At 43.5% G+C, this 72,089-nt stretch overlaps 1 long non-coding RNA gene across 1 annotated transcript; it reads right to left on the bottom strand.

The window, feature by feature from the left end:
• Nucleotides 1-26,053: 26,053 nt before the first annotated feature.
• On the bottom strand, nt 26,054-49,687 carry LOC308461731. The gene is made up of 2 exons (XR_013978959.1): nt 49,403-49,687; nt 26,054-27,261 (listed from the first exon to the last, which is right to left on the bottom strand). It is a non-coding gene; the product is annotated as an uncharacterized lncRNA (long non-coding RNA).
• Nucleotides 49,688-72,089: the final 22,402 nt, after the last annotated feature.

The following is a 72,089-nucleotide window of genomic DNA, read 5'->3' as shown; positions in this document are numbered from 1 at the left end:
TTTGGAGAGAAGGTGTCCCGACTCCATCCTTTCTCCCAGTGAAGAAATTTCCACACCCAGAGGCCATGAAAAATGCTTTTCGACAACTAAATAAAGTATATGCATTACATAAAGAAAACATCATATGACCTCACCATAGGCAAGTGCACACACGTGAGCCTTAAAAAAACTCTAACTTCCAAAAAAACATGAACAGAGAGCATCATGTGTGTTATATAGTTCATGTAAAAGAGGGATAGAAGCAAGAATTAAACCACAAGATGCTGCTTGAACTTCTGTAAAATCCTGACCTTAAATATGTCTTTGGGCCTTATAGACTTTAATAAGAAACAGGTGGGGGAGTCCTGACATGCTAAAGGGGACAAACAAAAAAATCCTTTGAACTACATGTTTCTTCAGTCTCCTGCAGCTGAATCATTTCAGAGAGCATCTGTGGGCAGAAGAGGGTTTTTGCTTGGCTCCAGATTCACTTCCTCTAACAGTGTCTCTTGCACAGTAATAAACAGCCGTGTCCTCAGGTTTCAGATTGTTCATTTGCAGATAGAGGAGGCTGTTAGAATTGTCCCTGGAGACGGTGAATCTTCCCTTCACTTTATCCAAGTAGGAAATGTAATCAGATTGGGGATATATGTAGGCCACCCATTCCAGACCTTTCCCAGGAGCCTGTCTCACCCAGTTCATGTAAGCATTCCCAAAGTTGAACCCAGAGGCTTGGCAGGAGAGGCGGAGGGACTCCCCAGGCTTTTTCACATCTCCCCCAGACTCAACCAGCTGGACCTCCGATTGGACACCTAGAAAGAAGGGCATATTGAGAGACCAGATCTATGTTATAAACATCCAGAATGTATCAGCTTTCTTCAACTGGAAAAATGAATTTACCTCCCCAAGCTGCTGAAAAGAAAACAAGTTGAAGTAAAACTATCATTTTCCTTGTCTGATTCTTTGAGAGAGTTAAGCAAGAAGTGGTCACACATATGCAAGGGAAGGGAGGTTCTCTGAGTGCTTTAAAAAAGATGCTCTCTCTATAGATTTACATATCCATCAGTATAAAAGCACCAACAGAGACTCTGGGCAGTGAGGGAATAGAGTCATGTCTGCACTTTGTCAGAAATCTCCTTCTTTGCTGCTGCACAGTTTGTACAGGTCTTTACAGTGATGGTTTGATGTAGAACTCTCAGGAAAATAATAACATAATAATAATAAATTTTATTTTATCCCGCCCTCCCCAGCCGAAGCTGGGCTCAGGGCGGCTAACAACAATAAAACAGTAGAAAAGTACAGCATAAACAACATTCTAAAATCATTCATTATAAAATTAATTAATTCAATCCACTGGCAACCATTGGGCCAGAGCTCCGCGAGGATTGCCGAGGGAGGGAATCAGGCTGTGCCCTGGCCAAAGGCCTGGTGGAAAAGCTCTGTCTTGCAGGCCCTGCGGAAAGATGTCAAGTCCCGCAGGGCCCTGGTCTCTTGTGACAGAGTGTTCCACCAGATCAGAGCCACAGCTGAAAAAGCCCCGGCTCTAGCTGAGGCCAGCCTAACTTCTCTGTGGCCTGGCACCTTCAAGATGTTTTTATTTGAAGACCGTAAGTTTCTCTGTGGGGCATACCAGGAGAGGCGGTCCCGTAGGTACGAGGGTCCTAGGCCGTATAGGGCTTTAAAGGTTAAAACCAGCACCTTAAACCTGATCCTGTACTCCACCGGGAGCCAGTGCAGCTGGTATAGCACTGGGTGAATGTGATCTCGCAGCGAAGACCTCGTAAGGAGTCTCGCTGCAGCATTCTGCACCCGCTGGAGTTTCTGGGTCATTCTCAAGGGCAGCCCCACGTAGAGCGAGTCACAATAATCCAGTTTGGAGGTGACCGTCGCGTGGATCACAGTGGCTAGGTCACTGTGGGACAAAATTATCTTAAGAGGTTTCTTTGATCTCTGGCAGCTGATATAATATCCATATTTTCATGTGGAATCTTGCAGAGAATGCAACTCCTCTGTTTTGATTAAAGGAGGGTTTTTGTCTAGCTTCAGATTCACTTCCTCTCACTGTGTATCTGCCACAGTAATACACAGCCGTGTCTTCCGATTTAAGGCTGCTCATTTGCAGATAGAGGACGCTGTTGGAATTGTCCCTGGAGATGGTGAATCTTCCCTTCACTTTATCCAGATAGTACATTGCACCTGAATTGTGGCTTATGTAGGCCACCCATTCCAGGCCCTTCCCTGGAACCTGTCTCACCCAGTGCATGCCATAGCCCCCAAAGTTAAACCCAGAGGCTCGACAGGAGAGGCGGAGGAACTCCCCAGGCCTTTTCACATCTCCTCCAGACTCCACCAGCTGGACCTCTGATTGGACACCTGGAAAGAAAGATTTTAAGAAGTTTCTGCATGTTAACAACACCCAGAATGAACCAAACTTTGAAAACTGGTATGAGAAATTTACCTCCTAAAGCTGCTGAAAAGAAAACAAGCTGAAGCAAAGCTATCATTTTTGCCTGCCTGATGCTTTGAGAGATTTGACCAAAATGTGGTCCCTAGTATACAGCAGTAGGGAGCGTGTTTGACTGCTTTAAAGAGGAAGCTCTCTCTGGAATTTACATAAAAGCACCAACAAAGACATTCAACAATGTCTGACTGGAAGCAAATGGTGACCTGGCAAAAATATACTTATTTGCCATTGCACAATTTGTATAGCTCTTAACCTTGATGGGCTTATGTATCCCCCTCATGCACACAGGCTCCATGATTTCAAAGATGGAAACCATCAAATATATAAATAATGGGGGCAGGGGTAATGGGTTTGAAGTATGTGCCTGAAAGTACATTTCATTTAAAATTACTTTGAAATTGATCAAAGAAGTTGATCAAGGTGAAACATTAAATTTAGATCAATTCAATCTCTATTGTTGTTGTTCTATAATATCTTGCCCAAACCAGAGAATACAGCTAGTTTGCGCTGGTGAATGTTGTGAAACAGTTAAAATACATTAGTTTTGCATGGCCTAATTCTTGTTTCTTAAAAAAAGTTTCTTATTGCTTCTCTAAATAAAGATTAGAGACGCGGGTGATACTGCGGCCTAAACCACTGAGCTTTGGACTTGCTGATCAAAAGGTCGGTGGGTGGTTCGAATCCCCCCAATGGCGTAAGCTTCCGTTGCTCGGTCCCAGCTCCTGCCAACCTAGCAGTTCGAAAGCACGCCAAAAAGTGCAAGTAGATTAATAGGTACAGTTCTACCCCCCCCCCCCGACTCAACCATCTGAATTTCTGATTCAGCACCTGGAAATAAAGGCATTTTAAGACGCTTGTCCATACTTCTGCTAGTATTGTGCCTAGAAAACACAAGTCTGAGCGGTTTCCCTTCTTTAGTGATAGATAAGAAGAAATTGCAATTTGGAGGAACCACAAATGGCTGTTTGCTCCAATGGAGCACTAAAGAACAGTTTGCCGGGGGAAGGGGGCAGTTATCAGCGAGACAATGGGTAAGGCCTCAAGATGAAGCCGTTTTCTTTAATTGAAAAGATGTATTTACCTCCAAATGCTGTTGAAAAGAAGACAAGTTGAAGCAAAAGTATCATTTCTCCTCTTGAATTATTTGAGATGGTTTAGTGAAAAGTGGTCCCAGGAATTCAGGGTTTTGTAACTGGGGCAGGGTTAGTGCCTAACTGACATGGAGGAAGCAGCTCTTTGGTGGCTTATTGCCGCATATATATTTTTAATAAATAGTATGCTTATTTACTAAAGTACACTATAAAAGAGAAATACAGGGACCTTCAAATTAAATATCCTTTTACGGGGGAGTATAGTGAGGAGGTGAACATATCTGCTTTTCTCAGGGCAGGGCAACTCTGGTGAGACTTGCCAAATTAATATGAATATAATTTGTGACTTGGCGAATACAATTACCTACATGAATCAGGAAATTTACTTGCATCAAGAAGAGAAGAAGAGTTTGGATTGGATATCCCGCTTTATCACTACCCGAAGGAGTCTCAAAGCGGCTAACATTCTCCTTTCCCTTCCTCCCCCACAACAAACAATCTGTGAGGTGAGTGGGGCTAAGAGACTTCAAAGAAGTGTGACTAGCACAAGGTCACCCAGCAGCTGCATGTGGAGGAGCGGGGACGCAAATCCGGTTCACCAGATTACGAGTCTACCGCTCTTAACCACTACACCATGTTTGCTCTCCATCATTATCAAGTGTTGGCAAGCAGTCCTTTTTTAGTCTTGACAAAAACAAGCAAAATAAAGGCATCAGTAGAGGAGATCTGAATATTTTCTGACTGGACCACACCTCTTTCCATTGGCATTTTCTGTTCTTGACACCATCGTTTCCCTCTTGTGGGGAACAGGAAGAGGTGGAATATAATTCCAGGAGTCTTGGTTTCTGACAAGATGCTTAATTTTCAAAATGACATTTGGCATAGATTTGTGGGTATACTGTCTAGTGACATGGGGAAGAGCAAAGCAGCACCGAACATGTAGTTGCAACTAATACACATTTCAAGTATTAGAGATTGATTTTTAAAATTATTATTCTTTCAGTTAATTCTTCTCTTAACATACCACAGAATATACCATTGCTGAACAGAGCTGCCAAACCATATGTTTTCCATATCTGATTATTTTCCTCACCACAATGACCGCTCCCCGCTTAAAACGGGGGACGCCCTTTGCGTGGACGCGCGCAGCCCCTAGATCTGGAGCGGCTCCAACAGCGTAAGCTTGGTTTGCCTTCCCTCAGGTGGGATACCTGGAGGTCTCCGCTTACCTCAGTCAGTTGTCCAATCCCACCTGGGGGAAGCGTTGCCAAGGAGACAAGGCCAGATAGGGGGAGGGATTACCTGCCCACACAATAGAGGGAGGATCTTACCTGGGAATCCTCACTTGGCTCCAGAGCTTCTCCCACCCTACCCACCCTCAGTTAACGTCTTATTTGCAGGTTAACTTTTCTTCACAGGTTTTGCAGGTTAACTTTTCTTCGCAGGTATGCGGGCGCTGCTACGTTAAGGTCGCTGTTAAAGGGCCGGAAAGGAATTTCCCTGCATTGGCAGGTTTCGCCTTTCCCGTAGCAAAATGTCACAACTTTGGCGGTATCAGGCCTTGGGCGGAATCCTTTAGTCCATCTTCCTCTTTGCGGCGGCGATACCAGCGTTCCCCATTAAAGGGGTTTCTGAAGGGAGGCTTTGACCGTACGCCGAAAGGTCGTCATTGCTCTCCCCTGCGGCGGTGGCGTAATGGGGGCGGCTATCTCTGCTTGAACATATGTTCTCCAGAGCCAGCCCACCCCCCCCACACACACACACTGGATAACCCTGATGCTCCCTAGGTCCCCGGCTGGGGACTGGGGAGGGAGAACGCCCAATCCCTGAGCCAAGGTCAGTTATGGCCAATTTAATCCCATAGCACGTTGTCATGAGTCGTTATTCCACATGACGGGGGGACCGCGCGGGATGTGGGGACTCCGCCTGTCTACGCAATGGAGAGGTAGGTGTTGGGGAATAAGTGTTATGTATGCACATAAACACAATTCCCATGGAATTTATAATATTTATTTCCAGCATTTTATTCTAGCTTTTCCCTCGAATTCAATACATTATATCGCCCTCCTCATATATTCCCTGTAACACCCCAGTAAGGTAGGTCAGACTGAGAGGCTGTGACTGACCCAAGGTCATCTAGTGAGCTTCATGGACGAGTAGGGATTTGAACCCAGGTTTCCCAGGTCCTATGTGCTGCAGAGGAGGTTTCAGCCCATGCCAAGAGATGATGGGATGATGAAGAAATACACCAATTCACAATTTTGTAAAAAGTCTACATTTCTCATTGAGGTCTATCGCCAGCAGCCTTAAGCATAACTAAGAGGTATGAGCAGACAAAACACAAATAATCATCTATTTGCAAAACTGGATATTGAATTTAGGTGGTAGGAAAAATATGCTGCAGCAAAGTCATTTTATACAGTGCTGTACTGATCCACATTGGTCTATTTCCATTGTGTGTCACTTCTGCAGGTTTCCATCAGTATAATCATTTCTGGATTAAGTTACAGATTGAAGAGGAAGGCAGTCTGGATGTTGTTCCGCATCATCTGTGGAATGTAGAATTGCTCTGTCACAGTTTTCACAGTGTATTTGTTTATAGAAGCAAGACTTCTACTTTTTGAACAGGGCCCAATAGGCTTTGTCTCACTGTGTCTCTTCGGGCACAGAAATACACAGCGGAGTCTGCAGCTGTCAGGGAGTTCAGCTGGAGGGAGAACTCATTCTTTGAGGCATCTGAAGAAATGCTTGCTCTGCTCTTCAGGGAAGGGGCATATCCTTTTCGTCCATCATAGGGGTATATCCATGCAATCCATTCCAGACCTTTCCCAGGAGCTTGGCGGATCCAATGCCACTCATAGTACTCAGTAGAGATGGAGAAACCAGTGACTTTACAAAGCAGGTTGAGATTCTCTCCTGGTCTCACTATTCCTGGCCCAGATGATACAAGCTGAATGTCTGAGGAGACCCCTTGGAAAGAGAAAAGATGGCAATGAATGGTTGTTCGTCATCAAATCAACACATGAAGTAAATTAATTGCAGAACTTCCCATACCTTTAGAAAGCACCACCAAAGAAAACAAAAGCAACAAGAGCTCCATAATGTTGATGAATAAATGTGTGCTAGAGATACAGGAAACAGGGGACTCTGGGCTTGGAAGCAAGTGAAGATTTTATATTCAGGGTTTTTCAACCGAAACAACTCCCAACTTCCTGGTGGTATTTACATGAGACCTCCCCAGTGAGGTGCAAGAGGCAGATAAAAGCCATTTGGGGGATCAGGGTTTGCTGCTGGTTTCCTCTTTGTTCCCCGCACAAACACAAACACACAAAGACAAATGCACACAGAGTGGAGTTCTAATGGAGGGGGCATAGATGGAATGCATAATTCACTCAAAGACGTTGGTGTTGGAGGAAGGTTTGGAAGAGATTAATGAACTGGGGAAGCATTCTTCTTTTATACTTTAAAACTACTGGTTGTGGTGGAAAGTTCAAGGGACTGGCATTTATCATCATCATCATCATCATCAAAATAAAAAAATTCCTTCCAGTAGCACCTTAAAGACCAACTAAGTTAGTTCTTTGTATGAGCTTTCGTGTGCATGCACACTTCTTCAGATACACTGTGTATCTGAAGAAGTGTGCATGCACACGAAAGCTCATACCAAGAACTAACTTAGTTGGTCTCTAAGGTGCTACTGGAAGGAATTTTTTTATTTTTTTAATTTTTTTATTTTGACTATGGCAGACCAACACGGCTACCTATCTGTAACTGGAATCATCATCATCATCATCATCATTTCAGCCTCCCTTCGCCATGCACCTATAGAGATGCTGTTGGTGTGATGCAATTATAATTTCAAATGCAGCATGTGAAAACAAATTGCTGGGAGGGAGTTCTGCTGTGGCAAAATGGAGTAGAGGAATTTTAAATAAAAAAAAGAAAATGTAAAAATATAGGTTCCATCTTTATATTCACACTCCAGTGCACCCTTCATTCACCCCTGGAATGCCCACCACACTCCCAAATACAAAACCATTATTTATTATCTCCCCCGTGAAATTACATCAAGAGTCTCTTTTTAAAAAATCCTTCCTCTGCAAGGAGGAAGATATTTAAAAGTTTCATTTGCATAAATATTTAGAAGAGCCCTCTACATTTGAAAGGAGGCAATTTGCCTTCATAGGCAAAGGAAAGAGACAAAGTTGAGCCAATTCTACCCCCTCCCTCCCTTTTGTTTGGTGAGGGGTTGACTGACAAGAAGTCATAAGCACACAAGGGTTGTGGCTCAGGATGTCGCAGGCGCACGGAGGTTGTCTGGGTGAATTAAGAAGGAGTCCTCCTCACAAGCATTTGTATTTGGACAGGGGTGGGGAAACTCATCCAAATGTTTTGGGAGTCCCACACCTTTCATCCTAGGGGTAGGCACTGTGAAGCTTGAGAGATGATGATGATGATGATGATGATGATGAATATTATTATTATTATAATTATGTATCATTTTTCATCATAAAATCTCAGGATGGTTCACATGATTAAAATGCAATATAAAGCACAAATAAATAGTTAAAACGTTAAGTACATCAGCGGTCATGACTTGTCACAGCTGCTGTGGAGGAGACTTTGGCCTGACTGTGGTGGTGGCTGAGGAAGTGGGGCATTTAAACAGAAGCCAGGGTGGCTTCTGTAGATCTGGGATGTTCTGCTCAAAATAGGGTGGTTGGAAGGTCTGCTGTACTACAAATATTTTGTTTACACATGCCCTCAATCTACAGGACATCCATATTTGTAGAAAATAAGATTGTGCCATGAATTTCTTCCCCACAAACTGTTGCCCATGAGCTGAGAGCACAGAGATAATTGCTTGAAAGTTTCTCAGGGACTCAAAGTCTCAGGGGGCTCATAGAAAGTTGGTTGACCAGGAAACATCTGAGAAAGTTATTGCGTTACAGATGAAATCACCAACCGTAGTTCGAGCAGCATTTTATTTCAGTCCTGGCAGATAGGGCATTTTCTCATCTTTGCACCATGACTGCCCCCTTGTGAGAAACAAGAGACGAAAGAGGTCTGCTTTTGTGAGAAGATGCTTAATGTGCAAAATGACATTTGGTAGAGATTAATGGGTTTTCCTTCCAGTGAAGCCAAATTCTCCTTTAGACCTTTCTAGTGATATTGGGAAGAGTAAAGCAGCACCAAACCTGTAATTGCACCCAAAACGCATTTTAAGTATTAGATCTTGATATTTTAATGTTTTTATTCTTTCAGTTAATTCACGTATTAAGATTCCACAGAAGACACCATTGCTGAACAGATCTGCCAAACCATACGTTTTCCAAATGTGATTCTTCTCCTCACCACAATGGAGAGGTAAGTGTGTGGACATGAGTAATCTGATCAGCTCCACCAACTTAACTGTGGTATGCATGCATGCATGCATGCACATGAACACCATTCCCATTGAATTTATTCTATTTATTCATTGTATTTTATCCCAGGTTTTCCCTCGAAGAATTCCAGGTGCTGTACATTATATCTCCTTCCTCGTATATTTCCCTCAACACCCCAGTAAGGTAGGTCAGGCTGAGAGGCTGTGACTGACCCAAGATCATCCAGTGAGCTTCATGGACAAGTAGGGATTTGAACCCGGGTTTCCCAGGTTGTAAGTTCTGCAGAGGAGGTTTCACGCCATGCCAAGGGATGATGGAATGATGAAGAAAGACACAATGGCCAATTCACAATTTTGTTAAAAGTCCACATTTCTGCTTGAGGTCTGTCGCAAGCAGCCTTAAAGATAACTCAGAGGTATGAGCAGACAAAACACAAACAATCATGCATTTGCAAAATTGGATGTTGAATTTAAGTGGTGGGGAGGGGGAGATGCTGCAGCAAAGTATTTTTGTACAGCGTTGTACTGATCCACATTGGTCAACCTCCTTTGTGGGTCACTTCTGCAGGTTTCCATCAGTATAATCATTTCTGGATTAAGTTGCAGATTGAAAAGGCAGGCAGTTTGGATGTTGTTCCACATCATCTGTGGAATGTAGAATTGCTCTGTCAAAACTTTCACAGTGTATTTGTTGAAAGAAGCAGGACTTCTACTTTTTGAACAGGGCCCAATAGGCTTTGTCTCACTGTGTCATCTCGGGCACAGAAATACACAGCGGAGTCTGCAGCTGTCAGGGAGTTCAGCTGGAGGGAGAACTCATTCTTTGAGGCATCTGAAGAAATGGTTGCTCTGCTCTTCAGGAAAGGGGCATATGCTGTGTCTCCACTATAGGGGTATATCATTGCAATCCATTCCAGACCTTTCCCAGGAGCTTGACGTATCCAGTGCCACAAATAGTACTCAGTAGAGATGGAGAAACCTGTGACTTTACAAAGCAGGTTGAGATTCTCTCCTGGTCTCACTATTCCTGGCCCAGATGATACAAGCTGAATGTCTGAGGAGACCCCTTGGAAAGAGAAAAGATGGCAATGAATGGTTGTTCGTCATCAAATCACCACATGAAGTAAATTAATTGCAGAACTTCCCATACCTTTAGAAAGCACCACCAAAGAAAACAAGAGCAACAAGAGCTCCATAATGTTGATGAATAAATGTGTGCTAGAGATACAGGAAAGAGGGGACTCTGGGCTGGGAAGCAAGTGAAGATTTTATATTCAGGGCTTTTCATCTGAAACCACTCCCAACTTGCTGGTGGTATTTACATGAGACCTCCCCAGTGAGGCACATGAGGCAGATAAAAGCAGTTTGGGGGGTCAGGCTTTGCTGCTGGCTTCCTCTTTCTCCCCTGCACACACACAAACACACACAGACAAATGCACACAGAGTGGAGTTCTAATGGAGGGGGCAAAAACGGAATGTAAAATTCAATCGAAGACGTTTGTGTTGGAGGAAGTTTTGGAAGAAATTAATATACTGGGTATGATTTTTTCTTTCTTTTATGCTTTAAAACTGCTGGTTGTGGTGTATCAGTCTATAGACTGGCATTATTATTATTATTATTATTATTATTATTATTATTATTATTTTCATCCTCCCTTCATTCATCCCTCTAATGCCCACCACACTCCCAAATGCAACACCTTTATTATTTTTCTCCCGTCATGAAATCACATCAAGAGTCTTTTTAAAAAATGCTTCCTCAGCAAGGATGAAAGGCTTTGGGACTCCAATGCCTTTCATCCTAGGGGTAGCCATTTTGAAGTTCGAGAGATGATGATGATGGTGATGGTGATGATTTTATTATAGTTATATCTCACTTTCCATCATAAAACCTCAGGATGGTTCACAAGATTAAAATACAACTTAAAATAAAAAATAAATAGTTAAAACATTAAGTACGTCAGAGGTCTTGACTGGTCACAGTGGCTGTGGAGGAGACTTTGGCCTCACTGTGAAATGGTCAAATGAAGTGGAAGAAAATTTAGATTAAGTATGAAGAAACACTGTAGATCACAGCTCAGCAAAGAAATGAAATGTTTGTGGAATACCCTCTCTTAAAGACTTTAAATAAATAAAAAACAACAACACAAAAAGCATATGTATAAGAATCCCATGTTAATGTAGAGCACATGACACAACATTCTCATAACTCCTTGTTCTTCCTCTTCTCAAAGCATGGGGAATCCTGTCTTTCTAATAGGCAAATGAGAAATATAAAAGCTGTGTTTACATGGGGGTGTCACTAAACATGGTGCTCATGACTGCATATATATGCATGTTCAGAAACATTTCCTATTTACATGTCAAGGCATCCTCTTTGGTCCTCTTTGAGCAATAAAAAGACCCTAACTTAAAATAATAATAATAATAATAATAATAATAATAATAATCAGTGAGCATCCTGTGTGTTATATAGTTCATGTAAAAGAGGGATAGAAGCAAAAATCAAACCACAATATGCTGGTTTAAGCCATGTAAAATCCTGACCTTAAATATGTCTTTTGCCTCGGAGACTTAAATAACAAACAGGTGGGGAAGTGCTGGCATGTTAAAAGGCACAAAAAACTCAGAGAGTGTCTGTGGGCAAAGGAGGGTTTTTGCTTGGCTGCAGAGTCACTTCCTCTCACTGTGTGTCTTGCACAGTAATACACAGCTGTGTCCTCTGGTTTCAGGTTGTTCATTTGCAGATAGAGGAGGCTGTTGGAATTGTCCCTAGAGATGGTGAACCGTCCCTTGACTTTATCCGAGTAGCGTTTGGCAGATGAATCTGTACTTATGTCTCCCACCCAATCCAGTCCCTTTCCAGGAGCCTGCCTCACCCACTCCATGTAGTAGCTGCTGAAGGTGAACCCGGAGGCTTGACAGGAGAGGTGAAGGGACTCCCCAGGTCTCTTGACATCCCCTCCAGACTCAACTAGCAGGACTCCAGACTGGGCACCTAAAAAGAAAGGCATTTTAGCATAACTGCTGCATGTTATTACACTCAGAGTGTCCCATGCTTCTTGATTTGAGAACGAATGAATTTACCTCCAAGAGCTGCAGAAAATAAAACAAGTTGTAGCAAAAGTATCATCTTCCTTATCTATTGCTAGAGAGCTGAGTGAAAAGTGGGCTCAGGTATTCAGGGTCACTGCTGCAGGGAGGGGGTCTGACCATCCTAAATAGGTGTCTCTCTCTCTCTGATACAGATAGGTAGCCGTGTTGGTCTGCCATAGTCAAAATAAAAAAAATCCTTCCAGTAGCACCTTTAAGACCAACTAAGTTAGTTCTTGGTATGAGCTTTCGTGTGCAAGCACACTTCTTCAGATACACACTCTCTCTGATAATTTGCATACCCAGCAGGAGAAAAGCAGCAACAGAGACTTCAGGCAGTCTCCGACTGTAGGCATATTCTAGTCTTTGAACAAGTCTGCTTCCTCGTTAATGTACAACTTCAGTACTTCTTAAGAAGGGTGGAAATATATATCTTTCTAAGCATAAACTGAATACACAAACATTTGAGGGGGGAAAGTCCTCTTGAACATGCCATGTAATCCCGGTGAACAATTTCTTGACATTGTTGCAGGGAGAAATTGTGCCGGAAGAGCATGTTCAAGTGAAGCAGCAGAAGGGAAAGCTTAGAAAAACCATTAAGCAAAAATATTTTTATGGGTTTTTTTTATAGGTATCCTGACTTGAAGTAAAGAATCAGAGCAAAAGACAAGGCCCTCTCAGGGTCCCTTGTTTCTGGCCTGCCCATGGTTACCTGTTTACACACAGAGCCATTCCCTGCAAAGCACACCTCCCAGACCCACCTCAGCTGAAATTAGGCTTCAATAAATAAACACTTGTTTTAGGCAACTCAATAGTTCGCTGTGGTGTATGCAGTTGATACAAAGGTTTTCCGCACAGGGGCTATAGATATACAGCTTAGATATTGATATACTGCCTAGGTAGAATATTGGAGGAAATGACAAGGCATTCTCATAGAATCTTGTTGCTGCCCTTCTCATGTTTGAAATAGGAAATAGGAAAGCTGTGTTTACATCAGAGGGTGGCAGTGTGGCAACCTTCCTTGCTTTCCATATATTCCACTTCCCCCATTGAAATTAGGCTTGAAGGTAGCACTTGATTGTAGCCAAGATAATAGTTTGTGGTGTGTGGTTGACTGTGGTGTTTCTGTGTGCTGCCCATGAGATATTTTTTTCTGGGTGGCACATATGTCCACGGGTCCAGAATAGTTGATGATCCCTGGTCTACATGAACCGGATGCTTCATTCACATAAATAGCAAACAGAAGTATTTTCATCCCCAAAGGTAAAACTGGGGGTAAACTGTATGCTTTTCAATCAGAACAATCTCCATCGGTCACACAAGAAAATGTCATATGCCCATGCCCATGGGTCAGTCACCATTTAGGTTGCTTTTGATGTCTTCAGGCTATAGGGCACCCAGAATTAGACACTAACTGATTAGGCCATGAATTCCTTCTTCATGAATTGCTACCCATGGGCTGGCGACATAAGAGAAGATTGTGAGAAAGTCTCCCAGGGAGTCAAATCTCAAGGGGCTCCTAAAATGTGGCTTCACAAGAAATGTCTGAGGAAACGATTAGCCTCGCAGATGAAACCACCAACTGTACTTAAAGCACCAATTTAATTCGGTCATGGCCGATGGCATTTTCTGTTCTTCACACCATGACTGCCCCCTTGGGGAGACGAGGAGGAGGAGGTTGTGGTCTTAGGGAGTTCTGAGGTCTTGTATTGTGACAAGATGGTTAATATGTGATAGGATAGAGATTTATTAATTTTTCTTCAGTGATGTCAGAAGATGTGTTCTAAGACTATAATAAGAAAGGGGATAGAAGCTAGAATTATACTTTGACTAGGATGTTTCAGAAATCAGGCTCTCCTTCACTGGAGGTTTTTAAGCAGAAGTTGTCAGGGATTCCTGCATTTAGCAAAACAAGTGGTATTTTACCAATCCCAGGTGTTATCTTACCAATCTTAAGCAAGAGAGGGCACCTGTGTTTGTTTTGGAGTCAAAGAGACCAGGTGTATGTCTTTAACACCCATCATGTACTAGCTGTTTTCAACAGAAAGGATGGATTTACCTCCAAAGGCTGCTGAAAAGAAAACAAGTTGAAGCAAAGCTATCATTTTCCCTGTGTGAACTGTTGTCCCAAGCATGCAGGCAAAGGGAGGGTGTCTGACTGCCTTTGAAAGGAAGCTTTCTCTGAAGATTTACATACCCATTAGGATAAAAGGACTAGCAGAAACATTTGGCAATGTAGAACTGGAGGCATGTCTGCTCTTTGCAAAAATACACTTCTTTGCTACCATACAATGCACACAGCTCTTTACAGTGGTGGATTTATGTATCCATAAGAGAGAAATGTTTGTCAAATGCCTTCTCTTAAAGGTTTTAAACGAAAAGGTAGAAGATACAGTTTATCCTGCCTTAAGACCAAGTAATTCTGCACCAGGCAAGGCATGCTCACAGTTCCTTATTTCTACCTTTCTCAAAACAACAAAAGTCCTTTGTAATGTGCCCTTTGCAATGTGTGAATGAGGAAATACGTCCTGGGTTGCTAACATGCTGCCCATGGGTGCCCATGCATCTGCCGAAAGCGTCCCTGGTTCTCTCTCCCCCCCCCCCCGAGATTAGCCTTTAAATAAGCACAGTCTGTATAACAGGTTGTGGTGTGTGATGGGTTGCTTGTGGTGTTTGTGCATAGTGCCCATAACAGATTTTTCTGATGTCCATATGTGCCCATGGGTTGTTTGTGGCTCCTGGCCTACATGAACCAGACACTTGAGTCACACAAAAATAAAAAATAAATGAACAGGAGAATCTTTTGCTGATCAAACAATCGCAATTGGTATCTCCAAAAGTAGAACTAGGAACAAATGTGTGTTGTTCTAAAGGTCTGCCTATTTCAACCTGCTTACCTAATGAAGAATTTATGCACCCAAAGTTAATGAAAGAGTGGTTTTTGAGATGATAGATAGATAGATAGATAGATGATAGATAGATAGATAGATAGATAGATAGATAGATGATAGGTAGATAGATGATAGATGATAGATAGATAGATGATAGATAGATAGATAGATAGATAGATAGATAGATAGATGATAGATAGATGATAGATAGATAGATGATAGATATAGATAGATAGATAGATAGATAGATAGATAGATGAACACTACATACAGTGGTGCCCCGCAAGACGAATGCCTCGCAAGACGAAAAACTCGCTAGACGAAAGGGTTTTTTGGTTTTGCGTTGCTTCGCTAGACGAATTTCCCTATGGGCTTGCTTCGCAAGACGAAAACGTCTTGCGCTTTTTTCTTAAAGCCGCTTGAAGAGGCGCAGTTGCGACGGACCGTGCTTCGCAAGACGAAAAACATCGCAAGACGAAAAGACTTGCGGAACGAATTAATTTCGTCTTGCGAGGCACCACTGTACTTATCATGCGATCTCAACACAGGCATGTGCGCACATGTAGAAAGTGATCTCAACCCAATATGTTAAATTAAACATAAAAAAGGCCTTAACTTCCATAGAAATGTAGAGAATTAGCATCACGTGTTACATAGCCCATGAAAAACAGTGATAGACACAAGAATATAACCATATATAGGAAGGTTTTGAAGACAGGATCAAGATTTCTATATTTTTAAGAGTTATGCTCTTCCCTCTCAAACACTGTCAAGCAATGGATATCTCACCCTTTCCCTGGTCCAGTGTCTACCTGAGCGCTGCAAGGAAGAGCAATGTGAAGTATAGTGAAAATAGCTGGAGCCACTGAGTGCTGCTTAAACCTGTGCAAAACCATAACCTGGAATGTGTTTTGGTGTCTCATTGTAAAATGGGATGGTGAATGTTGATGTGCAAAAGGGGACATGAAAATATTCCTTTAAACTATAAGTTGCAATGCTTGTTCCTCAAGATTGTAATTGAGAGCAGCCATGTGAAAAGGAGGGTTTTTGTCTGGCTTCAGATTAACTTCCTCTCACTGTGTCTCTTTCACAGTAATATACAGCCATGTCTTCCAATTTAAGGCTGTTCATTTGCAGATAGAGGAGGCTGTTGGAATTGTCCCTGGAGATGGTGAATCGTCCCTTGACTTTATCCAAGTAGTAAATGTAATTAGATTGAGGATATATGTAGGCTACCCATTCCAGGCCCTTTCCAGGAGCCTGCCTCACCCACGCCATGTAGTAGCTGCTGAAGGTGAACCCGGAGGCTTGACAGGAGAGGTGGAGGGACTCCCCAGGCCTTTTCACATCTCCCCCAGACTCAACCAGCTGGACCTCCGATTGGACACCTAGAAAGAAAGGCATATTGAGAGACCAGGTCCATGTTATGAACACCTAGAATGTACCAGCTTTCTTTAACTGGAAGAATAAATTTACCTCCCCAAGCTGCTGAAAAGAAAACAAGTTGAAGGAAAACTATCATTTTCCTGGTCTGATTCTTTGAGACAGTTAAGCAAGAAGTGGTCCCATGTACCATATTTTTCGCCGTATAGGACGCACTTTTTCCCCTCCAAAAATGAAGGGGAAATGTGTGTGCGTCCTATGGGGCGAATGCAGGCTTTCGCTGAAGCCTGGAGAGCGAGAGGGGTCGGTGCGCACCGACCCCTCTCGCTCTCCAGGCTTCGCGGACCTCTCCGCAAGCAGCGGGAGCGCTCCCGCTGCTTGCGGAGAGTTGCCTGCATGCCGAAGCCTGCGCGCGCTGAGATCAGGAAAGGGAGTTTCTGACTGCTTTAAAGAGGAAGCTCTCTCTGAAGATTTACATACCCATCACTATAAAAGCACCCACAGAGACTCTGGGCAGTGAGGAATTAGAGTCATGTCTGCACTTTATCTGAAATCTTCTTCTTTGCTGCTGCACAGTTTGTACAGGTCTTTACAGAGATGCTTTGATGTAGAACTCTCGGGGGGGGGGGGGGAAGCAACACAACTTTTCAGAAATTCCATCACTTTCAGCATGCCCAGTGTTTGTACCGTTGAAGGTGGGGAACAATTTCTTACCATAAATATGGAGAGGAATTGGGCTGGAATGATATTGTCAAATGAAGTAGAAGAAAAATTAGATTAAGTATGATGAAGTAACACTGTGAATTAGATGAAGTAACACTGTGAATCACAGCTCAGCAAAGAAATGAAATGTCTGCGGAATGCTCTCTCTTAAAGGCTTTAAATAAAAATATATATGAAGAGCATATGTATAAGAATCCCGTCTTAATGTTGAATAGTAGAGCATATGACATAACATTCTCACAGCTCCTTGTTCTTGCTCTCCTCAAAGGACAGGGAATCCTGTATTTGTAATATATAAATGGGAAATATAAAAGCTGTGTTTACATGGGGGGGGGGTGTCACTAACACAGAGCTCATGAGTGTGTATATATGCAGGTTCAGTAACATTCACTATTTGTTTGTCAAGGCATCCTCCCTATTCTTTGGTCCTCCACAATAACAAGAATAAGATACACAACAACCAATACTTGGGTGAAATCAGGCCACAACTATATTGACAACAAAAGTTTGGCATAGATATTGGGTATACCCCTCCCCTTTCTGGCAAAAGAACTTGTGTTTTGGGGATAACAAGAAATGAGGGAGTCAATAAAGGGGTATCTCCTCCACTGGATTGCACATGGTGAGTACTATGGCCCCTCACCCCTGCCTGGGCATCCCAACAGAAGTATCTCCCCACAATCCCTTTAATGGGATACTCCATTTTGAAGGCAGGGGCTACAACCCCCCTCAGAACACGACTTTGCCTATCCAATGCCTAAACTGTCAAAGATGTGACATTTGCAATGAGGATGGGGAAAACCAGAGGGATGAGTGGGAAAATTTCAACCTGGTCCCTAATACGGTGATCGTCTATGCTATAGCAAGGTGGAGCAGAACAACATGCAATAGCAATATGTAATGTGGGTGGGTGGGAATCCAACCAAAAGTGGCTGCAGAACAAGCCATGGGCCTGTATTATATACTGGAGGAACGAGCTTTAACTTGGTTGTCCAGGCTTGCTCCCGATTCACTGATTAGGCAAGTGGACAGGAAAATTACTCAAGCAACAAGTTTGGCCGAGAGCCTTCCTTTGATGCCTGGGAATCCCAAGTCAGATCCTGGCATGCAGGGGAATGCCAGCCCACAATGACACCCACCCAAGAGGGTGAATACATTTCTGATAGTATCCTCTCTCCCCAATGGAAATTTGGTTTCAAAGATGCTCTTTAGTGTAGCCAATAGAACAAGTTGTGGCATGTAGCTGGTTGTGGTGTGTGTGTGTAGTGCCCAGTATAGAATGTTTGATGGCCCTTGGAGTAAATGAAAAAGAGAACTGAGTCACATTTTAAAAATAAATATTTGTAGATCTGATCCGGAATCTGAGATCATAATTTGAGGCCGTTTTTTCATGTTCCTCCTCCACAAGAGGTCTGGAGGGTGGCAAAATGAGAAGGATCCATTTCTGAAATGTATTCCTGTTTGTGGAATGCTCTCCCCAGTGAGGATTGCCTGGAACCATCATTATACATCTGTAGGCACCAGGCAAAACCTTTCCTCTATAACCAGGCCTTTGGCCTTTAACTATTTGTGGTCTCTTAGAAGTGGGTGAGTTGTTTTTAATGTATTCTTCTTTCCTCTTGGTTTTAACATACCTATGTGGGGTTCATTGTTTCTTTGGTTGTAAGTCTGATTGGATTGCCCTGGGCGAGATAAAGGAACTGATAAATTCATAATAATAACACTAATAAATGATTATAGTTTGCCTGGGAAGAGCCCTAGGTGTACAGCTGCATGACTAGCTGGCTGTCTCCGTTTGAATGGGCAGACTATGGGACAAAATTATTTGAACAGGTTTCTTTGGTCTCTGGCAGCTAATAGAATGTCCCTATTTTCATTTGAAATGTTGGAGGGAATGCAACTCCTCTGTTTTGATTAAAGGAGGGTTTTTGTCTGGCTTCAGATTCACTTCCTCTCACTGTGTCTCTTGCACAGTAATACACAGCCGTGTCTTCCGATTTAAGGCTGTTCATTTGCAAATAGAGGAGGCTGTTGGAATTGTCCCTGGAGATGGTGAATCTTCCCTTCACTTTATCCAAGTCGTGAATTGTAGCTGAATTGTAGTATATGGAGGCCACCCATACCAGGCCCTTCCCCGGTAGTTGTCTCACCCAGTGCATGCCATAGCCTCCAAAGTTAAACCCAGAGGCTCAACAGGAGGGGCGAAGGGAGTCTCCAGGCTTTTTCACATCTCCTCCAGACTCCCCCAGCTGGACGTCCAACTGGACACCTTGAAAGAAAGGCATTTTAAGAAGTCTGCTGCATGTTAACAACACCCAGAATGAACCACCCTTCGATAACTGGTATGAGGAATTTACCTCCTAAAGCTGCTGAAAAGAAAACAAGCTGAAGCAAAGCTATCATTTTTGCCTGCCTGATGCTTTGAGAGATTTGACCATAATGCGCTCCCTAGTATACAGCGGTAGGGAGAGTGTTTGACTGCCTTAAAGAGGAAGCTCTCTATGAAATTTACATAACCAGGAGGATAATGTCTGACTGGAAGCAAATGGTGACCTGGCAAAAAATATACTTCTTTGCCATTGCACAATTTGCATAGCTCTTAACCTTGATGGGCTTATGTATCCCCCTCATGCACACAGGCTCCGTGATTTCAAAGATGCAAACCATCAAATATATAAATAATGGGGGGAGGGGTAATGGGTTTGATGTATGTGCCTGAAAGTACATTTCATTCAAAATTACTTTGAAATTGGTCAAAGAAGTTGATCAAGGGAAAATATTAAATGTAGATCAATTCAATCTCTATTGTTGTTGTTCAACCAGAAAATACAGCTAGTTTGCACGGGCGAATGTTTTGAAACAGTTAAAAAATATTAGTTTTGCATGGCATAATTTTTATTTCTTAAAAAAAGTTTCTTATTGCTTCGCTAAATAAAGATTAGGGACACAGGTGATACTGCAGCCTAAACCACTGACCTTTGGACTTGCCGATCAAAAGGTCGGTGGTTCGAATCCCCGCAATGGGGTAAGCTTCCATTGCTCGGTCCCAGCTCCTGTTCGAAAGCACGCCAAAAAGTGCAAGTAGATTAATAGGTACTGCTCCGGTAGGAAGGTAAATGGTGTTTCCGTGTGCTGCCCTGGTGTCAGTGTTTCTTGGTGCCAGAAGTGGCTTAGTCATGCTGGATACATGACCTGGAAAAACTGACTGCGGAGCAGAGAAACGCTGGCTCCCTCGGCCTGTAAAACGAGATGAGCGCTGCAACCCCAGAGTCGTTCGCGACTCAACTGTCAGAGGTCCATTTAACTTTACCTAAATAAAGATTAATAGTTAAATTCCTTATTCATATTATGTCTTATTTTTCCATTTAATAATTATTTGGCTATTATAGAACCACTGAATTGTAGAGCTGGAAGAACCACAGCAATCATCAAATCCGACAACCTGCAAAGCAGGAATATTTTGCCCAACATTGGCTCAAACTCATCACCCTGAGATTAAGATTCTCAAGCTCTACTAACTGAGTTATGTATGTAGTTGCCCTCCTTGGCACGCTTTCCAGCTGGTCAATATCCTTGTTTAATTGTGGCACCCAGAACTGGACACAGTTTTTTAGGTTGAAGCGTGCTCACCGGTCTTCAGCTGCTGCCTTTAAAATAAACATTTTCTCATTGATTTCAGCTTCTCATGTCCTGTTTGGTCAACTGCCTCTCATCCAAACTAAATTTTCAGCCACATTTCACTTTTAATCATAGCAATGTGTTGGAAAGTGGACTCCAAAATTATGCAGAAGTCTCTTAAGGGGGCAAACTCTCAAGGGGTCTGTACAATATTCATTTTCAAGGAAGCAGATGAGGAAATGATCTGTTTTGTGGTAGAAAACACAAGGCAACATACGTTACTCAGATGCCATTTGACCTTGCGGTCAACCATGTTTTGTCTTCTTTATAAACTACTGTACTCTTGCTTGAAGCAGAAGGAAGATTTGTGTCTTGTGTGAAACAGACGCCTCATTCAACCCATGACCATGTTCCAAATATACTTACAAGACAGCTGTATTTTGGATCAAACAGGCCACAGATGTACAGATTTGGCATAGGTATAATAATCGAACCACCAGCATTATAACTTGTAATGTTGTATGCACATAGCTTTCTCTGTGAGAATGGAAATAGAGGAATCTGACTATTGCCTCAATTATCTAAAAAAAATCGTTTTCTTTCTTGCAACCGAACCTATTCAGAGTTCAGCTATAAGCAAGAAAGGGTTATGGCTTGACCTCAGATTCACTTCCCACAACTGTGTCGCTTACACCACAATACACTGCCGAGTCCTCAGCTTTGAGGCTGTTCATTTGCAAATAGAAATGGCTGTTTGAGTTGTCCCTGGAGATGGTGGAGTGCCTTTTCACCACATCCAAGTAGTAACTTGTCACTGAATCCATTGCTATCAGGGACACCCATTCCAGGTCCTTTCCCAATACATGTTGGAGCTCCTGAAGGTGAACCGAGAATTTGACAGGAGAGGCGGAGGGAATCCCCAGGTCTTTTGATGTCTCCCCCCCCCCCCGACTCAACCATCTGAACTTCTGATTTGGCACCTGGAAATAAAGGCATTTTAAGACGCTTGTCCATACTTCGGCTAGTGTTGTGCCTAGAAAACAAAGGTCTGAGCGGTTTCACTACTTCCCAAGGGAAAACTCCCTCTTTAGTGATAGATAAAAAGAAATTGCAATTTGGAGGAACCACAAATGGCTGTTTGCTCCAATGGAGCACTAAAGAACAGTTTGCCGGGGGAAGGGGGCAGTTATCAGCGAGACAATGGATAAGGCCTCAAGATTAAGCAATTTCCTTTAACTGAAAAGATGGATTTACCTCCAAATGCTGTTGAAAAGAAGACAAGTTGAAGCAAAACTATCATTTCCCCTCTTGAATTATATGAGATGGTTTAGTGAAAAGTGGTCCCAGGAATTCAGGGTTTTTTAACTGGGGCAGGGTTAGCGCCTAACTGACATGGAGGAAGCAGCTCTTTGGTGGCTTATTGCTGCATATATATTTTTAATAAATAGTATGCTTATTTACTAAAGTACACTATAAAAGAGAAACTCTGGGATGTTCAAATTAAATATCCTTTTAAGGCAGAGTATAGTGAGGAGGTGAACATATCTGCTTTTCTCAGGGCAGGTCAACTCTGGTGAGACTTGGGAAATTAATATGAATATAATGTGTGACTTGGCAAATACAATTACCTACATGAATCAGGAAATTTACTTGCATCAAGAAGAGAAGAAGAGTTTGGATTGCATATCCCGCTTTATCACTACCCGAAGGAGTCTCAAAGCAGCTAACATTCTCCTTTCCCTTCCTCCCCCACAACAAACACTCTGTGAGGTGAGTGGGGCTAAGAGACTTCAAAGAAGTGTGACTAGCCCAAGGTCACCCAGCAGCTGCATGTGGAGGAGCGGGGACGCAAACCCGGTTCACCAGATTACGAGTCTACGGCTCTTAACCACTACACCATTTCTGCTCTCCATCATTATCAAGTGTTGGCAAGCAGTCCTTTTTTAGTCTTGACAAAAACAAGCAAAATAAAGGCATCAGTAGAGGAGATCTAAATATTGTCTGACTGGACCACACCTCCTTCCATTGGCATTTTCTATTCTTGACACCATCGTTTCCCTCTTGTGGGGAACAGGAAGAGGTGGAATATAATTCCAGGAATCTTGGTTTCTGACAAGATGCTTAATTTTCAAAATGACATTTGGCATAGATTTGTGGGTATACTGTCTAGTGACATGGGGAAGAGAAAAGCAGCACCGAACATGTAGTTGCAACTAATATACATTTCAAGTATTAGAGATTGATTTTTAAAATTATTATTCTTTCAGTTAATTCTTCTATTAACATACCACAGAATAAACCATTGCTGAACAGAGCTGCCAAACCATATGTTTTCCATATCTGATTATTTTCCTCACCACAATGGAGAGGTAGGTGTTGGGGAATAAGTGTTATGTATGCACATAAACACAATTCCCATGGAATTTATAATATTTATTTCCAGCATTTTATTCTAGCTTTTCCCTCGAATTCAAGGTGCTATACATTATATCACCCTCCTCATATATTTCCCATAATACCCCAGTAGGGTAGGTTCAGACTGAGAGGCTTTGACTGACCCAAGGTCATCTAGTGAGCTTCATGCACAAGTAGGTATTTGAACCCGGGTTTCCCATGTCCTATGTGCTGCAGAGGAGCTTTCAGCCCATGCCAAGAGGTGATGGGATGATGAAGAAATACACAATGGCCAATTCACAATATTGTAAAAAGTCTACATTTCTTCTTGAGGTCTATCGCAAGCAGCCTTAAGCATAACTCAGAGGTAAGAGCAGACAAAACACAAATAATCATCTATTTTCAAAACTGGATATTGAACTTAGGTGGTAGGAAAAAAATGCTGCAGCAAAGTCTTTTTGTACAGTGTTGTACTGATCCACATTGGTCGACCTCCATTGTGTGTCACTTCTGCAGGTTTCCATCAGTATAATCGTTTCTGCATTATATTACAGATTGAAGAGGCAGGCAGTTTGGATGTTGTACCGCATCATCTGTGGAATGTAGAATTGCTCTGTCACTGTTTTCACAGTGTATTTGTTTATAGAAGCAGGACTTCTACTTTTTGAACAGGGCTCAGTAGGCTTTGTCTCGCTGTGTCATTTCGGGCACAGAAATACGCAGCGGAGTCTGCAGCTGTCAGGGAGTTCAGCTGGAGGGAGAATTCATTCTTTGAGGCATCTGAAGAAATGCTTGCTCGGCTCTTCAGAGAAGGGGCATATGCTGTATTTCCATTATAGGGGTATATCTCTGCAATCCATTCCAGACCTTTCCCAGGAGCTTGACGGATCCAATCCCATGCATAATACTGAGTAGAGATGGAGAAACCTGTGACTTTACAAAGCAGGTTGAGATTCTCTCCTGGTCTCACTATTCCTGGCCCAGATGATACAAGCTGAATGTCTGAGGAGACCCCTTGGAAAGAGAAAAGATGGCAATGAATGGTTGTTCGTCATCAAATCACCACATGAAGTAAATTAATTGCAGAACTTCCCATACCTTTAGAAAGCACCACCAAAGAAAACAAAAGCAACAAGAGCTCCATAATGTTGATGAATAAATGTGTGCTAGAGATACAGGAAAGAGGTGACTCTGGGCTGGGAAGCAAGTGAAGATTTTATATTCAGGGTTTTTCAACCGAAACTACTCCCAACTTCCTGGTGGCATTTACATGAGACCTCCCCAGTGAGGCGTAAGAGGCAGATAAAAGCCATTTTGGCGATCAGGGTTTGCTGCTGGTTTCCTCTTTGTTCCCCGCACAAACACAAACACACAAAGACAAATGCACACAGAGTGGAGTTCTAATGGAGGGGGCATAGATGGAATGCATAATTCACTCAAAGACGTTGGTGTTGGAGGAAGGTTTGGAAGAGATTAATGAACTGGGGAAGCATTCTTCTTTTATACTTTAAAACTACTGGTTGTGGTGGAAAGTTCAAGGGACTGGCATTTATCATCATCATCATCGTCGTCATCATCATCATCATCATCATTTCAGCCTCCCTTCGCCATGCACCTATAGAGATGCTCTTGGTGTGATGCAATTATAATTTCAAATGCAGCATGTGAAAACAAATTGCTGGGAGGGAGTTCTGCTGTGGCAAAATGGAGTAGAGGAATTTTAAATAAATAAAAGAAAATGTAAAAATATAGGTTCCATCTTTATATTCACACTCCAGTGCACCCTTCATTCACCCCTGGAATGCCCACCACACTCCCAAATACAAAACCATTATTTATTATCTCCCCCGTGAAATTACATCAAGAGTCTCTTTTTAAAAAATCCTTCCTCTGCAAGGAGGAAGATATTTAAAAGTTTCATTTGCATAAATATTTAGAATAGCCCTCTACATTTGAAAGGAGGCAATTTGCCTTCATAGGCAAAGGAAAGAGACAAAGTTGAACCAATTCTACCCCCTCCCTCCCTTTTGTTTGGTGAGGGGTTGACTGACAAGAAGTCATAAGCACACAAGGGTTGTGGCTCAAGATGTCGCAGGAGCACGGAGGTTGTCTGGGTGAATTAAGAAGGAGTCCTCCTCACAAGCATTTGCCTTTGGACAGGGGTGGGGAAACTCATCCAAATGTTTTGGGAGTCCCACACCTTTCATCCTAGGGGTAGGCATTGTGAAGCTTGAGAGATGATGATGATGATGATGATTAATATTATTATTATTTTATTGTTATAATTATGTATCATTTTTCATCATAAAATCTCAGGATGGTTCACATGATTAAAATGCAATATAAAGCACAAATAAATAGTTAAAACGTTAAGTACATCAGCGGTCATGACTTGTCACAGCTGCTGTGGAGGAGACTTTGGCCTGACTGTGGTGGTAGCTGAGGAAGTGGGGCATTTAAACAGAAGCCAGGGTGGCTTCTGTAGATCTGGGATGTTCTGCTCAAAGTAGGGTGGTTGGAAGGTCTGCTGTACTACAAATATTTTGTTTATACATGCCCTCAATCTACAGGACATCCATATTTGTAGAAAATAAGATTGTGCCATGGATTTCTTCCCCACAAACTGTTGCCCATGAGCTGAGAGCACAGAGATAATTGCTTGAAAGTTTCTCAGGGACTCAAAGTCTCAGGGGGCTCATAGAAAGTTGGTTGACCAGGAAACATCTGAGAAAGTTATTGTGTTACAGATGAAATCACCAACCGTAGTTCGAGCAGCATTTTATTTTAGTCCTGGCAAATAGGGCATTTTCTCATCTTTGCACCATGACTGCCCCCTTGTGAGAAACAAGAGACGGAAGAGGTCTGCTTTTGTGAGAAGATGCTTAATGTGCAAAATGACATTTGGTAGAGATTAATGGGTTTTCCTTCCAGTGAAGCCAAATTCTCCTTTAGACCTTTCTAGTGATATTGGGAAGAGCAAAGCAGCACCAAACCTGTAATTGCACCCAAAACACATTTTAAGTATTAGATCTTGATATTTTAATGTTTTTATTCTTTCAGTTAATTCACGTATTAACATTCCACAGAAGACACCATTGCTGAACAGATCTGCCAAACCATACGTTTTCCAAATGTGATTCTTCTCCTCACCACAATGGAGAGGTAAGTGTGTGGATATGAGTAATCTGATCAGCTCCACCTGCTTGACTGTGGCAAGCAGGCATTAACATAAAGAACATTCCCATGGAATTTATCCTATTCATTCATAGCAATTTATCCCAGCTTTTCCCTTGAAGAATTCAAGGTGCTATACATGTTATCCCCCTCGTCATATATTCTCCTCAACACCCCAGTAGGGTAGGTCAGGCTGAGAGGCTGTGGCTGACCCAAGATCATCCAGTGAGCTTCATGGACAAGTAGGGATTTGAACCCAGGTTTCCCAGGTTCTTTGTGCTGCAGAGGAGGTTTCACGCCATGCCAAGGGATGATGGAATGATGAAGAAAGACACAATGGCCAATTCACAATTTTGTAAAAATTCCACATTTCTACTTAAGGTCTATCGCCACCAGCCTTAAACATAACTCAGAGGTATGAGCAGACAAAACACAAACAATCATGCATTTGCAAAATTGGATGTTGAATTTAAGTGGTGGGGGGGGGGAGATGCTGCAGCAAAGTATTTTTGTACAGCGTTGTACTGATCCACATTGGTCAACCTCCTTTGTGGGTCACTTCTGCAGGTTTCCATCAGTATAATCATTTCTGGATTAAGTTGCAGATTGAAGAGGCAGGCAGTTTGGATGTTGTTCCGCATCATCTGTGGAATGTAGAATTGCTCTGTCACTGTTTTCACAGTGTATTTGTTTATAGAAGCAGGACTTCTACTTTTTGAACAGAGCCCAATAGGCTTTGTCTCACTGTGTCTTCTCGGGCACAGAAATACACAGCGGAGTCTGCAGCTGTCAGGGAGTTCAGCTGGAGGGAGAACTCATTCTTTGAGGCATCTGAAGAAATGGTTGCTCGGCTCTTCAGAGAAGGGGCATATGCTGTGTCTCCATCATAGGGGTATATCGTTGCAATCCATTCCAGACCTTTCCCAGGAGCTTGACGGATCCAACTCCACTCATAGTTCCAAGTAGAGATGGAGAAACCTGTGACTTTACAAAGCAGGTTGAGAGTCTCTCCTGGTCTCACTATTCCTGGTCCAGATGATACAAGCTGAATGTCTGAGGAGACCCCTTGGAAAGAGAAAAGGTGGCAATGAATGGTTGTTCGTCATCTAATCGTCACATGAACTAAATAAACATTGCAGAACTTCCCTTACCTTTAGAAAGAGCCAACAAAGAAAACAAGAGCAACAAGAGCTCCATAATGTTGATGAATAAATGTGTGCTAGAGATACAGGAAAGAGGGGACTGTGGGCTGAGAAGCAAGTGAAGATTTTATATTTAGGGCATTCATCCGAAACCACTCCCAACTTGCTGGTGGTATTTACATGAGACCTTCCCAGTGACGCACATGAGGCAGATAAAAGCCATTTTGGCATCAGGGTTTGCTGCTGGCTTCCTCTTTGTCCCCTGCACACACACAAACACACACACACAGGCAAATGCACACAGAGTGGAGTTCTAATGGAGGGGGATAGATGGAATGCAAAATTCAATCAAAGATGTTGGTGTTGGGGCAAGGTTTGGAAGAGATTAATGTACTGGGAATGGATTTTTCTTTTATACTTTAAAACTGCATGTTGTGGTGGAAAGTGCAAAGGACTGGCATTGGCATTTATTAATAAATTATTATTACTATTATTATTATTATTATTATTATTATTATTATTATTATTATTTCTGCCTCCCTTCCCCATGCAACTATAGAGATGATGCTGGTGTGATGCAATTATAATTTCAAATGCAGCTTTTGAAAAAGTTGGACTGGGATAGAGCTCTACTGTGGCAACCTGGAGAAGATGAATTTTAAGTAGATAAAAGAAAATGTAACATATAGGTTCCATCTTTATATTCACACCCCAGGGCACCCTTCATTCATCCCTGAAATGCCCACCACACTCGCAAATGCAACACCTTTATTATTTTTCTCCCCTCACGAAATCATATCAAGAGTCTTTATAAAAAATGCTTCCTCAGCAAGGAGGGAGATATATGAAAGTTTTCTTTGCATAAATATTTAGAAAAGTCCAAATGGTTTGGGAGTCCAACGCCTTTCATCCTAGTGGTAGCCATTTTGAAGTTCGAGAGATGATGATGATGGTGATGATGGTGATGATTGGAGAGAGATAATGATGGTGATGATTAATATTACTATTAATTTATTATAGTTATATATCACTCTTCACCATAAATTCTTGAAACATTTCACAAAATTAAAATACAATGTAAAAGCACAAATAAGTAGTTAAAACGTTAAGAACGTCAGCAGTCATGACTTGTCACAGCAGCTGTGGGGGAGACTTTGGCCTGACTGTGGTGGTGGCTGAGGAAGTGGGGCATTTAAACAGAAGCCAGGGCAGCTTCTGTAGATCTGGGACGTTCTGCTCAAAGTAGGACAGTTGGAAGCTCTGCTGTACTACAAATATTTTGTTTACACATGCCCTCAATCTATAGGCTATCCATATTTGTAGAAAAGAAGATTGTGCCATGGATTCCTTCCCCACAAACTGTTGCCAATGGGCTGAGAGCACAGAGATAATTGCTTGAAAGTTTCTCAGGGACTCAAAGTCTCAGGGGGCTCATAGAAGGTTGGTTGACCAGGAAACATCTGAGAAAGTAATTGCTTCACAGATGAAATCACCAACCGTAGTTCGAGCAGCATTTTATTTCAGTCCTGGCAGATGGAGCATGTTGTCATCTTTGCACCATGACTGCCCCCTTGTGAGAAACAAGAACAGAGAGCATCATGTGTGTTATATAGTTCATGTAAAGGAGGGATAGAAGCAAGAATTGAACCACAAGATGCTGCTTGAACTTCTGTAAAATCCTGACCTTAAATATGTATTTGGGCCCCATAGACTTAAATAAGAAACAGGTGGGGGAGGGCTGACACACTAAAGGGGACGAACAAAAAATCCTTTGAACTACATGTTTCTTCAGTCTCCTGCAGCTGAATCATTTCAGAGAGCATCTGTGGGCAAAGGAGGGATTTTGCTTGGCTCCAGATTTACTTCCTCTCTCTGTGTCTCTTGCACAGTAATAAACAGCCATGTCTTCAGGTTTCAGATTGTTCATTTGCAGATAGAGGAGGCTGTTAGAATTGTCCCTGGAAGCGGTGAATCTTCCCTTCACTTTATCCAAGTAGTAAATGTAATTAGATTGTGGATATATGTAGGCCACCCATTCCAGGCCTTTCCCAGGAGCCTGTCTCACCCAGTTCATGTAAGCATTCCCAAAGTTGAATCCAGAGGCATGGCAGGAGAGGCGGAGGGCCTCCCCAGGCCTTTTCGCATCTCCCCCAGACTCAACCAGCTGGACCTCTGATTGGACACCTAGAAAGAAAGGCATATTGAGAGACCAGATCCATGTTATTAACACCCAGAATGTATCAGCTTTATTCAACTGGAAGAATGAATTTACCTTCCAAAGCTGCTGAAAAGAAAACAAGTTGAAGGAAAACTATCATTTTCCTTCTCTGGTTCTTTGAGAGAGTTAAGCAAGAAGTGGTATGCATGGGAAGGGAGGTTCGCTGACTGCTTTAAAGTGGAAGCTCTGTCTGAAGATTTACATACCCATCAGTATAAAAGCACCAACAAAGACTCTCGGCAGTGAGGGACTAGAGTCATGTCTGCACTTCGTCAGAACTATTTTGCTGGGTTTGATGGGGAAGGAGATTAAGAAATCGGACCAAAGACTATTCATGTACGCCACAGCAGTGGCAAGGAATATTCTGGCCCAATATTGGAAATTGCAAGAAGTTCCTACCATTGCGGAGTGGCAGACAAAAATTATGAATTACGCCAAGTTAGCCAAGCTGACTGGCAGGATTCGGGATCAGGATGTTCAGAGATTCCAGGATAGTTGGAGTAAAATTGTTGTGCACTTAAAGGATAACTGTAAAAATTTAAAGACACTGGCAGGACTGAAGTAACTCCTACAATGTATAAGATAGATATAAGGTCAAAAAACTATAATACGTGACTGGAGAGAACAAGGGATACCTGCTGAAGGTAAGGAGGGAGGTCGCAAGCTTGGCAGAGCTAAAAATGTATATGTGGGCTAAAGAAATGTAAAATGAATTTGAAAAGAAAATAATAAAAAATTATTGATGAAGAAATGAAATGTCCGTGGAATGCGCTCTATTAAAGGCTTTAAATAAAAATATACATGAATAGCATATGTATAAGAATACTGTCTTAATGTAGAATAGTAGAGCACATGACATAACATTCTCATTGCTCCGTGTTCTTGCTCTTCTCAAAGCATGGGGAATCCTGTCTTTGTAAGATGAAAAGAAAAAAAGAAATACAAAAGCTTTTTTTACATTGGGTGGAGTGTTATATGGGTACATATGCACGTTCAGAAACATTCCCTGTTTGCATGTCAAGGCATCCTCCCTACACTTTGGACCTCCCCTATACCAAAATTAAGATACACAACAACGAATACTTGGGTGAAATCAGGCCACAACTTTATTGACAACAAAAGTTTGGCATAGGTATTTTGTATACCCCACCCCTTCCTGCTAAAAGAACTTGTGTTTGGGGGGGAAACAAGAAATGAGGGCGTCCCTGACCTACATCAAGGGGTATCTCTCCCACTGGATTGCCCCTGGGGAATGTTGTGGCACCTCACCCCTGCCTGGGCATCCGGACAGAAACATCTCCCCATGATCCCTTTAACAGGATACTCTGTTTTGAAGGCAGGGGCTACAACCTCCCCTCAAAACAAGACTATACCTATCCAATGCCCAATCTGTCAAAGTAGTGACAATTACAATGAGCAGGGCAAAAATCAGAGGGCTAAATGAGAAAATTTCAACCTGGCCCCAAATTCGGTGGAGCAGAGCAACATGCAATAGTAATATGCAAAGTGGATGGGTGGAGATCTAATGAAAAGTGGCTGCAGAACAAGCCACAGGCCTGTATTATATACTGGAGGAACGAGCTTAACTTGGTTGCCCATGTTTGCTCCCGATTCACTTATTAGGCAAGTGGACAGGGCAAATAACTCAGGCAGCAAGTTTGGCCAGAGCCTTCCTTTACTGCCTGGGAATCCCAAGTCAGATCCTGGCACACAGGGGAATGGCAGCCCACAATGGCGCCTACCCAAGAGGGCGAACACACTTCTGACGATATCCTCTCTCCCCAATGGAAATTTGGTTTCAAAGATGCTCTTTAGTGTAGCCAATAGAACAAGTTGTGGCGTGTAGCTGGTTGTGGTGTGTGTGCGTAGTGCCCGTTATAGAATATTTGATGGCCCTTAGTGTAAATGAAAAAGAGAACTGAGTCACATTTTAAAAATAAATATTTGTAGATCTGATCCGGAACCTGAGATCATAATTTGAGGCTGTTTTTTTCATGTTCCTCCTCCTTCATGATGTCTGGAGGGTGGCAAAATGAGAAGGAGCCTTTTCTGAAATGGATCCCTGTTTGTGGAATGCTCTCCTGAGTGAGGATTGCCTGGAACCATCATTATACATCTGTAGGCACCAGGCTAAAACTTTCCTCTATAACCAGGCCTTTGGCCTTTAACTATTTGTGGTCTCTTAGAAGTGGGTGAGTTGTTTTTAATGTATTCTTCTTTCCTCTTGGTTTTAACATATCTATGTGGGGTTTATTGTTTCTTTGGTTGTAAGTCTGATCGGAATGCCCTGGGCGAGATAAAGGAACTGAAAAATTCATAATAATAACACTAATAAATTATTATAATTTGCCCAGCGAGTGCCCCAGGTGCACAGCAGAATGACTAGCTAGCTGTCTCCATTTGAATGGGCAGACAATCGGTGAAAATTATCTTAACAGGTTTCTTTGGTCTCTGACAGCTAATAGAATGTCCCTATTTTCATTTGAAATGTTGGAGGGAATGCAACTCCTCTGTTTTGATTAAAGGAGGGTTTTTGTCTGGCTTCAGATTCACTTCCTCTCACTGTGTCTCTTGCACAGTAATACACCGCTGTGTCTTCCGATTTAAGGCTGTTCATTTGCAGATAGAGGAGGCTGTTGGAATTGTCCCTGGAGATGGTGAATCTTCCCTTCACTTTATCCAAGTAGTGAATTGTACCCGAAGTGGAGCTTATGTAGGCCACCCATTCCAGGCCCTTCCCAGGAGCCTGTCTCAACCAGTTCATGCCATAGTCCCCAAAGTTGAATCCAGAGGCTTGACAGGAGAGGTGGAGGGATTCCCCAGGCCTTTTCACATCTCCTCCAGACTCCACCAGCTGGACCTCTGATTGGACACCTAGAAAGAAGGGCATTTTTAGAATTCTGCTGCATGTTATTAACTCTTAGAGTTCCCCAACCATCTTTAACTGAAAGGATGGATTTACCTCCCAAAGCTACTGAAAGGAAAACTAGTTGAAGCAAAACTATCATTTTACTTGTCTAATTCTGTGAGAGTGTTGAGCAAAATTTGGTCCCAAATATGCAGAGGAAGGGAGGCTGTGTGACTGCTTTAAAGGGGAAGCTTTCGCTGAAAATTTGCATACCTATCAAGATAAAAGCACCAACAGAGACTTTGGGCAATGTACGGCTAGAGGCACATCCGGACTTTGCAAAAATCTGTCTCTTCGACACTGTTTGACATTTGCAGAGCTCTTTACACCTGTGGACATGTGTCCCTCACAGGATGCACAAGCAACATGGAAACTCTGGGCTCATCAACACTTCCCTTTGTCCTGTGGGTCCAGGATGTTCTTTTGTTCAGTTGCATTTCCCTGGTTCTGCTGAACCAGAACAAATGTCAATCCACAGAAAACTTGGTTTATTTTTGTTCCTATTCAGTGTTAAACCATGGCTTTTCCTGGAGAAAATGATGGGAGAAAATAAAAAAACAGGAATAAGAGTAGTGTGGGCAAGCCCTCTTTCACTCAGATCATGCCAAGCACTTTGTGGAAGATAGTGTGCAATTCCTGAACATGCTTGTGGGAAGAATCAAGCTGCAATAATGTGAAGAAATGAAGTTGGAGAGAGATGATGATGATGAAGATGATGATGATTTTATTATACTTATATATCACTCTTCATCATTAAATCTCAGGAGGGTTCACAAGATTAAAATACAATGCAAAAGCCCAAATAAATAGTTAAAATGTTAAGTAAGTCAGCCGTCATGACTTGTCACAGTGGCTGTGGAGGAGACTTTGGCCTCACTGTGGTGGTAGCTGAGGAAGTGGGACATTTAAACAGAAACCAGGGCGGCTTCTGTAGATCTGGGATGTTCTGCTCAAAGTAGGACAGTTGGAAGGTCTGCTGTACAACAAATAGTTTGTTTACACATGCCCTCAATCTATAGGCTATCCATATTTGTAGAAAAGAGGATTGCACATGGATTCCTTCCCCACAAACTTTTGCCAATGGGCTGAGAGCACAGAGATAATTGCTTGAAAGTTTCTCAGGGACTCAAAGCCTCAGGGGGCTCATAGAAAGTTGGTTGACCAGGAAACATCTGAGAAAGTAATTGCTTCACAGATGAAATCACCAACCGTACTTCGAGCAGCATTTTATTTCAGTCCTGGCAGATGGGGCATTTTCTCATCTTTGCACCATGACTGCCCCCTTGTGAGAAACAAGAGGGGGAAGAGGTCTGCTTTTGTGACTAGATGCTTAATGTGCCAAATGACATTTGGTAGAGATTAATGGGTTTTCCTTCCAGTGAAGCCAAATTCTCCTTTAGACCATTTGATCATCCTGATTTTTTTATTTTCATTCATTCGCAATTGCCTTACAATTTTTTTTTGTTTATCAATACTCAAAGAGTTTTAAAAACAAATCAGCAATGATCATACCTTGGTCACAATAATGCAATGCCATTAAACCTTGTTTTACCAAACTTTGCACCAGTGATGGAGCTTCATGCTCTGGAACCAGGGGGCGGAGAGCAGGCGGGAGAGGGGCTGGGGGCATCCCAGGGGAAGAGTGGACCGCCTACAGGGGCGTGGCACATGTCCTGGGGGTGGGGCGTGCCACCTGCCGGGGGTGCCAGCCGCGATGGTACCCCACCAGGATCGCGCTGCCAGGGGTGGTGCGCTCCTCCCCACACCTCTTCCTCCTCCAGTGCTTCTCACTGTAACCTCTGTCTACTAAACATGCTCTATACCTTTCAGTCTCACCAGATGCATTTCTTTTGATTGTATAAATCCACTTGCAGAAGGAGAGAGACTCTATCTATCTCTATCTATCTATCTATCTATCTATCATCTATCTATCATCTATCTCTTTCATCATCTATCTATATACCTATCTATCATCTATCTAATATATAGGGTTGGCGCCATCGCCAAATGGCGGACTCCCTCCGAGCTCCAGAGGGAGTCTGCTCGGCAGGGGTTGGGTCCCATCGCGCCGGCGACGCGGGGACCCTCAAAAACCATGGGCGCGGATGCCCATGGACCTGGTGACTCGGCACGCACCGTTAGCGCCCCCCCCGACCCGCGAAGGAGCCTTTTTAAAGGCTACGGAGCGGGGGACGGGGGGTGGCACGGTGCTGTGAGTCTTCTGCTTCTCCTGCCGAGCGAAGCCGCATGCCATTCGACGGAGAGCGCTGACTTCTTCTTTTGAAAATTTAGACTAAAAATAACAACCTGTGAGTAATTTGGAAATCGGACCTAAAAGGGAAAAAAAAAAAATTGGATTCGGTACGAGTGGGGGAGGTGCAAAAAGGAAGTCCGTCTCCCCCCTATTGTAGACAATTTAAAGCAAGGATTTGACAACTAAGGTCAGAAGAGTCTGGTTTTTTTTATTGATAAAAGTTATTAATTTCACGATGGGAAATTACAAGTAACTGTGCTGGAGGAGAAGAGTGGATTGTGAGAGTTAAAGTGCAACCCCCCCGGGAACCGGGAGTGATCCGTGAGAGAGCCTGTGAAGAGATATAGAGATTTTGACAGCTGTCAAAGTAGCTGTCAAAGTTGGAGAATAAAAAGAGAACTTTGCTATGAGGACTTTGCTGGTTAGATTTGTTACAATTTGGATATAAATTGTTGAAAACAAGGAATAACAAGTTAGCTTGACTTTTGGGTTTGATCTGGAAGGAAACTAAGTTACCATAATCCCCCTAGAGGGGTTTTGGGACATTACAAGAATGGCTGTAAGTGGAAAAATACTCATGGAATTGAACAGGACTTTTTATCTCCTGGGAAAGCTGCAAAAGCGAAACATTATTTTGTCTACAGAGGTTTCTACACTAAAGGAGACAATAGATATATCTATTGAAGAATGGAAGGGACTTGACGCAAGTTTTTGTTCCTGAACAAATAATAGCCTCTGTAGAGGAACCAGAAGTTTTTGAATTAGAATGTTTTTGCAGCGGAACAGGAAAAGAAACCTGAGAAAAGTGAGGAATGAGAACAAGGGATTTATGATGATTTGGAAGAGAATGAAGGAGGAGCCATATTATTGTAAAAGATCAAGGAAGGCCAAAGGCCTGTCAGGGAGGACACAAAGGAAAACAAGAATTGGACTAAGCTGGAAGTTAGAGCATTTGGGACATTCAGACTTAAAAGGATTAAGAAACAGAATTTGAGTTTTACTCTTAAATATAGAGGTCTGGATGGAAGAAAAATGGACTTTCTTGAGATGGAGCTTCTCTAAGATTGGGCGTTTGAAGCTAAAGATTACCAAGAAAACCGGCAAAGTGGAGCTGAGAGAGATTTGGACATGGACGTGAGGTCTCCAGGCTGATCGCAGATAGACTGATGGATATTGGGGGTCGAAACCGGGAAAAGGGGGAGGGAGATTTGGAATCCAAAGGGTGTAAAATTATATTTTGAATCTTTTTTTTTATTTCTTTATTTCGTTTTGCTGTGTGTATTAAAAAGGGGAATTCGTGGAAGGGAATTGGGGTTGACCTTGGGGGGGGGGGGGAATTATTGTTGAAAGAGGGTGGAACTTAAAGGGAAAAGTGGTTATATAAGATGAAATTAAATTGAATATTGGGTTAAATATAATAAGTTTTAAATTTGGGGTAAGAACTTGTGGAACTAATCTAATGGAAGTGGAATACAAGAGGGGGAGGGGTGGGGAAGTCCTGGAAAGATGTTGATGAAAGCAAGGTTTAAAATGAAAATGCTTTTTTCTTTTCTTTTCTTTTTTGTGTTTTGGATTTTTTGGAAATTTTAATAAATATGATTTAAAAAAACACACAATGTTTGTATGTTTTGATAGGCAGCTCTCTGCATAAATAAAAGCCCTTGTTACACATGCATATCTGAATTGTTATATATGTTTGCTTTGCTGGAAGACCCTAAGGAGAAGCAGAGACTTGTGTGTGAAGGTGTCCCGACTCCATCCTTTCTCCCAATGAAGATATTTCCACACCCAGAGGCCATGTAAAATGCTTTACGGCAACTAAATAAAGTATATGCACTACATAAAGAAAACATCATATGGCCTCACCATAGGCAAGTGCACACACGTGAGCCTTAAAAAGACCCTAACTTCCAAAAATGCATGAACAGAAAGCATCATGTGTGTTATATAATTCATGTAAAAGAGGGATAGAAGCAGGAATTAAACCACAAGATGCTGCTTGAACCCATGTTAAATCCTGACCGTCTTTGGGTCACATAGACTTAAATAAGAAATATATTTAGGAGGGCTAACACACTAAAGGGGACAAACAAAAAATCTTTTCAACTACATGTTTCTTCAGTCTCTTGCAGCCGAACCATCTCAGAAAGCATCTGTGTGCAAAGGAGAGTTTTTGCTTGGCTTCAGATTCACTTCCTCTCTCTGTGTGTCTCTTGCACAGTAATAAACAGCTGTGTCCTCAGGTTTCAGATTGTTCATTTGCAGATAGAGGAGGCTGTTGGAATTGTCCCTGGAGGCAGTGAATCTTCCCTTTACTTTATCCGAGTAGTAAATGTAATTAGATTGAGGATATATGTAGGCCACCCATTCCAGGCCTTTTCCAGGAGCCTGTCTCACCCAGTGCATGTAAGCAACCCAAAAGTTGAACCCAGAGGCTTGGCAGGAGAGGCGGAGGGACTCCCCAGGCCGTTTCACATCTCCCCCAGACTCAACCAGCTGGACCTCCGATTGGACACCTAGAAAGAAAGGCATATTGAGAGACCAGATCCATGTCATTAACACCCAGAATGTACCAGCTTTCTTCAACTGGAAGAATGAATTTACCTCCCCAACCTGCTGAAAAGAAAACAAGTTGAAGGAAAACTATCATTTTCCTTCTCTGATTCTTTGAGAGAGTTAAGCAAGAAGTGGTCCCACGTATGCATGGGAAGGGAGGTTCGCTGACTGCTTTAAAGTGGAAGCTCTCTCTGAAGATTTACATACCCATCAGTATAAAAGCACCAACAGAGACTTTGGGCAGTGAGGGACTAGAGTCATGTCTGCACTTCGTCAGAAATCTTTTGCTGGGTTTGATGGGGAAGGAGATTAAGAAATCGGACCAAAGACTATTCATGTACACCACAGCAGCGGCAAGGAATATGCTGGCCCAATATTGGAAATTACAAGAAGTTCCTACCATTGCGGAGTGGCAGATGAAAATCATGAATTATGCCAAGTTAGCCAAGCTGACTGGCAGGATTCGGGATCAGGATGTTCAGAGATTCCAGGATTGTTGGAGTAAAATTGTTGTGCACTTAAAAGATAACTGTAAAAATTTAAAGACACTGGCAGGACTGAAGTAACTCCTACAATGTATAAGATAGATATAAGGTCAAAAAACTATAATACGTGACTCCTTGCGACTCTTTAAAATGAAAGTCCTCCCTCTTCTGCTGGTGGGCATTGCCTTGGGCTCACGTAGGGACTTTGAAAAATTGGAATCTATCCAAACCCAATTCCTCAGGGCCATACTCAGGATCCCCCCCTCCGTGGCAGGTGCGATCATGAGATTGGAAACCGGTTGTCAAGCCTTTAGGTATGTGGCCCTGAAAGCGAAGTTATGGCTATGGCTCAAGCTTTGTTTCAGATCGGTGGGTTTGGCCCCCTTGATTCTGAGGGATAACTTTAAATCTCCATGGGAAGGGGAGATAGTGGAGGAAGTGCAGAAGTGCGGGTTGTCCTCCCTTTATATAGAGTCCATGACGTATAGCCACGCAAAGGCGGTGATCGCTCAAAGATTAAGGGATATTGCCAGACAGGAGGACATAGCCCGTGTGAAACCTGGGTTGTTTCTGGGGGAGCAGTTGTATCGGGCTGCTCCAGCTCGCTACCTGGCGGATATCCACTATGTGGAATACTGAAGACTATTTACTGCGGCCAGGCTGAATGTTCTTGACTCGGCGGTTCTGAAGGGAAGATATGGAGGAGTCCCATATAACCAGAGATTATGCCACTGTGCGTTGGGTGAGGTAGAATCCACAGAGCACATTTTACTGAGCTGTCCCTTCTACAACGATTTAAGACAGTATCTTATAACTCCATACTTACCCCAGCTCAGTTCCCAACAAAGAGGAAAGCAGACAGCATATCTGCTAAATAAGTCTTCTGGGAAAACAACCTTGTCAGTGGCTAAATTCCTTTTCCTGGCACTCAAGTGTCGGAAACGTATAACTGAAGGCTTTGATGTGGGTTATCTGTGAGAGGTCTAGTACTGTGGCCCTACCTTATTTATGTACCCCTATGATGTTATAGTTTATAATTATTGTGTTTTATTTCTGACTATCGGTCGAATAAAGGAAATTGTTGTTGTTATATAATACGTGACTGGAGAGAACAAGGGATACCTGCTGAAGGTAAGGAGGGAGGTCGCAAGCTCGGCAGAGCTAAAAATGTATATGTGGGCTAAAGAAATGTAAAATGAATTTGAAAAGAAAATAATAAAAAATTATTGATGAAGAAATGAAATGTCCGTGGAATGCGCTCTATTAAAGGCTTTAAATAAAAATATACATGAATAGCATATGTATAAGAATCCTGTCTTAATGTAGAATAGTAGAGCACATGACATAACATTCTCATAGCTCCTTGTTCTTCTCACAGCATGGGGAATCCTCTCTTTGTCAGATGTGAATGAGAAATACAAAAGCTTTGTTTACATTGGGGGGGGGTGTTATATGGGTGCATTTGCACGTTCAGAAACATTCCCTGTTTGCATGTCAAGGCATCCTCCCTACACTTTGGTCCTCCCCAATACCACTAATAAGATACACAACAACCAATACTTGGGTGAAATCAGGCCACAACTTTATTGACAACAAAAGTTTGGCATAGGTATTTTGTACACCCCACCCCTTCCTGCTAAAAGAACTTGTGTTTTGGGGACAACAAGAAATGAGGGAGTCCCTGACCTACATCAAGGGGTATCTCCCCCACTGGATTGCCCCTGGGGAGTGTTGTGGCCCCTCACCCCTGCCTGGGCATCCGGACACAGTCATCTCCCCATGATCCCTTTAACAGGATACTCTGTTTTGAAGGCAGAGGCTACAACCTCCCCTCTAAACAAGACTATACCTATCCAATGCCCAAACTGTCAAAGTTGTGACAATTACAATCAGGAGGGCAAAAATCAGAGGGCTAAGTGAGAAAATTTCAACCTGGCCCCAAATTCGGTGGAACAGAGCAACATGCAATAGTAATATGCAAAGTGGATGGGTGGGGATCTAATGAAAAGTGGCTGCAGAACAAGCCACAGGCCTGTATTATATACTGGAGGAACGAGCTTTAACTTGGTTGCCCATGTTTGCTCCCGATTCACTGATTAGGCAAGTGGACAGGGCAAATAACTCAGGCAGCAAGTTTGGCCGGAGCCTTCCTTTACTGCCTGGGAATCCCAAGTCAGATCCTGGCACACAGGGGAATGCCAGCCCACAATGGCGCCTACCCTCTTGGGCGAACACACTTCTGACGATATCCTCTCTCCCCAATGGAAATTTGGTTTCAAAGATGCTCTTTAGTGTAGCCAATAGAACAAGTTGTGGCGTGTAGCTGGTTGTGGTGTGTGTGTGTGTAGTGCCCAGTATAGAATGTTTGATGGCCCTTGGAGTAAATGAAAAAGAGAACTGAATCACATTTTAAAAATAAATATTTGTAGATCTGATTCAGACCCTAAGATCATAATTTGAGGCCGTTTTTTCATGTTCCTCCTTCATGATGTCTGGAGGGTGGCAAAATGAGAAGGAGCCTTTTCTGAAATGGCTCCCTGTTTGTGGAATGCTCTCCCCAGTGAGGATTGCCTGGAACTATCATAATACATCAGGCATAATGCACCAGGCAAAAACTTTCTTCTATAACCAGGCCTTTGGCCTTTAACTATTTGTGGTCTCTTAGAAGTGGGTGAGTTGTTTTTAATGTATTCTTCTTTCCTCTTGGTTTTAACATACCTATGTGGGGTTCATTGTTTCTTTGGTTGTAAGTCTGATTGGATTGCCCTGGGCGAGATAAAGGAACTGATAAATTCATAATAATAACACTAATAAATGATTATAGTTTGCCTAGGGAGAGCCCCAAGTGTACAGCTGCATGACTAGCTGGCTGTCTCCGTTTGAATGGGCAGACAATCGGTGAAAATTATCTTAACAGGTTTCTTTGGTCTCTGACAGCTAATAGAATGTCTCTATTTTCATTTGAAATGTTGGAGGGAATGCAACTCCTCTGTTTTTATTATAGGAGGGTTTTTGTCTGGTTTCAGGTTCACTTCCTCTCACTGTGCCTCTTGCACAGAAATACACAGCTGTGTCTTCCGTACACAGCCATAGCCCCCAAAGTTAAACCCAGAGGCTCGACAGGAGAGGCGGAGGGAGTCTCCAGGCTTTTTCACATCTCCTCCAGACTCCACCAGCTGGACCTCCAACTGGACACCTAGAAAGAAAGGCATTTTAAGAAGTCTGCTGCATGTTAACAACACCCAGAATGAACCACCCTTCGATAACTGCTATGAGGAATTTACTTCCTAAAGCTGCTGAAAAGAAAACAAGCTGAAGCAAAGCTATCATTTTTCCTTCCTGGTGCTTTGAGGGATTTGACCAAAATGTGGTCCCTAGTATGCAGCGGTAGGGAGAGTGTTTGACTGCTTTAAAAAGGAAGCTCTCTCTGAAATTTACATAACCAGGAGGATAAAAGCACCAACCAAGACATCTGACAATGTCTGACTGGAAGCAAATGGTGACCTGGGAAAAATATACTTCTTTGCCATTGCACAATTTGCATAGCTCTTAACCTTGATGGGCTTACGTTTCCCCCTCATGCACGCAGGCTCCATGATTTCAAAGATGCAAACCATCAGGTATATAAGTAATGGGGGGTGAGTAGGTTTGAAGTATGTGTCTGAAAGGTACATTTCATTCAAAATTACTCTGAAATTGGTCAAAGAAGTTGCTCAAGGGGAAACATTAAATGTAGATCAATTCAATCTCTATTGTTGTTGTTCTTTAATATCTTGCCCAAACCAGAGAATACAGCTAGTTTGCACTGGTGAATGTTGTGAAATAGTTAAAAAATATTAGTTTTGCATGGCATAATATTTATTTCTTTAAAAAAATTCTTATTGCTTCTCTAAACAAAGATTAGGGAGGCAGGTGATACCGCAGTCTAAACCACTGAGCTTTGGACTTGCCGATCAAAAGGTCGGTGGTTCGAAACCCTGCGATGGGGCAAACTTCCGTTGCTCACTCCCAGCTCATGCCAACTTAGCAGTTCAAAAGCACGCCAAAAAGTGCAAGTAGATTACCTTCCAGTGGGAAGGTAAATGGTGTTTCCGTGTGCTATCCTGGTGTCAGTTTTCCGTTGCGCCAGAAGCGACTTAGTCATGCTGGACACATGACGTGGAAAAACTGATTGCAGAGCAGAGAAACGCTGGTTCCCTCGGCCTGTAAAGCGAGATGAGCACCGGAACTCCAGAGTCGTTCACAACTCAACTTAACTGTCAGAGGTCCATTTACCTTGACCTAAATAAAGATTAATAGTTAATTTCCTTATTCATATTATGTCTTATTTTTCCATTTAATAATTATTTGGATATTATAGAACCACTGAATTGTAGAGCTGGAAGGACCACAGCAAGCATCAAATCCGCAAACAACCTGCAAAGTAGGAATCTTTTGCCCAACATGGACTCAAACTCATGACCCTGAGATTAAGAATATCATGCTCTACCAAGTGAGCTATGCATGTACTCACCCTCCTTGGCACGCTTTCCAGCTTGTCAATATCCTTGTTTAATTGTGGCACCTTGAACTGGACACAGTTTTTTAGGTTGAAGCGTGGTCTTCAGTGGCTGCCATCCTACTCAGTTCAGCTGTAAGCAAGAAAGGGTTCTTTCTTGACTTCAGATTCACTTCCCACCACTGTGTAGCTAACACCGTAATACACTGCCTTGTCCTCAGCTTTGAGGCTATTCATTTGCAAATAGAAGTGGCTGTCTGAATTGTCCGTGGAGATGGTGAAGCGCCTTTTCACCGCATACAAGCAGTAACTTGTCACTGAATCTGTAGCTATCAGTGCCACCCATTCCAGGCCCTTCTCAGGATCCTGTCTCACGCAGTACATGTTGGAGTTGGAACCCAGCCATTTGACAGGAGAGGCGGAGGGAATCCCCAGTTCTTTTGATGTCCCCTCCAGACTCAACCATGTGAACTTCTGACTGGGCACCTGGAAATAAAGGCATTTTAGGAGGCCTGTTGTATGATATTAACACTCAGGGCTCATCCACACTTCTGCTAGTGTGAGCGGTTTCCCAGTTGCCTCACTCCTTTCTGAGGGAAAACCTACTCTTTTGTGATAGATAGGAAGAAATTGCAATCTGGAGGAACCACAAGTTGCAGTTTGCTCCAATGGAGCACTAAAGAGCAGCTTTCCAAGACAGTTTTCTAAGACAGGAGGAAGCATGAGTAAGGCCTCAAAATTAAGCAGTTTTCTTTAACTGAAAGGATGGATTTACCTCCAAATGCTGCTGAAAGGAAGACAAGTTGATGTAAAACTATCATTTTCCCTCTTGAATGAATTGAGATGGTTTATGAAAAGTGGTCCCACGAATTCAGAGTTTTGTAGCTGTGGCAGGGTTAGTGCCAAACTGACTTAAGGAGGAAGCAGTTTCTAAAACAAAATTGCATACCCCCCCAAATAAAAAACCCCCACCACAGCTCTTTGGCAGCTTATGGTTGCAGGTCTTTGTAATAAATAGTACACTTATTTACTAATGCACTGTTTGACCTGTTGTTACCCTTAGGCAAACTATAATCAATTATTAGTGTTATTATTATGAATTTGTCTGTTCCTTTATCTTGCCCATGGCAATCCAATGAGACTTACAACCAAAGAGACAAAATACCCCTCACTGATACGTTAAAACCAAGAGAAAAGAGAAATACATTTAAAACACCTCACCCTCTTCTGGTAGACCACGGATAGTTAAATGGCAAAGGCTTGGTTAAAGAGGAAAGGTTTTGCCTGGTCCCTACAGTTGTATAATGATGGCTCCAGGCGAGCCTCACTGGGGAGAGAAAACAGGGAGCCATTGCAGAAAAGGCTCATTTTCATTTTGCCACCTGCCAGACATCATGTGGAGGAGGAACATGAAAAAAGGGCCTCAAATGATGATCTCAGGATCCGGATCAGATCTACTAATAATTATTTTTTAAATGTGACTCAGTTCTCTTCTTCGTTTACAACAAGGGCCATCAAACATTCTGCAATGGGTACTACACACAAACACCACAATAAGCCACACACCACAACTTGTTCTATTGGCTACACTAAAGAGCATCTTTGAAATTTCCATTGGGGAGAGAGGATACTGTGAGAAGTGTTCTCGCCCACTCTGGTGGGCAGCATTGCGTGTTGAGTCCCACAACGCCACCCTCACCAAATAATTCACACTTCACACGTTAATTTTGTTTAAGGTTTTTGGCATGATTTTAGCCACAACTTTATTAAAATACAAATACGTGAGTGGTTGCTTAGGCATTGGTTATGCCTATCTGTCCTTGCCCATGGACAGAGCTGGCCTTCCGGATTCCAGCGGAAGCCAGCGTGGGAAACAAGTATTGGGTGAGAAAGTGAAGCTGGGTAACAGTCCCACACCTCTCACCCTCATGTTCCTGTGGGGCTTGCACGGCCCAAGTCCGACTCCGGGGACAAGGACGAAAAGAATGGCAAGCCCCTGGATTCCTTTAACGGAATTCCCTTTCCACACCACCATTGGAGGGGTAGGCACTTACCCCTCCACCAACCAATTTTAACCAATGCCTAACCGCCAATGGAGCCCTACGCTCACCGCCAAACCACTCACGAACCCAGCCAAGACCTCAGCTTAGCCACCACAGCACCCAGCCACGCCTTATTCCCTAAGGCCGAAAGGTGCACCCCATCATCCCTGAAAAGAGATTCATCCCTGGCCAGAATCTCAGGACGGGAAATCACGTCACCTCCCAACTCAAAAACCTTTTTTGAGACCGCCGAATTGATCCGCTTCCTAGCCCTTTCGGTGGCAGTTGGGCAACGACTGCCTCTCCAACTGCGCCTTTGCAAAAACTTCGACCAAAATTTTTTTGCTGCCGGCACCATTGCTCGCAGCACCTCAAGGTCACCCAGGATAGCGGCACGTAACGAAGCACAGTCCATAGAAACCAGGTCGTTCTCGCCCAACTGCACCACGATGGCCGTGGGCGGCCCTTCCTCAGCCAACTGCCTACGAATCAGCGGCAGAAACTCTGTCCATGACATTCCCCTTCTGGCCAGCCAAGATATGTGCACGTGAGGAGGAAGGCCGAGACCTGGTCCCAATCCGAACTGCCTGGCTCCAATGCCGGCCCAATGTACGATACTGTGCCCCACCATCCATATGCGTACGGCTGCTATACCTGGGATAAACAAGTAAATATAAAAAATATCATGTTAGCGAACATAACCTCTAAATGCGTCCGACTTCCAGCAACCCAAATTCTTTATTCTGCCGGCAGACAGGCCCCAATGCGCTGCCGTCGTGGCAGCCCCGATCCTAAAAGAATGTGGGGCAAAACCACTAGCAGAATCACCACAAGCCACGATGGCCTTCCGCATCACCATTGCAAACTGGCGCCTAGACAGGGGCGACCCATCCTCATGCTTCAACAGTGGACCTTCCCCCGGGGCACGGACAGCCAAGTACCTCCTGACATCTTTGACCGGACACGGTCCCACCTCCCCTGTGGCAGGGAGACGAATGAGGGCTCCCCTTCCGCTCTGATCCGTTTTTGAGTTCCTAATGAGGAGCCTCAGCTCAGCCGGGGATAACTGTACATCCCGAAGCAATAATCCCCTAGAATGGCCATGTTTGTGCTCCTCCCATACGAGCTCACCAACCCTTAGTGCCCCGAAGAAGGCGATAGAAAAGGCCGCGGAAAAAAGGCGAGCCTCATACCTGGACCAGCAAACCTTCCGCAACTCTTTGCGCATCTTGCACAGCAAATCATATGAGATAGGGTGCCGAGTAGCTGGCTGGGAAGGACAGAGCCTACCCCACCCCTCAAGGGCCTTACGCATGACAAACTTCGCGCAAGGATCTTTGTCAAAATAAGCTTTACAGAAAAAGGCAATGGCAGCTGCCTGAATCCTTAGCGTCTTAGCTGCACGTCCCAACTGAAACAGGTGTGCCAAATATCTTAGCACCTGAGAAGTAGAAGGCGAAGCCCACCTTTGCACCCTGGCTGACTGATATGTAAAGGACAAAAAATCAGTCCAAGCTTTAGTGTATGACCTGAGTGTAGAAGGGGAAATAGAAGCCATTACTCCCTGAAAAACTAGCTCCTGCCAAGGCTCCAGAGATGATCCGGGAAATATTCCGGACGTTCCCGAGCCTCTGGAACCAGAAGTCTGAACCGCTCCATCTGAAAACGGGACAGAGCATCGGCAATTTCGTTAGACACCCCAGGAACGAAACGAGCAGAAAACACTATGTTATAACGTAAGCAATGTAAAACAAAGGCCCGCAAAAGGGCCGACACCCTAGGAGAGCAGGACGACAGCTTGGCCAGCACGTTCACAACCGCCTGGTTATCGGTCCAGAAGCAGACACGTCGGTCCCTGAACTCTTCGACCCACAAGTGCACTGCCACTGCAATGGGAAAGAACTCAAGAAAAGTTAGGTCCCGCGTAATGGCTGCTCCCTGCCAATCAAGAGGCCAGCGCTTGGCACACCACCTGCCCATCCAGTATAGGCCAAAACCTTGGGACCCTGCAGCATCCGAATGCACCTGAAAATCGTTATGCAAGTTCAATGTGTCTTGCCATAACGATACCCCATTGAATTCCTCCAAGAATTCGAGCCAGATACTGAGATCAGCCCTCACCTCCCTAGATAGACGAACATGATGATGCGGGGCCTTCAAGCCCACCGTAAGGCGAGCCAAACGGGAGCAAAAGGGGCGACCAGGGGACCCACTCTACAGGCGAAATTCAGGTGACCTAACAGCGATTGGAGTTGGAGTAGGGACACCTTCTTTAAGGGAAGCAATTCCTCTATGACCTTCTCCAAAGCCACCAGCTTAACCTTTGGCAAGCTGGAAGTTTGGGACACCGTATCCAAAAGAATACCCAAATAAGTAAGCTGAGTCGAGGGACCCTCGGTCTTTTCTGCCGCTAATGGGACCCCCAATTCCTCAGTAAGGTCAGCTAATGCACGCAACAACACCGAGCAATTGTCAGTATTACAATCAGAAGCCAATAAAAAATCATCCACTCCCAGTAAAGCCGCTGCAAGTCGAAATTAAAATTAACTTGAGAAGGTAGGAAAATAAACGGGGGAAGGAGGGAGGGAGTGAGGGAGGGAAACAAAACAAAAGGAGGAAGGAACGGAGGCAATAAGGGCTCAAAAGAAAACAAGCGGCAGTTAATCAGCGAAATTTTTTACGCTCAATATACAACCGGCTCCAGACGCGATCTGCTCCGTGATCCGATGCAGAGGCCAAGAGGACGCCCCGACAATCGCGACCTGTATTTATAGCCTCTGCTCCTCCTCCAGAATTGGCAACATGCAAAACTCCCCAGTAACCCAATTAACCCTTTAAGGGTTCTGCATTTTTCCCAAAACTGCCCAGTAACAGCAGGGTGGCTTGTATTTCCCCAACCGCAACACGTGCTCTCATTTTGAAGGAGAACACGCCTTGTGGACTGGCATTCTCCTGCGTGCCACGATCTGACTTTGGATTCCATGGCAGCACAGGAAGGTTTTCGGCCAAACTTGCTGCCTTGACTGTAGTATGCATGTATGCACATTAACACAATTCCAATGGAATTTATTCGATTTATCCATAGCATTTTACCCCAGATTTTCCCTCAAAGAATTCAAAGTGCTATACATAATATCCCCGTCCTCAAATATTCTTCACAACACTCCAGTAAGGTAGCTTAGGCTGAGAGGATTTGACTGACCCAAGGTCATCTAGCGAGCTTCATGGACAAGTAGGGATTTAAAACCGGCTTTCCCAGGTCCTATGTGCTGCAGAGGTGGTTTCATGTCATTCCTTGGTATGATGGGATGATGAAGAAATACACAGTGGCCAATTCACCATTTCTGAAAAAGTCCACATTCCTTCTTGAGCTGTACCCCAGCAACCGTAAGCATAACTCAGAGGTGTGACCAGACAAAACACAAATAATCATGTATTTACAAAACAGGATATTGATTTTAGGTGGTAGAAGAAAATGTTACAGCAAAGTCATTTGATACAGCGCTGTACTGATCCACATCAGTCTGTTTCCATTGTGTGTCCCTTCTGTAGGTTTTTTCATCAGTATAATCATTTCTGCATTAAGTTACAGAATGAAAAGGCAGGCAGTTTGGATGTTGTTCCACATCATCTGTGGAATGTAGAATTGCTCTGTCAAAACTTTCACAGTGTATTTGTTGATAGAAGCAGGACTTCTACTTTTTGAAGAGGGCCCAAAAGGCTTTGTCTCACTGTGTCTCTTCGGGTACAGAAATACACAGCGGAGTCTGCAGCTGTCAGGGAGTTCAGCTGGAGGGAGAACTCATTCTTTGAGGCATCAGAAGAAATGGTTGCTCGGCTCTTCAGAGAAGGGGCAAATGCTTTACTTCCATCATAGAGGTAGAACCCTGCAATCCATTCCAGACCTTTCCCAGGAGCTTGACGGATCCAATCCCATGCATTATACTGAGTAGAGATGGAGAAACCTGTGACTTTACAAAGCAGGTTGAGATTCTCTCCTGGTCTCACTATTCCTGGCCCAGATGATACAAGCTGAATGTCTGAGGAGACCCCTTGGAAAGACAAAAGAGGGTAATGATTGATTGGACATCATCCAGTCACCACATACCGTATTTTTCGCTCTATAGGACGCACTTTTTCCCCTTCAAAAATGAAGGGGAAATGAGTGTGCGTCCTATGGAGCGAAGAAGCCATAGCCCCGCGACCCTCTCCCGGCTGGAGAGGTGGCACACGGCTATGGCAGGAGTCTCTTTAGCCGCACACCACCTCTCCAGCCGGGAGAGGGTCGCGGGGGGCTTCTTTAGCTAAACAAGCCCCCGCGACCCTCTCCCAGCTGGAGAGGTGAGGCGCGACTACGGCAGGAGCCTCTTTAGCCGCGCACCACCTCTCCAGCCAGGAGAGTGCGCGCGTGGCTAAAGCAGCCCCCCGCGACCCTCTCCCAGCTGGAGAGGTGACGCGTGACTATGGCAGAAGTATCTTTAGGCGCGCACCACCTCTCCAGCCGGGAGAGCGCGCGTGCGGCTAAAGCAACCCGCCGCGACCCTCTCCCAGCTGGAGAGGTGACGCGCGACTATGGCAGGAGCCTCTATAGCCACGCGTCACCTCTCCAGCCGGGAGAGAGCGTGCGTGGCTAAAGCAGCCCCCCGCGACCTTCTCCCAGCTGGAGAGGTGACGTGCAACTATGGCAGGAGCCTCTCTGCTGCGCGCCTTTTCCCACTCCCCGACCTGCTCTTTGGGGCTGGTGGTGGGCTTCCCCCTGCCAGCCCCAAAGAGCAGGTCGAAAGGAACCTGAAGCCTGGAGAGCGAGAGGGGTCGGTGGGCACCAACCCCTCTCGCTCTCCAGGCTTCCAAGGTAGCCGCCTGAAGGCGACTGAACGCACCTTAAACGGCACCTTGTTTTAGAGGGGGAAAACGAGTGGGAAAATTCTCCCCATCTCTGCGCAGCGCCTCCTGCCGCTTCGCTGAAGGGGCGCTGGGCAGAGAGGGGGAGAATTTTTTTTTCTTGTTTTCCCCCCTCTAAAACAAGGTGCGTCCTATTGTCCGGTGCGTCCTATAGAGCGCAAAATACGGTAAATTAAATTAATATTGCAGAACTTCCTTTACCTTTAGAAAAAGCCACCAAAGAAAACAAGAGCAACAAGAACTCCATAATGTTGATGAATGAATGTTCTAGAGATACAGGAAAGAGGGGACTGTGGGCTGGGAAGCAAGTGAAGATTTTATATTTAGGGCTTTTCATCTGAAACTACTCCCAACTTCCTGGTGGTATTTACATGAGACCTCCCCCGTGAGGCACATGAGGCAGAGTAAAGCCGTTTGGGGGATCAGGGTTTGCTCCTGGCTTCCTCTTTGTCCCCTGCAAACACACACAGGCAAATGCACACAGAGTGGAGTTCTAATGCAGGGGGCATAGATGGAATGCAAAATTCATTTAAAGATATTGGGCTTCAAGGAAGGTTTGGAAGAGATCAGTGTACTGGGGATGGATTTTTCTTTTATACTTTAAAACTACTGGTTGTGTTGGAAAGTTCAAGGGACTGGCATTTTTATCATCATCATCATCATCATCATCATTTCAGCTTCCCTTCACAATGCACCTAAAGAGATGCTGTTGGTGTGATGCAATTATAATTTCAAATGCAGCTTGTGAAAAAAATTTGCTGGGAGGGAGTTCTGCTGTGGCAACCTGGAGAAGAGGAATTTTTAGGTAAATAAAAGAAAATGTAAGATACCATCTTTATAATCAAACCCCAGTGCACCCTTCTTCCACCCCTGGAATGCCCACCACCCTCCCAAATGCAACACCATTATTTATTATCTCCGCTCCGGAAGAACATCAAGTGACTTTTAAAAAAGTGACTTTTTTTAAAAAAAAAGCTTCCTCTGCAAGGAGGTAGATATTAAAATGTTTCCTTTGCATAAGTATTTAGAAAGCTGCTCTAAATATTTGAAAGGAGGCCATTTGCCTTCATAGGCAAAGGAAAGAGACAAAGTTGAGCCAATTACGCCTACCCCTCTCTCTTTTGCTTGGTGAGGGGTTTATTGACAAGACGTCTTAAGCACACAAGGGATGTCGCTAAGGATAGAGGACAATCATGGAGGTTGTCTGGGTGAATTAAGAAGAAGTCCTCCTCACCAGCATTTGCCTTTGGACAGGCGTGGGGAAACTCATTGCCATTCCATTCATTGCCGATGCCATTTTCTGTTCTTCACACCATGGCTGCCCCCTTGTGGGGAGCAGGAAGAGGTGGAATAAAGTTTCAGGGGCCTTGTGTTCTGACAAGATGCTTAATTTGCAAAATGTCCTTTGGCATAGATTTGTGGGTGTATCTGCTCGTAACGTTGGGAAGAGCAAAGCAGCACCGAACATGTAATTGCACCCAAAACACATTTCAACTATTAGAGCTTGATAATTTAAACTTTTTATTCTTTCAGTTAATTCACATGTTAACATGCCACAGAACACACCATTGCTGAACAGATCTGCCGAAACATATGTTTTCCAAATATGATTCTTCGCCTCACCACAACGGAGAGTTAAGTGTGTGGATATGAGTAATCTGATCAGCTCCATCCACTTGGCTGTGGCAAGCATGCATTAATATAAACACCATTCTCATGAAATTTATCCTATTCATTCATAGCATTTTATCCCAGCTTTTAAGTCGAAGAATTCATGGTGCTATACATGTTATCCCCCTCGTCATATATTCCCCACAACACCCCAGTAGGGTAGGTTAGGCGAGAGGCCATGACTGGCCCAAGGTCATCTAGTGAGCTTCATGGACAAGTAGGGATTTGAACCCGGGTTTCCTAGGTTGTATGTTCTGCAGAGGAGGTTTCACACTATGCCAAGGGATGATGGGATGATGAAGAAATACACAATGGCCAAGTCACAATTTTGTTAAAAGTCCACATATCTGCTTGAGGTCTATCACCAGCAGCCTTAAATGTAACTCAGAGGTATGAGCAGACAAAACACAAATAATCATGTATTTACAAAACAGGATATTGATTTTAGGTGGTAGGAGAAAATGTTGCAGCAAAGTCATTTGGTACACCGTTGTACTGATCCACATTAGTCTACTTCCATCGTGTATTCCTTCTGTAGGTTTTTCATCAGTATAATCATTTCTGCATTAAGTTACAGATTGAAAAGGCAGGCAGTCTGGATGTTGTTCCGCATCATCTGTGGAATCTAGAATTACTCTGGCAAAACTTTCACAGTGTATTTGTTTATAGAAGCAGGACTTCCACTTTTTGAACAGGGCCCAATAGGCTTTGTCTCACGGTGTCTCTTCGGGCACAGAAATACACAGCGGAGTCTGCAGCTGTCAGGGAGTTCAGCTGGAGTGAATACTCGTTCTTTGAGGCATCTGAAGAAATGCTTGCTCGGCTCTTCAGAGAAGGGGCATATGCTGTGTCTCCATTATAGGGGTATATCCCTGCAATCCATTCCAGACCTTTCCCAGGAGCTTGACGGATCCAATCCCACGCATAGTACTCAGTAGAGATGGAGAATCCTGTGACTTTACAAAGCAGGTTGAGATTCTCTCCTGGTCTCACTATCCCTGGCCCAGATGATACAAGCTGAATGTCTGAGGAGACCCCTTGGAAAGAGAAAAGATAGCAATGAATAATTGAACAATATCCAATCACCACATAAATTAAATTAATATTGCAGATCTTCCCATACCTTTAGAAAAAGCCACCAAGGAAAACAAGAGCAACAAGAACTCCATAATGTTGATGAATAAATGTGTGCTAGAGATACAGGAAAGAGGGGACTCTGGTCTGGGAAGCAAGTGAAGATTTTATATTTAGGGCTTTTCATCTGAAACTACTCCCAAATTCTTTGTGGTATTTACATGAGACCTCCCCAGTGAGGCAAATGAGGCAGATAAAAGCCGTTTGGGGGATCAAGCTTTGTTGCTGGCTTCCTCTTTGTCCCCTGCACACACAAACACACACAGACAAAGGCACACAGAGTGGAGTTCTAATGGAGGGGACATAGATGGAATGCAAAATTCAATCAAAGACATTGGTATTGAAGGAAGGTTTGGAAGAGATTAATGTATTGGTGATGGATTCTTCCTTTTCCTTTAAAACTGAGGGTTGTGGTTGAAAGTTCAAGGGACGGTCATTTATCATCATCATCATTTCAGCCTCCCTTCGCCATGCACCTATAGAGATGCTGTTGGTGTGATGCAATTATAATTTCAAATGCAGCTTTTGAAAAAAATTGCTGGGAGGGAGTTCTCCTGTGGCAACCTGCAGAAGAGGAATTTTTAGGTAAATAAAAGAAAATGTAAGATGTAGCTACCGTCTTTATAGTCAAACACCAGTGCACCCTTCCTCCACCCCTGGAATGCCCAACACCCTCCCAAATGCAGTACCGTTACTTATTATCTCCCCTCATGAAATCACATCAAGAATCTGTTGGTTTTTGTTTTTGTTTTTGTTTTTTAAAAAACTTCCATTCCAAGGAAGGAGATATTTAAAAGTTTCCTTTGCATAAATACTTAGAAGAGTGCTCTACATTTGAAAGGAGTCCCTTTGCCTTCATAGGCAAAGGAAAAAGACAAAGTTGAGCCAATTCCGCCCACTCCTCTCCCTTGTGCTTGGTGAGGGTTTATTGAAAAGATGTCTTAAGCACACAAGGGATGTTGCTAAGGATATAGGAGAATCATGGAGGTTGTCTGGGTGAATTAAGAAGGAGTCCTCCTCACCAGCATTTGCCTTTGGACAGGCGTGGGGAAACTCATTGCCATTTCATTCATTGCTGATGGCATTTTCTGTTCTTCACACCATGCTGCCCCCTTGTGGGGAGCAGGAAGAGGTGGAATATAGTTCCAGGGGCCTTGGATTCTGACAAGATGCTTAATTTGCAAAATGTCATTTGGCATAGATTTGTGAGTGTATCTTCTAGTAACGTTGGGAAGAGCAAAGCAGCACCGAACATGTAGTTGCACCCAAAACACATTTCAGCTATTAGATCTTGATATTTTAAAGTTTTTATTCTTTCAGTTAATTCACCAGTTTACATGCCTCAGAACACACCATTGCTGAACAGTCCTGTCAAACCATATGTTTTCCAAATGTGATTCTTCTCCTCACCACAATGGAGAGGTAAGTTTGTGGACATGAGTCATCTGAGTAGCTCGCCAGTAGGGTCGGTTAGGCTGAGATGCCGTGACTGACCCAAGGTCATCTAGTGACCTTCATGGACAAGTAGGGATTTGAACCCGGGTTTCCCAGGTTCTTTGCACTGCAGAGGTGGTTTCACACCATGCCAAGGGATGCTGGGATGATAAAGAAAGATACAATGGCCAATTCACAATTTAAGCTTAAATCAGAGGTATGAGCAGACAAAACACAAATAATCATGCATTTGCAAAACTGGATATTGAATTTAGGTGGGGGGGGGATGCTGCAGCAAAGTCTTTTTGTAAAGTGCTGTACTGATCCACATAGCTCGACTTCCATTCTTTGTCACTTTTGTAGGTGTCCATCAGTATAATCATTTCTGGATTAAGTTACAGATTGAAGAGGCAGGCAGTTTGGATGTTGTTCCGCATCATCTGTGGAATGTAGAATTCCTCTGTCAAAACTTTCACAGTGTATTTGTTTATAGAAGCAGGACTTCTACTTTTTGAACAGGGCCCAATAGGCTTTGTCTCACTGTGTCATCTCGGGCACAGAAATACAAAGCGGAGTCTGCAGCTGTCAGGGAGTTCAGCTGGAGAGAGAATTCATTCTTTGAGGCATCTGAAGAAATGGTTGCTCGGCTACTTAGAGAAGGGGCATATGCTTTTCCTCCATCATAGGGGTGTATCTGTGCAATCCATTCCAGACCTTTCCCAGGAGCTTGACGGATCCAACTCCACATATAGTACTGAGTAGAGATGGAGAAACCTGTGACTTTACAAAGCAGGTTGAGATTCTCTTCTGGTCTCACTATTCCTGGCCCAGATGATACAAGCTGAATGTCTGAGAAGACCCCTTGGAAAGAGAAAAGAGAGCAATGAATGGTTGGACGTCATCTAATTGCTACATGAAGTCAATTAACATTGCAGAACTTCCCTTACCTTTAGAAAACACCACCAAAGAAAACAAGAGCAACAAAAGCTCCATAATGTTGATGAATGAATGTGCTAGAGATACAGGAAAGAGGGGACTCTGGGCTGGGAAGCAAGTGAAGATTTTATATTTAGGGCTTTTCATCTGAAACCACTCCCAACTTCCTGGTGGTATTTACATGAGATCTCCCCAGTGAGGCACATGAGGCAGATAAAAGCAGTTTGGGGGATCAAGGTTTGCTGCTGGCAAACCTCTTTGTCCCCTGCAAACACAAACACACACAGGCAAATGCACACAGAGTGGAGTTCTAATGCAGGGGGCATAAATGGAATGTAAAATTAAATCGAAGACATTTGTGTTGGAGGAAGGTTTGGAAGAAATTAATGTACTGGGGATGATTTCTTTCTTTCTTTTATGCTTTAAAACTGCTGGTTGTGGTGGATCTGTCAATAGACTGGCTTATTGTTGTTGTTATTTTCATCCTCCCTTCCCGATGCACCTATAGAGATCCTTCTGGTGTGACGCAACTATAATTTCAAATGCAGCTTGTGAAAAAGTTGGGCTGGGATGGAGCTCTGCTGTGGCAACCTGGAGAAGATGAATTTTAAGTAAATAAAAGAAAATGTAAGATATACCGTATTTTTCGCTCTATAAGACGCACCAGACCACAAGACGCACCTGGTTTTTGGAGGAGAAAAACAAGAAAAAAAATATTCTGAATCTCAGAAGCCAGAACACCAAGAGGGATCGCTGCGCAGTGAAAGCAGCAATCCCTCTTGCTGTTCTGGCTTCTGGGATAGCTGCGCAGCCTGCATTTGCTCCATAAGACGCACACACATTTCCCCTTACTTTTTAGGAGGGAAAAAGTGAGTCTTATAGAGCAAAAAATACAGTAGGTTCCATCTTTATATTCACACCCCAGGGCACCCTTCATTCATCCCTGGAATGCCCACCACATTCCCAAATGCAACCCCTTTATTATTTTTCTCCCCTCATGAAATCACATCAAGAGTCTTTTAAAAAAATGCTTCCTCAGCATGGAGGGAGATATTTGAAAGTTTCCTTTGCATAAATATTTAGAAATGTTCTCTACACTAGATGGTTGTGGTGGAAAGTTCAAGGGTCTGGCATTTATTTATTATTTCTTTATTTATTATTTCATAGTCAATGGAAAGAGACAAAGTTGAGCCAATTCCACCCACCCCTCTACCTTTTGTTTGGTGAGGAGTTGACTGACAAGAAGTCATAAGCACACAAGGGTTGTGGCTCAGGATGTAGCAGGAGTGTGGAGGTTGTCTGGGTGAATTAAGAAGGAGTCCTCCTCACCAGCATTTGGCTTTGGACAGGGGTGGGGAAACTCATCAAAATGTTTTGGGACTCCAACGCCTTTCATCCTAGGGGTAGCCATTTTGAAGTTTGAGAGATGATGATGATGATGGTCATGATGATGATTTTATTATAGTTATATATCACTTTTCATCATAAAACCTCAGGATGGTTCACAAGATTAAAATACAACTTAAAATAAAAAATAAATAGTTAAAACATTAATTAAGTCAGCGTTCTGGACTGGTCACAGTGGCTGTGGAGGAGACTTTGGCCTCACTGTGAAATGGTCAAATGAGGTGGAAGAAAATTTAGATTAAGTATGAAGAAACACTGTAGATCACAGCTCAGCAAAGAAATGAAATGTTTATGGAATACCCACTCTTAAAGGCTTTAAATAAAAGACAACAACACAAAAATCATATGTATAAGAATCCCATCTTAATGTAGAGCACATGATACAACATTCTCATAACTCCTTGTTCTTCCTCTTCTCAAAGCACGGGGAATCCTGTCTTTGTAATAGGCAAATGATATATATAAAAGCTGTGTTTACATGGGGGTGTCACTAAACATTGTGCTCATGACTGCATATATATGCATGTTCAGAAACATTTCCTATTTACATGTCAAGGCATCCTCTTTGGTCCACTTTGAGCAGTAAAAAGACCCTAACTAATAATAATAATAATAATAATAATAATAATAATAATAAGCATCCTGTATGTTATATAATTCATGTAAAAGAGGGATAGAAGCAAGAATCAAACCACAAGGTGCTGCTTTAAGCCATGTAAAATCCTGACCTTAAACATGTCTTTGGCCTCATAGACTTAAATAACAAACAGGTGGGGGAATGCTGACATGCTAAAGGGGACAAACATCTCAGAGAGCGTCTGTGGGCAAAGGAGGGTTTTTGCTTGGCTCCAGATTCACTTCCTCTCACTGTGTCTCTGCTGTCTCTTGCACAGTAATACACAGCCATGTCCTCTGGCTTCAGGTTGTTCATTTGCAGATAGAGGAGGCTGTTGGAATTGTCTCTGGAGGTGGTGAATCTTCCCTTCACTTTGTCCAAGTAGTAAATCCTATCTGAATCATACTCTATCCTTGCCACCCATTCCAGGCCCTTCCCAGGAGCCTGTCTTACCCAGCTCATCCAATAGCCACTGAAGTCGAAACCAGAGGCTTGACAGGAGAGGCGGAGGGATTCCCCAGGTCTCTTGACATCTCCTCCAGATTCCTGGAGTTGGATTTCTGACTGGACACCTGGAAGTGAAAATACTATAATTACACTGCAGGCCCATGAATACCTAAAATCTCACAGTCTTCTTCACTTGAAAGAAGAGAAATTACCTTCAAATACTGCTAAAAGGAAAAGACAATGAAGCCAAAATTTCATTTCCAATTCTTCTGTTTTCCAATAGAATAAATGAAATCTGGTCATCAAGGCAGGGAGATTGAGGTGTGTCTTTGGGTGTTGCTGGGGCAGGGAGAGTATATAGAAGACTTGAACAGGATGTTGTCAGTCCATTTGCATATTCCTCAGGATAAAAGAGGAAAAGGCCTTCGGCACACAAATCTCATTGAGCGTAAGCATGATTTATGGTAATAAACAGGGCATAAAGCAGTGGCTCAAGATGTTGACACAAGCAGACACATTTCTCTCCTGTTCACTGCAAACTAAGACCTGAAGAAATATAAAGAAATGCAATATACTTTTTTAGGGAGTCAAAGTCCCCTGGTTTCCCCACTCAGAAGAAAACAGCTGAGGGAATAGTCTCACGGATGAAAAGACCTATGGTATTTGGAGAACCATTTTATTTCAGTCATGGGTGGTACCATTTTGTGTTCTTCAGACCATGCCAGTCCTCCTATGAGACAGGAGCTGTCAGAAAAGCGTTACCCTAGGTTTTGCCTACCTGTAACAAGGGAATGGTGGAATGTGGTGAGAAGAAATCTCCCTTCTGTAGGTTTTTTCATCAGTATAATCATTTCTGGATTAAGTTACAGATTGAAAAGACAGGCAGTTTGGATGTTGTTCCGCATCATCTGTGGAAAGTAGAATTGCTCTGTCAAAACTTTCACAGTGTATTTGTTGATAGAAGCAGAACTTCTACTTTTTGAACAGGGCCCAATAGGCTTTGTCTCACTGTGCTATCTCGGACACAGAAATACACAGCGGAGTCTGCAGCTGTCAAGGAGTTCAGCTGGAGAGAGAATTCGTTCTTTGAGGCATCTGAAGAAATGGTTGCTCGGCTACTTAGAGAAGGGGCATATGCCTTTCCTCCATCGTAGGGGTATATCCGTGTAATCCATTCTAGACCTTTCCCAGGAGCTTGACGGATCCAACTCCACCAAGAGTACTGAGTAGAGATGGAGAAACCTGTGACTTTACAAAGCAGATTTAGATTCTCTCCTGGTCTCACTATTCCTGGCCCAGTTGATACAAGCTGAATGTCTGAGGAGACCCCTTGGAAAGAGAGAAAAGAGGGCAATGAATGATTGGACATCATCCAATCACCACATGAAGTAAATTAATACTGTAAAACTTCCCATACCTTTAGAAAAAGCCACCAAAGAAAACAAGAGCAACAAGAGTTCCATGTTGATGAATGGATGTCCTAGAGATATAGGAAAGAGGGGACTCTCGGCTGGGAAGCAAGTGAAGAGTTTATATTCAGGGCTTTTCATCCAAAACTATTCTCAACGTCCTGGTGGAATTTACATGAGACCTCCCCATTAAGGCAGATAAAAGCAGTTTGGGGGAATCAGGGTTTCAGCTGGCTTCCTCTTTGTCCCCTGCACACACACAACCACATAGAGACAAAAGCACACAGAGTGGAGTTTTAATGGAGGGGGCTGGATGGAATGCAATATTCAATCAAAGACGGTCTTGGAGGAAGGTTTAGAAGAGATTAATATACTGGGGATGGCTTTCGCTCTCTTTTATACTTTGAAACTGATGATGATGATTTCAGCCTCTCTTCCGCATGCTCCTATAGAGATGCTGTTGGTGTGTTGCAATTATAATTTCAGATGCAGCTTGTGAAAAAATTAGGCTGGGAGGGAGCTCTGCTGTGGCAACAGAAGAGGAATTTTTATGTAAATAAAATAAAATGTAAGATATAGGTACTGCCTTTATATTCACAGCCCAGTGCACCCTTCCCCCACCCCTGGAATGCCCACCACCCTCCCAAATGCAACACTGTAATTTATTACCTCTCCTCATGAAATCCCATCAAGAGTCTTTTTTTGGGGGGGGGGGATGCTTGCACTGCAAGGAGGGAGATATTTCAAAGTTTCCTTTGGATAAATATTTAGAATAATCCTCTACATTTGAAAGGAGGGCGTTCGCCTTCATAGGCAAAGGAAAGAGACAAAGTTGAGCCAATTCCACCTCCCCCCCTTTTGCTTGGGGAAGGGTTGACTGACAAGACGTCATAAGCACACTAGGGTTGTGGCTAAGGATGTCGCAGGAGTGCAGAGGTTGTATGGGTGAATTAAGATGGAGTCATCCTCACCAGCATTTGTCTTTGTACAGGGGTGGGGAAACTCATCCAAAGTTTTGGGAGTCCAACGCCTTTCATCCTAGGGGTAGCCATTGTGATGCCATCCAGTAGTTATTGGTCTCCAAGTCACATCAGTCTTGCCATCAAAGCAAATTATCAGGGGCAGTGGGAGCAGGAGCCCGGGAACATTTGCAGGGCCACAAGTTCCACTCCCCTGCCATTGGATAAAAGAGAAAGACTGCCAATTTTTTGCTATCTATGACTGGAGGCAGGAGTGGAAAAGGTCTGGAAGTAGTTTGAGGATAGGCTCACTGTGTATGCCAGGCACACTGCTCCTTCTTTTCCTTCTTGGAAACAGATTTCTCAGGTTCTCCACAAATCCTCCACCCCCTGCAGTCTAGGCTGAAGATAAAAAGACCCTAGGATCCCAAGAATCATGATGAGTGTATATAGATTATGAAAAAGAGGGTCCGAAGCAAGAATTATACTAGGCGATTCTGAGAGTCAGGGTCACACTCTGTCATGCAATAGAGATGTCACCCTTCCCCTGATCTAATGTCTAGCTGAATGCTGCAACTGAGGGCTCATCCACACTAAGCTTTCCTTCACATTTTCCAGGCACAGTCCGTGATTTAAGCTCTGTGTCCAAAGACTTCTTTTCTGGCTCCAAAGCTTTCCCCATGAAAACCTGCTCTTTGAAGCTGAATAGGAGCAAATGTCAATCGTCAGAAAACCTGGATTGACAATTGCTCCTCTTCAACTTTAAAGAGCAGGTTTTTGTGGGGAAGTTTCCAGAGCAAAAAAAGAGTGCTCAGACAGAGAGGTTTAACTGCAAGTGTAGATCAGCCCTGAGAGTGACATGAAGTGTAGGGGAAATACATTTCCTCCAACATGTCTTTGATGAAAATAGGGACATCATATTCCATAATAATAATGTTACTATTTATACTCCTCCCCCCCATCTTACTGGGTTGCTCCAGCCACTCTGGTCGGCTTCCAACATATATAAAAACATAATAAAACCCTAAACAATAAAAAAAAACACTTCCCTATACAGGGCTGCCTTCAGATGACTCGGGGGGGGGGGGGTCAGATAATTGCATACCCTCCAACATTTCTCTGGGGAAAATAGTGACTTCCTTTGGGAAAGCAGGACATTCTGGTATCACAAACTGGGATGGCTTCTGTAAATCCAGGACCGTACCTGGAAAATAGGGACACTTGGAGGGTCTGGAAATAGTAGAAGCCTCAGGGTACTGCTGGAACTTGTGCAAAAACATGACCTTAAATGTGTTTGGGGGCCTCATAGACTTACATGTAAAATGTGATGGTGAATTCTGGGGTGCAAAAGGGGACATGAAAATATTTATTTTCACTGTAAGTTGCAATGTTTGTTCCTCAAGATTGTAATTGAGAGCAGCCATGAGAAAAGGAGGGTTTTTGTCTGGCTTCAGATTCACTTCCTCTCACTGTGTCTCTTGCACAGTAATACACAGCTGTGTCCTCGGGTTTAAGGCTGTTCATTTGCAGATAGAGGAGGCTGTTGGAATTGTCACTGGAGATGGTGAATCTTCCTTTCACTTTATCCATGTAGTACATTGCACCTGAATTATACCTTATGTAGGCCACCCATTCCAGGCCCTTCCCTGAAACTGTCTCACCCAGTCCATGCTATAGTCCCCAAAGTTGAACCCAGAGGCTCGACAGGAGAGGCGTAGGGACTCTCCAGGCTTTTTCACATCTCCTCCAGACTCCACCAGCCGGACCTCCGATTGGACACCTAGAAAGAAAGGCATTTTAAGAGACCTGCTGCATGTTGTTAACACCCAGAATGTACTAGCTTTCTTCAACTGAAAGAATGATATTACCTCCCAAAACTGCTGCAAAGCAAACTAGCTGAAGCAAAGCTATCATTTTATTTATTCTAATCCTTTGAAAGGTCGAGTGAAGTGTTGTCCCAAGTATGCAAGGAAAGGGAGGATGTCTGACTGCTTTAAATAGGAAGCTCTCTCTGAATATTTACATAATCACCAGGATAAATGCACCAATGGAAACATTTGGCAAAACAGGACTGGAGGCGTGTCTGGATTTGCAAAAATCTCATTCTCTGTACTGTTTGCACATCTTCTTGGAGTGATGGATGTATTCCTCTCGTGTGAAATGAGCAACACAGGCTTTTGGAAACTGTGTCACTTTGAACATGCACAGAGCTTGTACAGTCATACCTCATGTTGTGTTTGCTTCATGTTACGTTCTTTCAGGTTACGTCCCGCAGCGACCTGAAAGTACCGGAAAGGGTTACTTCTAGGTTTCGCTGCTCGTGCATGCACAGATGTGCAGAATGACATCACACGCATGCACAGAAGCAGCGAATCGCAACCCGCATGTGTGCAGACGCGCCGCTGCGGGTTGCACTCTTTTCATGTTGCAAACGGGCCTCCGGAATGGATCCTGTTCGCAACCAGAGGTACCATTGTACTATGGAAGATGGTGTGTGTGTGTGTGTGTGTGTGTGTGTGTGGTACTTTCCCTGGAAGAAATACCAATTTCCTCCTAGAGAGAGGGAAACAGACTCTCGAGACAAGGCTCAACAGAATTTATTTAGCTAAATAGAATCCAATCCTTGGCTTGCACCAGAAAGTAGGGTGGATTGCTGGCGTCAGCAAAGCAAATCCCATGTAAAATTCTGAAATAATTTGAGAGTGGATTTCATGCTCTTTATTCAGCTCATGGTGGTGAGGAGGAATGGAAGTTCCCCCAGGATGTCTGCTTTCATATACATTATTTACACAATGGGCCCCACGTGATTGGCTAATTCTGGGATTCTCCTGTAGGCCAATCAGGTTGTGGATTCACTTCCACCTGGAGCTGGATTGGGTGGCTCCTGAGGACCAGTCATACTGCTGCATTGTTCTAGGACCAATCAGACTGCTACATTCTGAATCCTATTGTTCTAGGACCAATCAGACTGCTGCATTCTGAATCCTATTGTTCTAGGACCAATCAGACTGCTGCATTTTGGATCATAGAATCATAGAATCATAGAGTTGGAAGAGACCACAAGGGCCATCGAGTCCAACCCCCTGCCAAGCAGGAAACACCATCAGAGCACTCCTGACATATGGTTGTCAAGCCTCTGCTTAAAGACCTCCAAAGAAGGAGACTCCACCACACTCCTTGGCAGCAAATTCCACTGTCGAACAGCTCTTGCTGTCAGGAAGTTCTTCCTAATGTTGTTCTTCCTATACTCCTATTGATGCAGCCCAGAATTGCATTGGTTTTTTTAGCTGCCGCGTCACACTGTTGGCTCATGTCAAGTTTGTGGTCAACCAAGACTCCTAGATCCTTTTCACATGTACTGCTCTCAAGCCAGGTGTCACCCATCTTGTATTTGTGCCTCTCATTTTTTTTGCCCAAGTGCAATACTTTACATTTCTCCCTGTTAAAATTCATCTTGTTTGTTTTGGCCCAGTTCTCTAATCTGTCAAGGTCGTTTTGAAGTGTGATCCTGTCCTCTGGGGTGTTAGCCACCCCTCCCAGTTTGGTGTCATCTGCAAATTTGATCAGGATGCCCTTGAGTCCATCATCCAAGTCGTTGATAAAGATGTTGAATAAGACCGGGCCCAAGACAGAACCCTGTGGCACCCCACTAGTCACTCTTCTCCAGGATAAAGAGGAACCATTGATGAGCACCCTTTGGGTTCGGTCAGTCAGCCAGTTACAAATCCACTGAGTCAAGACCGCATTTTACCAGCTTCTTTACAAGAATATCATGGGGCACCTTGTCAAATGCCTTGCTGAAATCAAGGTAGGCTACATCCACTGCATTCCCTTCATCTACCAGGCTTGTAATTCTGTCAAAAAACGAGATCAGGTTAGTCTGACATGACTTATTTTTCAGAAATCCATGCTGACTATTGGTGATCACAGCATTCCTTTCTAGGTGCTCACAGACTGTTTGCTTAATGATCTGCTCCAGAATCTTCCCTGGATCCTATTGCTCTAGGACCAATCAGACTGCTGCATTTTGTATCCTATTCGACTCAGTACATAACAAATTCCAAATGCAACACCTGTAGCTACTTCCATGCACCCAAACCACAAAACTGATCTTAGCTGGATTTCTTCTGCAGGCTACTTGTTTTTTTCCTGCCGATTCATTAAAAAACCGGGGGTCTACTGCCTATTATTCCTCAGCGGCCGAACATGCAGTTCTTGAGATAACAAGGCCCTGAAAGACTTTGAGATTTTCTAATCAACAAGCATAGAATTGTAGTATTGGGAAGTACCCCAAGGGTCATCCAGCCCACCCCCTGCAGTGAAACGTGCTGCAGCTTTAATCTAACAGTGGTGAACAATTCATTGGCATAGTTGTAGGTAGGAATTGGGCTGCAGCGATGTGAACGCACAAAATGGCAGGTTTATTTTAAAAGTTGTAGCCTGGCAGCGAAAGCAGATGCTTATGGAATGTCCTCCCTTAGAGGTTTCAAACGAAATGATAGCTGGAGAGTTTGTGTATAAGTATATTGTGTTAATGTAGGAATATTAGAGCATTTGACAAGTCATTCTGATTATTCCTTGTTGCTATGCTTCTCAGAGTATGGGGAATCCTGTCTTATAAATGAATGAGCAAATATAAAAGCTGACTTTGCATCAAAGACTGCCACCTTGGTGCTTGTGGGTGCAAATACATCTAAGGGAACCTTCCCTGGTTTCCATATGGTCCCCTCCCCTTGGCTAAAATTAGACTTTAAATAATCATTTTGTTGTATCTAATATATAGAGTGTTGCATGTGTTTGGTTGCAGTGCTTGTGGGCGGTGCTGATGGCATTTCCCCCCTGATTTTCAAACATGCCCAGGTGTCTAGATTGACAGCCCCTGGTCTATATAGCACTGACACTTTGTCATCTAAAACATATTACTAAAGGTATCTCTAAAGTAGAACTAGGCACAAATTGCATATATCTTGTTTACACATAATATTCTCCATGGATGGATTACAAAAAAAAAAATCACATGTTCATGCCCTTGGATGAATCACCATGTTTTGGACTTCTCTTGCTTTTATTTTGATGCCCTCAATCCAGAAATCACCCAAATCATGCCACAAATCCCCCCTTAATGAATTGTTTGGGGTTTTTTTAAATAATATTTATTATTTTTCCAAAAACTTAAACACTAAAAAGAAGATAAACAATACAATACAACATATCAAATTAACAAAACAAGACAAAGACAATAAGATAAATCAAACAATTTCATTATCCCATCTTTCATTCACTTATTTCCACGACCTCCTCACACCTCCCTTTTTGTATTCCACTTCTGTTAATTATTTCAGCAATTCCTTTCCATCTTTCTCTGTTTTCTATCCTATAATTATCTTAACTCATTCTAACCTTATTTTTTCCTTTAATGCTCTATTGACCTATCTGTACTTAATTCCTTATAATATTTCTACTAAAGCCATATAACTTCATTCCAACATTTTTCTAGCATTCATTAATTTTACAATATTTCTGTAGATAGTCTTTAAACTTTTTCCAATCTCCCCCTTAATGAATTGTTACCACTGGACTGACAACATTGAGAGAATAGAGAGAAAGTTTCTCAGGAACACAAAGTATCAAGGGGCTTGTACAATGTTAGTTCTGAAGGAAATCTCTGTGGAAATAAGTAGCCTCACACGTGAAACCACCAACAGCACCACGAGCACCATCTTACTTCAGTCATGCTGCATGGTTTTTCTGTTCTTCAATCCATGCCTGCCCCCTTGTGGGAAACAGGAGGAGAGAGTTCTGAGACTTGGTTTTATGACAAATTGCTTATTGTGTGAAATGTTATTTATCAGAGATTTGTGAATTCTCCTTCCACCGAAGGGGAATGCTCTCTCAAGGGAGGCTTGCCTGGCACCTTCATTATACACCAGGGAAAAAAGGTTCCTCTTCAACCAGGTCTTTGGCTGACTAACAAGCTATATCCTTTGTGGACGAGGGGGTTATTGTTTAGTTTTCGTTCTTGTTTTGTTCTTTATTTTGTGGGTTTCTTTATGTTATGCATTTTGCGCATGGGTCCATAATGAAGGTCCTGCAGGAACAGGCAAATGCCCATGTAGTCCAGCATTGTGTTCTCAACTGTGGCCAAACAGATGCAGAAGTTGAATGCAAGAGCCCTTTCCTCACTCGTGCTGCCCACTGACTGGTGGTCAGAGACATGCCGCCTCCTAACATGGAGCGAGGACATAGACATTCTGATTCAGCAAGGGCCACATTCGCACCATACATTTAAAGGACTATGATAAAGAGTCTTGGGAGCTGTAGCTTGTTAAGGCTGTTGAGAGTGTTTAAAGGTAAAGGTACCCCTGCCCGTACGGGCCAGTCTTGCCAGACTCTAGGGTTGTGCGCTCATCTCACTCTATAGGCCGGGAGCCAGCGCTGTCCGCAGACACTTCCGGGTCACGTGGCCAGCGTGACAAGCTGCATCTGGCGAGCCAGCGCAGCACACGGAACGCCGTTACCTTCCCGCTGGTAAGCGGTCCCTATTTATCTACTTGCACCCGGGGGTGCTTTCAAACTGCTAGGTTGGCAGGCGCTGGGACCGAACGACGGGAGCGCACCCCACCGCGGGGATTCGAACCGCCGACCATGTAATCGGCAAGTCCTAGGTGCTGAGGTTTTACCCACAGCGCCACCCGCGTCGCCGTTGAGAGTGTTTAGGAGACCCCTATTCCCCATCCAAAGCTACTATTTCCAGTGTTCTGCGGAAAGAGGGACTGATTGTTAAACCACTCTGAAATCATAGTTCTGCGAGGGTAATAGGGCTCCCTTAACAATTCTCAGCACCATTGACAAATTGTGTCCTCCAAATCATGGAGAGCAATGTGTTGTGGTGAGATCACCCAACTGCCTTCTTGTTGCTGGGGCAGGCCTGTTTGAATGACCACCTCACATCATTGGTTGCCCATTTGTTGCTGGGGAAAATTTTCTGTCGGTTGGGGTTTGATTGGCAACTAAGGGGCTATTTAAGGGGCTGAACGAGGTGAAGTAGTTTCACTTTTGCATCATGTAGCGGATCTCCCTCCCTCCCTCTAATTTTTGTCCTTGCTATGCCTGTCTAGGGGGTCACCTGTTTTTGGAGCAGGGGCCCAGTAGGAATTTTGCCACTTGGCTGATTGACTGGTGCCATTTGGTTTTTGCCTACCATGTAGCAAATCGTCACAACTTTGTAAGGCTGGCGGTTAGGCATTGGTGCATCCTTTGGTGGAGGGGATTATGGATTGGCTGTGCCTGCCCCTCATTTTTGTTACTGCTGCTAGGGAATTCTGGTAAAGGAATCCAGAGGCTCAATTTGCTCTGTCCAATCCCGTCTCAGGGGTAGGGCCATTCCAGAGTTCCTGGGAGCATCTGGCGTGAACTAAGAGGTGGAAATCCACCTCTGTGCTCCCCCAGCATGTTTTGCCTTACTGACCTATGGAGGTTCCAGTTGTCAGTCCTGTTCCTGCCAGTGCAGGTTCAAGTAGTCCGAACCAATGCCTAAGCAACCACTCACATGCTGTAATCAATAAAGTTGTGGCCAAACTAATGCCAAAAAATCTTAAACAAATATTCTGTGTCCTGTGTGATTTATTTTGGAGGGGGTTTGGGGGTCTTCACACGCAAACTTCAGCTCCCATAATGCTTGGGATTTTTTTTAAAAAAAAATCTTCTTGGTTCCTGAGCTGCAATGTGTTCCTGATTTAAATGTGTGGCGTGAATTTGGCTTTTTTTTTTTTTTTCAGCTAGACCTCACCAGAACTCAGTTCCGGCACCTCTCAGGTGGGCACATTGCATTTATGGTGAACTCCAACACCTCATTTTCTAGAAAAATAGCACTGGTCACCCTACAATGGTGGCCACAGAGCTGTTGCTATACTAAAGTGAGATTTCCTCCAAGGTTAAATATCACAAAAGCCTAATTAGTCAGGTTTGTGCAGTTTCAACTATATGGCTAATTGTGTCTTCACTTCTTTCCTGGAAAACTGACGTTGTAGTGAACTTCTGAGGTCTTGACTGAGGACCGTCCAATATTCATTATTAAAAGAAAATGACAGCCTTAATTCTCATACATTTCCAAACTCGTCTGCCTTCAGCTTAACAAAGAGATGGAGAGAGTGTCTGTGGAAGGCCAGTGTGACACTTTTATCTGTATGTAAATGTAGGGTTAAAAGGTAAAGGGACCCCTGACCATTAGGTCCAGTCGTGGCCGATTCTGGGGTTGCGGCGCTCATCTTGCTTTATTGGCCGAGGGAGCCGGCGTAAGCGTAAGCCGCTTCTGGCGAACCAGAGTAGCGCACGGAAACGCCGTTTACCTTCCCTCTGGAGCAGTACCTATGTATCTACTTGCACTTTGATGTGCTTTTGAACTGCTAGGTGGGCAGGAGCTGGAACCCAGCAATGGGAGCTCACCCCGTCGCAGGATTTGAACCGCCGACCTTCTGATCGGCAAGTCCTGGGCTCTGTGGTTTAACCCACAGTGCCACCCACGTCCCCCAAAAATGTAGGGTTAGCTTCCTGTTAAAACAGCCAGACACCCTCTCAGCCATAGCTACACCAAAAGGCAAAATCCTCTGTAGATACAGGATCACTTTCAGTGAACCCCTCTCAAATCCCAAGTGGGGAAAATGCTACATATATTTCCAATTGTTTTTATTTTAGTCATCTTGGGAGGTGATTTTTTTTCAGTTCCAGTGCAGATTATTGGTCTAAATTATCTGAATATTTTTTTTCAGTCTCTTACAGCTGGATCAACTCAGCGAGCAGCTGTGAGCAAAGGAAGGTTTTTGCCAGGCTTCAGATTCACTTTCTCTCAATGTGTCTTTCTCTCTCTTACACAGTAATACACAGCCGTGTCCTCAGGTTTAAGGCTGTTCATCTGCAGAGAGAGCAAGCTTCTGGAATTGTCCCTGGAGATGTTAAAGTGTCCCTTCACTTTATCCAAGTAGTAAATGTAATTTGAAGTGGGGTGTATGAAAGCCACCCATTCCAGGCCTTTCCTAGGAGCCTGTCTCACCCAGTGCATGTAAGTGTCCCCAAAGTTGAATCCAGAGGCTCGGCAGGAGAGGTGGAGGGACTCTCCAGGCCTTTTCACATCCCCTCCAGACTCAACCAGCTGGACCTCCGAATGGACACCTAGAAAGAAAGGCATATTGAGAGACCAGATCCATGTTATTAACACCCAGAATGTACCAGCTTTCTTCAACTGGAAGGGTGAATTTACCTCTAAAAGCTGCTGAAAAGAAGACAAGTTGAAGGAAAACTATCATTTTCCTTGTCTGATTCTTTGAGAGAGTTGAGAGAAAAGCAGTCCCAAGTATGCAGTAGAAGAAAGGGTGTTTGCTTGCTTTAAAGAAGAAGATCTCTCTGAAGATTTGCATACCTATGAGTATAGAAGCACCAACGGAGAATTTTGGCAATGGAGGACTGGAAACACAGCCGGATGGACTTTGTAATAATAATAATAATCATTCTTTGCTGCTGTACAGTTTACACAGTGCTTTACAGTAGTGTGTTTATGTATCCCTTTCACTATAAAAGAGCAACACAGGGTTTTGGAAACTTTGTCACTTTATGCATGCCCTGTGTCTGTACTCTGGAGGGTAAGGAGTAATTTCTTAGCGCACCTGGGCAGGAGGAATATGATGAAATCAAGTGGGCGAAAGTATAGATTAAAAATTAAGTAAGATCAGCAAAGAAAGAAAATTATTGTGGAATGGATAGTGTATGTATAAATATCTTGCTTTGAGCACGAATATTAGAACACATGCCAAGGCATTTTCACAGTTCCTTGTTTCAGCCCACCTGAAAACAAGGAGAACCCTGTGTCCTAAAATCCTTCAACTGCCTTCAACAGCTATATTAGGGGTTGCCCATATAGCTGCAGAAACCCATTCCCTGCAGGATTAAAAAGAGCACTCCTTTGTAGGCAACAGAATTGGTCATGTAGTTGGCTCTTTTGCCAGCAATGGGTGAGGCAGGAGAAGTGCTATAATGGTTTCCAGCTGACGTCACAATTTATGGTGGTAGCTCTCCACAGCGGGGAGGTTTTGGCAGGAGAAAGCCATGATTTATGAGGTAGAATTCCTGGCAATGCTCCCCAGTGGGTTCTGGGGAGTTCACTGCATCCTGCTGTGCCACTTAAACCCGTGTCTGCCAACTCAAAAGGCAGAGCAGGTGTGACCTGGGAGTGTGTCCCTGCTATGGACGAACCGCCAAGACATAAAGTGGCTACAGGAGGAAGTGGTGGACATATGTTTGCAACAGGAGCAGGAAACCTGATATCTTTCCTAAGAAATTGTATTAAATGAAAGTAATTTGGTCCAATCTGTAATAATTTGGAAAACCAATAAAAAATAATATAAAAAAGAGAAGTGCTATAATGGTCCTTTCATAGGTGAAGAGGGAAATTCACTGCCAGCTGGGAACTGAGAAGAACTGAGAATGGATGTGTGAAGAACTTGCCTAGAGAGAGCTCTGGTGCACAAATCTATATGCAAGAATGGCCACCCTTTTTTGAGGGGAGGTATGGAAATGGAGGAATCAAACCCTTCCTCTCATTTGTTGTCAATAGTTTTATTCATTTCCTTGCAGCTGTGAGCAAATGAAGCTTTTTGCCTGGCTTCAAATTTACTTCCACTCTGTATGTCTTACACAGTAATACATGGATGTGTCCTCAGGTTCAAGGTTGTCCACCCGCAGATAGAGGTGGCTGTTTGAATTGTCTCTGGAGATGCTGCATCATACCTTCTCTTTATCCAAGTAGCTTGGTTTATGTGTCCCATGTATTCTGGTCCCCTCCCTGGACAATGTCACACCCAGACCATCCAGGGAACCAAGACATGTAGGGAGATTAGACCTCAGATTGAACACCTATCTGGAAAGTGGTACATTATAAGGCCTTGCTCAGGAATTGAACAGCCCCCCGTTCTGAAAATGAGAAGGAGGGGAGGAAACTGCAAAGATGGCTGGGGGGGGGAATTGAGGGAAAGGTAGCATTTCCCCCACTTGTGCTTCTAGAGGCATTGACTGAACATTGTCCCAGGTCTACAGAGAGTTCTTCCTTTCATTGTAGCTGTGGCTGAGAGGGAGTCTGGCTGATTTAAACAGGAAGATGACCCTGTATTTACATACATTTCTAGAAAATAATAATAAAGAAAATCACAGGTCCAACTTTCACCACATACCATAATTGTATCAAAAGCAAAAATGTTGATGGCAATAACACACACACACACACACACACACACACACACACACAAAACTATTTGGAGATACCTTCATTAGGCCAACCAAAATGCTGCAACCTAGCTTTCCCTTCCCCAGCATCAGTTGAGTTTAGGATTACTCTGTTAATTGTCTTTATGCAGTAGACTTTATTAGTCTCTGAACAGAAGCAGGGATTCTACATTCTGAAAGCTTCCTGTTTTTGCACACAACTCAATAGATCTTGATTCACTGTGGTATTCTCGGACACAGAAATACATGGCTGAGTCTGCAGCTGTCAGGGAGTTCAGCTGGAGAGAGAGCTCATTCTTGGACTTGTCTGAAGATACAGCTGTACGGCTCTTCAGGGAAGGAGTATACCACTTTCTCCCATCATTGGGGTCTGCTCCTGCAATAAAATCAAGACCTTTCCCAGGTGCTTGGCGGACCCAGTGCCACACATAATGCTGGGTGGAGATGGAGAAACCCGTGACTTTACAGAGCAGGCTGAGGTTCTCTCCCGGTCTCTTCATTCCTGGCCCAGACAATTCAAGCTGAATGTCTGATAAGACCCCTTGAAAACAGAGAATTTGTCAATTAATGTTTGAATAGCATTCAATCCACACATGAAATGAATCAATACTGTACATACTTGAAATAAATTAACACCCCTTGAGAACAGAATTTTCAGTGAGCACTTGAAAAATCATCTAATCACCACATGAAATAGATGCATATTTCTGAAATTCCCACAGTTAAAAACACTTACATTTTTGAGAGGCCACCAAAGAAAACAAAAACAACAAGAACTTTATCATGTTAGCAAAGTAATGTCCTAACAAGAGAGGAAAAAAGGGATCTTGAAGTGGGAAGCAAGGGAAGATTTTATATTGAAGTCGATTCTTTTTTAAAACTCATGGAGATATTTGCATGAGGCCTTCCCCCTGTGGCTCCTAACATAAAAGGAGGTACTAGAAGCAATTCTGGTTATAGGATTTGCTGCTGGCTTCCTCACTGATTCTCCTCCCTTCCCAAAGTTGTAATAGAGGAACTATTTGCAGAAAGCAAAACCCAATATTTACAATTGAAAATGGCTGGTTGTGGCAGGCTTTTCGCAGTTCATGCTTTCAGGTCACTGTCCAAATGACCCTGAAGCCACATCCACACCATGCAGTTAAAAGCACTGTGACACCGCTTTAAACAGTTGAACCTTCTCACAAAGCATTATGGGAGCTGTACATTGTGAAAGGTGCTGAGAGCCGTTAAGAGATCCCAATTCTATTTCCAGAGCTACAGTTCCCAGAATGGTTTAACAGTTGGTCCCTCTTCCTAGGAAAGTCAGGGAATAATAGCTGGGGGGGGGGGAGTAGGGGTCTGTTAACAACTCAGGCACATTTAACAACCATGTACAGTGGTACCTCCGTTTATGAACTTAATTCATTCCAGAAGCCCGTTCTTAAGCTGAAAACGTTCTTAAACCAAGGTGTGCTTTCCCCAATGAGGCTTCCCGTCACCAGTGCCCTTCCATCGGTCGGCTTCCATTCATCTCTTGGACTTTCTTCGCCAACCGAATTTGCGCAGCGACTGGGGATACAGAATAAAAATGTGCCCACAATATCTTTGCTTACTTTATTTTT

This window comes from Podarcis pityusensis (genome assembly GCF_964106645.2).
Source record: "Podarcis pityusensis genome assembly, chromosome: 13".
Classification (NCBI taxonomy): domain Eukaryota; kingdom Metazoa; phylum Chordata; class Lepidosauria; order Squamata; family Lacertidae; genus Podarcis; species Podarcis pityusensis.
The sequence above is the reverse complement of the archived record's forward strand: the minus strand, read 5'-3'. Positions and strand labels throughout refer to the sequence as shown.